The sequence below is a fragment of the Apium graveolens genome, chromosome 1, assembly GCF_009905375.1.
Source record: "Apium graveolens cultivar Ventura chromosome 1, ASM990537v1, whole genome shotgun sequence".
Lineage (NCBI taxonomy): Eukaryota > Viridiplantae > Streptophyta > Magnoliopsida > Apiales > Apiaceae > Apium > Apium graveolens.
This window is the reverse complement of record NC_133647.1, coordinates 189952534-190020511: the sequence shown is the minus strand read 5'-3', so window position 1 is coordinate 190020511 and position 67978 is coordinate 189952534. Positions and strand designations below refer to the sequence as shown.

Sequence of the window (67978 nt, the reverse complement as noted above, 5' to 3'; positions counted from 1 at the left end):
TTTAAGATCATCATGAAGAAAAGTTATTTTTACATCCATTTGATGGATGATAAGACCATGTACGGAAGCCAATGCAATAAGCATTCTGATTGTTATCATTCGGGCAAGAGGAGAGTATGTATCAAAATAGTCAATCATTTCCCTTTGCCTAAAGCCCTTAGAAACTAGCCTAGCCTTGTACTTATCTATTGAGCCATCAGGGTTTATCTTTCTCTTGATGATCCATTTACATCCAATAATAGAATACCCATGAGGGATATCAACTAACTCCCATGTTCCATTAGAAACAATTAAGTCAATTTCGCTCTTCACAATTCCTTTCCAATGCCTTGAGTCCGAAGAATCCATGGCTTGAAGGAAAGTTAAAGGCTCATCCTCGATATTGTAAGTGATAAAATAACTTCCAAAGTCCTTGACTACCTTTGCACGCCTACTCCTGCTAGGTTCCTTTACTTTATTAGGAGTAGAGCTACTACCAGGATCCACCCCTATATTTGTCATATTTTGCATATGATCATGAATAGAACTCGATGTGTGAGTGTGATCATCCTCAGAATTACCCAAAGGTATACTAGTCTTCATAGGGAACACTTCCTCAAAGAAAGTTGCATCAAGAAACTCAACTATCTTATTTGCCACAATACCATCTATGTCAGATTTAAAAACTAAAAATCTCATAGCATTTGTGGTTTTAAGATAGCCCAGTTAGATACAATCAATAGTTTTCGGACCTAGTTTCTTTTTCTTGTGTTCAGGGACAAGCACCTTAGCAAGACACCCCCACACACGAAGATAACTCAAACTTGTCTTACACTTTCTCCATAATTCATAAGGTGTCTTGTCCATATATTTCAGAGGGACTCTATTCAGAATATGGCAAGCCGTATTCAGAGTCTCTCCCCACATGTACTTAGACAATCCAGAATTAATCAGCTACTATTAATCATGGCTTTAAAAGTTCTGTTATTTCGCTCTGGGACCCCATTAGACTCAGGTGTGTATGGTAGAGTAACCTTATGAACTATACCATTGCTTGCGCAAAATTCATTAAACAAGGTACTCGTATACTTACCACCTCTATCAGATCTCAAACGTTTAAGTACTTTGCCAGTTTGTGTTTCAGCTTCATTTTTGTACATAATGAATTTATCTAGTGCTTCATCCTTATGTTTATAAAAATAAACATAACAATATCTACTACAATCATCTATAAAGGTAATGAAATATCTAAAGTGATCCTTAGTCAATATACCACCAAATTTACATATGTTCGAGTGAACTAAATCTAACAAGTCTGAATCCCTAACAACATTATGAAAAGGCTTCCTTGTTTGTTTAGCAGTTACACACACTTGACACTTAGATATCTTATCAATGACATGCTTTGGAATCAACTCTAAATTCATCATATTCTTTAGAGCATCAAAATTTAAATGACCAAGTCGTAAGTACCACAAATCGGATGATTCAATACAATTAACAGAAGGTGCAATACTATTATTAATAAAATCACCCAAAATGGGTTCAACATTTATTAAAAACAAACCATCGGACAAGTAACCCTTGCCCAAAAATGCACATGTGTGAGTAATCACTACTTTATTACATTTCAAAGAAAGTTCAAAGCCATTCTTAACTAAATAACTACCACTTATTATATTTCTACGAAGAAAGGGTGCATGATGCACTCTAGTAAGAGACAAAATACGCCCAAAAGCAAATTTCAGGTCCACATTTCCTACTCCAAGAACTTGTGCAACACTAGCATTCCTCATCGTCAATGTCAATCCATGACTCTGTTGATAAGATACAAACAAACTAATATCATCACAAATGTGCACATTAGCTCCAGTATCAAGCAACCACTCATTTGACAGATAAGTGAAAATTAGTACAGGGTTGTAAGTAACATACCCGTCATCGGTTCCAGAGGCAACAACCTCACCAACAACCATATTAGCTACAGGCCCACTCGTGGTTCCAAGTCCAAGCACAATATTTGCTTGAGCTGCCACTCCAGCTTTCTTAGATTTCTTACTAGGACATTCTTTGCTCGAATTACTAACCTGTCCACAAGACCAACATGGTTTGTTTTCCTTTGGTTTCTTAGCCTTGTTCTTGTGAGGTTTAGTGTTAGCCTTCTTAGTGACTACCTTTCTTTTATGTCATACACTCATTACATTCACCTTCGAGCTTCCATGTTCAGTAGGCATCACATGTCCTTGTTTGGACTTGTGTTGCTCTTGCACAAAGATGTCCAACGTAAAGTTAGTCCACGTGATCTCTCCTTTCTGTCTTTTAAGGGAGAGAGAAAACTCTTCCCAAGACTTAGGGAGCTTTTCAATCACTAACATAACCCGAAACTTCTCAGGCAAGACCATACCAGACTCACCCAAAGCATGAACCAACATCTCAAACTCATGAACCTGTTCAGTCATGAATTTTCCATCCACCAACTTGAAGTCAAGAAACCTAGCCACATAATACTTCTCAAGTCCTTGAGATTTAGTATTGTGGGTTTGGTCCAGCTTATCCCATAAGACTTTAGCAGTATAGACATCTGATGTGTAAACATCGAACAAAGTGTTCTCCAAGGATGCCAATATGGCTGCCCTAGACACCCCATTCTTCTCAGTCCATAAAGCATAAGGCTTAACAAATTCAGCTTTCTCTTGATCCAACACAGGAGAATCATACTATACCACTGGCCATAGACCCTTAACCGTTAATCAGATCTTCATCTTTTTCTGCCAAAGAGAAAATGAAGCTCCACCACTGAATTTATCAGGCATACCCGATAAATCAATAGGCTAGGGAAAAATATACGTAGTCCAATCAATGGTAGAAGTAACACCAGAACCATAACCTGTCTCAACAGTCTTAAGAACATCACCGGTTTCGTTAACCATCTTGTTAATTATAATATAACACAAATAATCTCTTCAAGATTGTTGGGAATATTACTATACGCGCAATAATGAGACAGTTATATATCACAAATTAACAAAAACATGCAAATTCAACCAAGTAACAAAACAAACACGAAGGCACAAACAATATATAATTAGAGACTGAATTGACAAGAAATTAGAGAAAATCACTTAACTCTATGAAGCTTAATCAGAATTAGAGAATCAGCTGAGTCACCAAGCCCTCGAAAAGACTTGACTATTCTTGAAGAGATTATTGCCCCACTTACACTGTGATGGGTTGCCGCAATATCACTTTCAGGATAAAACAGCTCAGAGCAATTCGTTCATGAAGGGTTTTTAGCACATAAACGCAACGAAAACGTAAATTTAAATCTTAAAAAAACCGAAACCCTCCGCAGGATCCATGCGAAAAATAATATTTAATTCGTAGTTCAGTATGTTTACCTTAAGAAGCTTTACGTTAATGGAAAGATGGAGGTCTTTAATAGCGATCCAAGAACGATGAACGGAAATCCCTAGCAGCTGCTCCTCAAGTGTGAAGTACTCCACCGGTATCCACCAAGAGTACAATGTGATGGAGGAGGAAGAGGTTGAGAGAATTAGTTGCCTCCCTCTTGTTCTACTTTAGAATTAGGGTTAATTATTTGGGTTTTGGAAAATAGGGTTTATAATAGTATATTTATAGGCAAAATTTTTAGCTGAAAATTTTCCATAAAATATTATTATTAACCCTTTAATTGATTATTCTTATTAACCAATTAACTAATAATTAAAACACCCTTTAATCATTAATCCCTTTTCTAAACACTTTAGAAAAATAATTCTCTCACTTGATTTAATTTCAAAATTAAATTCTTAATTAATAATATTAAGAATTAATTAAATCTCATTTAATCAATTATTAAATATGCTAATTAATTATTTATTTCATAAATAAATAATTACCAGCCATTATTAATTAATTCCTCCACCATTAAATCATTCTCTTTTATGGTGTGACCCTGTAGGTTCAATATTAAGCCGGTAGTAGAAATAAATAATAATAAAACTATTTTATCATTATTTATATAAATTCTCTAATTCATTAAATATGATTAATTAATAAATTAATCATATTTATTCTACATCGTGAGGGATACTGCTCAGCATATCGCGACTATCCGGATAATACGAATTCACTGCTTAGAATACCAAGAACCTATTCAGTGAGTAGTTACCGTACAATCAATTCCTTCTAACCTGCAATGTCATGATTAAATACAAGGCATGGAACTTGTTTCAAGCCTATCTTATTTAATCACTTGCTTTCCCATTCACTATGCTTAGTTCTATTTAATGTAAATTAGAAACTCCTTTCTAATTTCATTCACTCTGGCCAGAGATTTCTGAACTAGCATAAGTGGATCACCATTGAACATTCTCTTCCGTCACTGGAAGGGGTAGATCCTTTATTGATCATACACTATCTTCGTGTACAAATTCCTATACCCAGTAGAGCCCTTATAATTGTCCCTGGAGACCAAGAACTAAACCAAAGCATAGTTCAGTGTACACAAGATGACTATGATGACCTCAAGTCTAAGGATACTTGTATAACTATCACTATGTGAACAACTGCTGACATGTGAGTGAACTCCATTAGTTGTTCAGCTGTGTGAGTCATGTTCAGTGAACTTATTCTATAATAAGCACCTACATACTAGCTATAGTGTCACCACACAAATGTCTATGAGAACAGACATCCTTCATAATGAAGCAAGCATAGTATGTACCGAACTTTGCGGATTACTAATTACCAGTTAATAATCCTACGACCAGGAAATATTTAAGTTTAGAGTTAAAATCTTTTAAGTTTCATTATTATGATCTCATCATAATCCATAAAAAGCTTTACTCTAAACTATAGTATATCTTATTTAAACACTTAAATAGATAAAGCCCGCAATAAAACCAAAACAAGTCTTTTATTAATATCAATGAAATCAAAACAGATTACATAAAAGTTATTCCTAAATCATCATACATGATTGGACTTAGGACACATCTCTTTCAATCTCCCACTTGTACTAAAGCCAATCACTCTGGTATCTAATACCCATCTTGTCTTTATGACGATCAAAGTGACTTTGAGAAAGTGGCTTTGTGAGTGGGTCTGCTACGTTGTTATGTGTGTCAACTCTCTTGACTTCTCCTCTTTCAATACAATACAAGAAATGTTACTGCACTCCCACTAACCCTTTTGTAGACACATGGTTCATCTATGTTTTTGATAAAACCAAACTCTTTGATTGTCGCATCAAAACGGATGTGCCATCTACGAGAAACTTGCTTTAAACCATATATGGTTCACAGCAGCTTACACACTAGGTGTTCATTTTCCTTGGAAAGAAAACCCTCTGGTTATGTCATATACACTTCCTCTTCAAGTTTCCCATTGAGGAAGGCCGTTTTCACGTCCATTTGCCAGATCTCATAGTCGTAGTAAGCAGCAATCGCAAGCAAAATCCGAATTGATTTTAACAGGGCTACAGGCAAAAAAGTTTCATCAAAGTCAATCCCCTTGCTTTTGTCTGAATCCTTTTGTCACGAGCCTGGCCTTATAGGTCTCCACCTGCCCATCTTCTCCAATATTTCTTTTGTATACCCATTTGCACCCAATAGGCTTAACACCTTCAGGCGCCTCAACCAGAGTCCATACTTGGTTGGTATACATAAATTCCATTTCGGATTTCATGGCACTATGCCATTTTTCTGAGTCAACACTATTCATAGCCTCATTATAGGTCACATGGTCGTCATCATCAATGATTGATAACTCATTGTCATTCTCAATGACAAGGCCATAATACCTCTCAGGTTGGCGAGACACTCTCCCTGACCTATGAATGGGCTGTTCCACAGAAGGTTGTTCAGTCTGAACAGGTGTTTCCACCTGATCTGTAGTAGTTTGTGCTTCTTGAACTTCATCAAGTTCAATTTTGCTGCCACTGTTTCCTTCAAGGATAAAATGCTTTTCCAAGAATGTAGCATGTCTGGAGACAAACACCCAATGATCGGTGTAAAAGTAATACCCTAAAGTCTCTTTAGGATATCCCACAAAATTACATTTTACAGATCGAGATTCCAGCTTATCTGGGTCAACTTTCTTGACATAAGCTGGACATCCCCAAATCTTAACGTGTTTAAGACTCAGTTTCCTTTCTTTCCATATCTCATATGGAGTTTGAGGAATAGATTTGGAAGGCACCTTATTCAGTAAATATGCTGAGGTTTCCAATGCATAACCCCACAGGAATACTGGAAGATTCGCATAGCTCATCATGGACCGAACCATGTCTAACAAAGTTCGATTTCTCCTTTCAGATACCCCATTCAACTGTGGAGTATATGGAGGAGTCCATTGGGAGACTATACCATTTTCTTTGAGATAAGCTAGAAACTCTCCATTCAAGTATTCACCACCTCGATCTGATCGAAGAGTTATAATACTATGTTTGGTTTGTTTCTCCACTTCATACTTATATTCTTTGAACTTTTCAAAGGCTTCAGACTTGTGTTTCATCAAATACACATATCTGAATCTAGATCGATCATCTATGAAAGCAATGAAGTATGAAAATCCACCCATGGCTTGCGTAGACATTGGTCCACATACATCTGTGTGTACCAATCCTAGCAAATCTGCAGCCCTCTCTCCATGTCCACTAAATGGAGATTTGGTCATTTTACCCAATAGACAAGACTCACATGTAGGATATGATTCAAAATCAAAGGGGTCAAGTAACCCTTCCTTATACAATGTCCGCAGTCTATTTTCACTAATATGACCAAGTCCGCAGTGCCACAAGAAAGTGAGATTTTCATCATCCCTTTTTCTTTTATTAGTATGTTCAATTTGTAGTAAATTATGCTCTACGTCACATACATACAGACCATTGTATAAAATACCACTTCCATAAAGAACGTTATCTCTAAGAATTGAACATTTATTATTCTGAATAACAAACGAAAATCCAGCCAAGTCTAACATGGAATAGAAATAATATTCCTCACAATCGAGGGAACAAAATAACAATTATTTAGAACAATAGTCTTGCCCGTAGGCATATGTAAATGAAATGATCATACAGCTTCAGCAACAACTCTTGCTCCATTTCCCATCCGTAGAATCACCTCCTCTTCTTCAAGAGTCCTACTTCTCCTTAGTCCCTGCAACGAATTGCAAATATGAGAACCACAGGCGGTATCTAATACCCAAGTAGAAATTTGACTTAGTGACATTAACTTCGATCATGAACATACCTGAATCAGAAGCGGTAGTCTCACTACCCTTCTTCTTCTTCAATTCTGCAAGGTAAACCTTGCAGTTCCTCTTCCAGTGCCCCACCTTGTTACAGTGAAAGCAAACAGCTTTGCTCTTGGGGTCTTCAGCTTTTGGTGGAACCGACTTTTTTCACCTACTTTCTTCTTCTTGGAAGGATTCTTCTTCCTTTTATTAGGATTGGAACCTTCACCAATTAGAAGAACAGAACTCTTCTTAGGGGGAAAATTCGATTTCGCGGTCTTCAACATGTTGTGGAGTTCAGGCAGGCTGACATCCAGCTTATTCATGTGAAAGTTCACAATAAACTGCGAGAACGAACTCGGAAGTGATTACAAGACCAAGTCTTGGCTCAGCTCCCCATCCATGGCAAAACCAAGTTGTCCAAGACGTTCAATCAAATTGATCATCTTAAGTACATGGTCATTCACAAATAATCCCTCAGACATCCTACAACCGAACAGTTCATTCGATATCTCATATCGAGCTGTCCTCCCTGCCATATCATAAAACTCTTGTAGATGCATAAGGATAGTGTGAACATCCATATGCTCATGTTGCTTCTGTAGCTCAATGTTCATGGAAGCTAGCATGATGCATTGAGCAACATTTGCATCATCTATCCACTTACGATATACAATATGTTCATCATTATGTGCATCGCTAGCAGGTTCAGTAGGCTTAGGTGAGTCAAGCACATATTCCAGCTTCTCAACACTGAGAACAATTCTCAAGTTTCGAAGCCAGTCAACAAAATTAGGACCAGTCAACTTGTGAGCATCTAGCATACTCCGGAGTGATAGTGGAGAAGACATAACGAATATAGTAAATCTGTAAATGATGAACACATAACAACACTTAGCAAATATTCAATTTCATTTCAAGACACTATATGAATCGGGTCTTTATTCATAAGTGGCTCTCACTAGTTTATCTAATTTATACAACCCCTAAGTGAAAATTAAGCATTCATAATGCTAGTGGGAATAGGGATCCTACATTCCATCAAACAACTAGTTTTTCTAGAGCACGCCTTATATTGATTTAAGTTCACCTAAATCTATCATCGCATGATAAACATAGGCATATATCTCATATATAAAATTAAATAAACAAGTAAATGTAAAGTGCAATAAAGTAAATGTGTTTAGTTATGGCCCCATCCTATGTGATCTTTATCAAGCTCATGATAAAGATCAAGGTCAATCTAATATGGTGATGAAAATAAATACAACTACTTATTACATAAGTCTTCTTCTTTGTTTAGACTTCTTGTATGCCTCGTCTTCTTCTTTGTATCACCTCCATTGGATAGACTTCTTGAGTCTTCAATTACATTACATAGATTGAAATTAAAACTAATCTAATGAACTTACAAGAATAACTCGAGTTACATTCGAGACTTATGATTACAAAGATTGACGACATGCAACTCGTATTTAAAACCAAAACCAAAACCATTACACTAAGGTCGAAAGGGCATAACCATCCACCATGCTCATACAACACATAAAACATGTTAAAACACATAATCTGATCTTAACATATCATATTATCCATGATCTAATCATAAAAAAAATATGACAAAAATCAGAAAAATCAGAATCAAATCAGAAAAACAAGAATCACTGTTTACGAGCAGTAAACGACATCAAACGCCTTACAGATGAGTCGTTGATATCTTTAGCTATCAGTTTTGTTCAGACGCTCGTTTACCTATGGAATAGGGTATTCGTTTGCGTAAATCGGACACCAGACCCAGATTTCAGCAAATCTGCAGCAATCAATTCAGAATCCGTATCTAATATGATTCTCATAATTAGAACAAACATAAATCATGTTTATATCAGTATATATACAGATTACATAATCATCTTATGATTATACAACTCATATGAATATCATATATTCAAAACCATACATATATAAGCATATTATATCAACATCAAATCATGGCGAATCACGTACATGCTCATATATCGAAAACAGTTAAACACATAAACGAATTAAAAACTTTTTGCAAGTTGCTCTGATACCATTGAAGGGTTTTTAGCACATAAGTGCAACGAAAACGTAAATTTAAATCTTAAAAAAACCGAAACCCTCCGCAGGATCCATGCGAAAAATAATATTTAATTCGTAGTTCAGTATGTTTACCTTAAGAAGCTTTACGTTAATGGAAAGATGGAGGTATTTAATAGCGATCCAAGAACGATGAACGGAAATCCCTAGCAGTTGCTCCTCAAGTGTGAAGCACTCCACCGGTTTCCATCAAGAGTACAATGTGATGGAGGAGGAAGAGGTTGAGAGAATTAGTTGCCTCCCTCTTGTTCTACTTTAGAATTAGGGTTAATTATTTGGGTTTTGGCAAATAGGGTTTATAATAGTATATTTATAGGCAAAATTTTCAGCTGAAAATTTTATATAAAATATTATTATTATTAACCCTTTAATTGATTATTCTTATTAACCAATTAACTAATAATTAAAAAACCTTTTAATCATTAATCCCTTTTCTAAACACTTTAGAAAATAATTCTCTCACTTGATTTAATTTCCAAAATTAAATTCTTAATTAATAATATTAAGAATTAAATAAATCTCATTTAATCAATTATTAAATATGCTAATTAATTATTTATTTCACAAATAAATAATTACCAGCCATTATTAATTAATTTCTCCACCATTAAATCATTCTCTTTTATGGTGTGACCCTGTAGGTTCAATATTAAGCCAGTAGTAGAAATAAATAATAATAAAACTATTTTATCATTATTTATATAAATTCTCTAATTCATTAAATATGATTAATTAATAAATTAATCATATTTATTCTACATCGTGAGGGATACTTCTCAGCATATCGCGACTATCCAGATAATACGAATTCACTGCTTAGAATACCAAGAACCTATTCAGTGAGTAGTTACCGTACAATCAATTCCTTCTACCCTGCAATGTCACGATTAAATACAAGACATGGAACTTGTGTCAAGCCTATCTTATTTAATCATTTGCTTTTCCATTCACTATGCTTAGTTCTATTTAATGTAAATTAGAAACTCCTTTCTAATTTCATTCACTCTGGCCAGAGATTCCTGAACTAGCATAAGTGGATCAGCATTGAACATTCTCTTCCTTCACTGGAAGGGGTAGATCTTTTATTGATCATACACTATCTTCGTGTACAAATTCCTATACCCAGTAAAGCCCTAATAATTGTCCCTGGAGACCAAGAACTAAACCAAAGCATAGTTCAGTGTACACAAGATGACTATGATGACCTCAAGTCTAAGGATACTTGTACAACTATCACTATATGAACAACTGCTGACACGTGAGTGAACTCCATCAGTTGTTTAGCTGTATGAGTCATGTTCAGTGAACTTATTCTATAAAAAACACCTACATACTAGCTATAGTGTCACCACACAAATGTCTCATTACCAGTTAGTAATCCTATGACCAGGAAATATTTAAGTTTAGAGTTATCATCTTTTAGGTCTCATTATTATGATCTCATCATAATCCATAAAAAGCTTTACTCTAAACTATGGTATATCTTATTTAAACACTTAAATAGATAAAGCCCGCAATAAAACCAAAACAAGTCTTTTATTAATATCAATGAAATCAAAACAGATTACATAAAAGTTATTCCTAAATCATCATACATGATTGGACTTAGGACACATCTTTTTCAGTTCATAGATACGAGAAGGCTCAACAACGACCAACACCTCAATTTACCAAGAAAATCAATCAATTTATGTAAGTATATGTGGGAGAGAGCCAGAGAGATGATGCTATAGGGTTTCTCTCTATTTTACCCAATCAATCTCCCTTTTCAGATTTTCACACGCTTCAATTTTTCTGTTCCCCTACAAAAGTAACGTATGTAATCTGATCAATTATATATTGTATATGAGTCTAATTATTAGTATTATTAACTAATAATAATCCTCACTCAAATATAATATATAATATATTTATTTATACAAAACATGTTTATATAGTTTTAGCAATTGGCTATCTAGTTCAGGCCCTGAGTACCAGCTTCATGCCCTAATAAACCAAAACTTTTTAGCACCTCAGGACCTGAACCTATAGCCTCAGGCCTCGAGCATTCCAGAAACGTTTTCAACATACCATCAGGTCCTGAGCTTCCAACCTCAGGCCCTGAACATTGCAGAAACTTATTTCAGCACATTATCAGGCCCTGAACCTCTAGCCTCAGGCCCTGAATATTGTATAAATTTCAAAATATGTTACTCAGCTAAAACCGAAATAACTCTTATACAAATAAGCATTCTTACTCTTAATTCTACATGGATTTCATTAGGACAATGTCTCAGATCCAAATATATAAGTTTATGTCCTTATAGCAAGGAACAACCTCCACTTGTTATTATCCGAAAATTACATCAAGAACACATATTACATGTGTTAGATATATTTTATAATGTCATGGCTAATATGTTTTATGTTTAGCTTTCAGAATCTTACGTGAACAGGATAAATCAGTACTTAACTGTTGATCAGTACTTATACTGGAAGTCAGGACTTAAGGATATCAGTACTTATATTATCAGGAGATAATCATCAGAAGATAGATATCGGAACTTAAGTGCTGAAGGACAATCAGATAAGGAAAGTAGCTGATTAAAGGAAAGAAGATCGAGATAAACATAAGAAGAGATATGCATGAAGAAGGAATTCCGTGAAGAATGGAATACTTGGAAGAAAAGATATCTGATTGATATATTTTAGGAAGCAGAATTATATTCCATATCAATTAGCGATTATCTTGTAACTGTGTAGTATATAAACACAGACATAGGGTTTATACTATAAGTTTTATCATTATTAGAAAAGATTATTCATTGTAACCCTTGCAGCTCTCGTGATATTTGTTCATCACTGAGAGGTAACAGTTCCATACTGTAACAGAGTTTATTGTTTCAATAAAGTTTGTTTTCTGTTACTTAAGTTCTTAAAGTTCGATTTGAGTGTACTATACACTGTATTCACCCCCTCTACAGTGTGTGTGTGACCTAACAATTGGTATCGGAGCCTATCTGTTAACATACATACAGTTAAAGATCCAAACACAATCATGTCGGACACAGAAACTCCAACTAAGCCTACCACAACTGAGGAACCACCAAAGACATAAATTCAGAGTCGGTATGAGACCATTAGAGTCCCCATACTGAGACCATCTGAATATCCCATATGGAAGGTAAGGATGACCATGTTCCTGGAAGCAACAGATCCAGAATACCTTGATAGAATCAAGGAAGGTCCTCACAAACCAACCAAACTCGCTGTTGTAGTTGCAGGTGAAGCAGCAAAGATCGTACCAAAGGAGATGAGTGATTATACTGCTGAGGACATAGCATCAATTGCTAAGGATGCGAAGGTACGACACTTACTGCATAGTGCCATTGATAATGTAATGTCAAACAGGGTAATCAACTACAAGACTGCTAAGGAGATATGGGATGCTCTGGAAACAAGGTGTCAGGGAACTGACACAATTAAGAAGAACAGGAAGACAATACTCACTCAAGAGTATGAACACTTTGACTCAAAGACTAATGAGTCATTGAATGATTTATATGATAGATTTGTCAAACTTTTGAATGATTTGTCATTGGTTGATAAAGAGTATGATCTTGAAGATTCAAACCTTAAGTTCCTGTTAGCTCTTCCTGAATGCTGGGATTTGAAGGCAACGACAATAAGAGACAACTACAATCTTGATGAAACAACTCTTGACGAAATCTATGGAATGCTCAAGACTCATGAGCTGGAGATGGAACAAAGAAGCAAGAGGAAAGGAGGAAAGTCGAGGACAGTTGATCTTAAGGCTGAAGAAGAATTCCCCAAAGCAATTTCCTCAAAGAAAGACAAGGGTAAAGCTCTTTTCATAAAGTCTGATACTGAGTCATCAAGTTCTGAGAGTGATGATGACTCAGATTCTGAAAGCTTGCCTGAGACTGATGCTGATGAGGAGATGATGAAGCTGTGTGCTCTTATGGTGAAAGGAATCACAAAGATTGTATACAGGAAGTTCAGGAAGGGAAAGAAGTTTTCCAGGAAAAGCATAAGTTCTGATAAGAAGAATTTCAGAAGATCTGAAGGCAGAGGAGGAAAGTCTGACAGAGGAGATTACACCAATGTTAAATGCTATAACTGTGGTGAGAAAGGCCACATATCTCCTGACTGCAAGAAGGTAAAGGGTGACAAAGGCAAGGCTCTTGTCACAAAGCAGAAAAGCTGGACAAACACCTCAGATTCTGAAAGTGAGGAGAACTATGCATTGATGGCAAATGCTGATAAAGAAAGTGCTGAGAGCAGTTCTGAAGCTGCTGAAACAAAGGTACCTCGGACTACTTATGCTTTTCATACTGATGATATTAATGAGTTGAGAAGATATCTTAAAACCATATTTGTTAGCTATAGAGATCAAACTTTAACATGTGAAAGATTAACTTCTGAAAATCTTGCATTTAAGAAAAGGAATGATTTCTTAGAAAAAGAGTTAGTCATGTTCCATCAAACTCAGAAGGATAGAGATGATGCTTTTTATGTTAGGAATGAAGTGCTAAAATTAAATGAATCTCTAAAAACTGAGTTAGAAAAGGAAAGAGAGATTATCAGGACTTGGACTAACTCTGGCAAAACAACTAAAAATTTGCTAAGTAGTGGAAACTGGAAAGAGGGCTTAGGTTATGGAGAAGATAAGAATGATAAAGGAACTGAAGAAATTAAGCCTGTTGTTAAGCAAAAGCCAAAGTTTAAACCTGTTAAGTTTGTAACTGTAAAGTCTGAAAATGAGAAATCAGAAGTTAAAGAGGAATTAACTTCTAACAAACTAAAACAGGAAAAGACAGCTGAAGTGAACATAGGCTTAATGACAAAGAAGCAGCTTAAGCATAAGCTGAAAGATGTCAAGAATACAAACAAGGTAAAATCACCTAGGAAAAATAGGAATGGAAATGAAGGTGTGAATAAAAACAATGATTATAAACCTGTTCCTGATGCTCCTAGGAAAACATGTCATAACTGTGGAAGTTCTAACCATCTGGCTTCTTTTTGCAGGAAGAATAAGAATATTAACTCCTTACCTTCAAAATCAGGAGTTAAGAGTCAGTCTATTAGATACAAACCACAAAATCCTTGTTTTCATTGTGGTAGTTTATGGCATTCCATTTATACTTGTAAGGAATATCATAGTTTGTACTATGATTATTATCAAATAAAACCTTCTTTGAAGAAAGTTTCCATTGTTCCTTCTAGTGTAAATTCTGATTCAAAGTCTGATAGTGTAAGCTCTGATAAGAAAAATGTTAACATAAACTCTGATGCTAAATCCGCTGCAAATGTTAACAAACTTAATAAGGCCAAAGGATCCAAGCAAGTCTGGGTCCTTAAAACTAATAATTAGTGGTCTTTGTGATTGCAGGGCAACAGGAAAAATATTCTAGTTCCGGACAGTGGATGTTCAGGACATATGACTGGAAATAAGGCCCTGCTATCAGACTTTGTGGAGAAAGCTGGCCCAAGTGTTTCTTATGGAGATGGCAACATTGGAAAAACATTAGGATATGGCAATATCAATCTTGGAAATGTCATAATTAAACAAGTAGCTCTGGTCTCAGGACTTAGACACAACCTACTGAGTATAAGTCAAATCTGTGACAGAGGTTATCATGTTGACTTCTTTGAAGAACACTGTGAAATTGTGAGTAAATCTAAAGGCAAAGTTGTTCTGAAAGGATAGAGACGTGGTAACATTTATGAAGCTAAGCTTTCAACAAGTACTGATGGTTCTGCAATCTGTCTGTTAAGTAGAGCATCAATTGAAGAAAGCTGGAATTGGCATAAGAAACTCTCTCATTTAAATTTCAACAATATAAATGAACTGGTCAAGAAAGATCTTGTGAGAGGATTGCCAAACACGGTATTTGCTCCTGATGGTCTTTGTGATTCATGTCAGAAAGCCAAACAAAGAAAATCTTCATTCAAGAGCAAGATTGATTCATCAATTCTTGAGCCTTATCATCTTATACATGTTGATCTATTTGGTCCAGTAAATGTCATGTCTATTGCAAAGAAGAAGTATGTGTTGGTCATAGTGGATGAGTTCACCAGATACACATGGGTGTATTTCTTGCACACAAAAAGTGAAACTGCATCTATCTTGATTGATCATGTCAAACAGCTGGATAAAATGGTCAAAGATTCTGTGAAAATTTTAAGGAGTGATAATGACACTGAGTTCAAGAATTTGATAATGGAAGAGTTCTGCAAAAGCCATGGAATAAAGCAGGAATTTTCTGCTCCTGGAACTCCACAGCAAAATGGAGTTGTTGAAAGGAAGAATAGAACTCTCATTGAAGCTGCACGTACAATGCTTGAAGAAGCAAAGCTTCCAACCTATTTCTGGGCTGAAGCTGTGCAGACTGCTTGTTTTACTCAAAATGCAACACTCATTAACAAGCATGGAAAAACACCATATGAGATGGTGAAGAAAAAGAAGCCAAATCTGAAATATTTTCATGTATTTGGATGCAAGTGTTTTGTTCTCAAGACTCATCCTGAACAGCTATCAAAGTTTGATCTAAAAGCTGATGAAGGAATCTTTGTTGGATATCCACTTTCCACAAAAGCCTTCAGAGTCTATAATTTGAGAACAAAAGTGGTCATGGAATCTATCAATGTCTCTTTTGATGACAAGAAAATCACTGGTCTTAAAGATTTCATTGACCATGATTAGCTGAGATTTGAAAATGAAGACTCATATTCTGATACTGAAAATCCTGACAGTCTAAGTCCTGATACTGCAAACTATGATGGAATAAACTCTGATGTTATTGAAACTGTGGTGAATACGTTAAAGGAAGATGCACCTATGCAGGGGGAGCATACTCAAGATTCTACCACATCTCAAGAAACATCAGAACATGCATCTGGCTCTTCAAGTTCTGATTCGTCAAGTTCTGATAAGCCAAGTTCTGATAGTGCTGAAAATCTAAATACTGAAGAATCCAACTCAGAGAGCATAGTTTCAGGGGGAGCATCAGAAAATGAAAATGAAGATAGCATGGATCATGGGGGAGCATCCAGTTCTAGAGAAAACCTTCCATCTGCAAGGAAGTGGACAAAATCACATACACCTGATTTGATAATTGGAAATCCTGATGCAGGTGTCAGAACTAGAAAAGGTACTTCAAATGAGTGTCTTTATAATTCTTTTCTCTCTCAGACTGAGCCAAAGAAAGTGGAAGAAGCTCTTCAAGATGCTGGTTGGGTGCAAGCAATGCAGGAAGAGTTGAATGAATTTGAAAGAAACAAAGTCTGGACCCTAGTGCCAAGACCAAAGAATAGATCTGTCGTTGGTACAAAGTGGGTATTCAGAAATAAAACTGACAGTGATGGCATAATTACAAGGAATAAGGCAAGGCTGGTTGCAAAAAGATATTCTCAACAAGAGGGAATTGATTATGATGAAACATTTGCACCAGTTGCTAGGTTAGAAGCCATAAGGATATTTTTGGCTTATGCTGCTCACAAAAAGTTTACTGTCTTTCAAATGGATGTGAAAAGTGCTTTTCTCAATGGAGAATTGGAGGAAGAGGTATATGTTAATCAACCTCCAGGTTTTGTAGATACCAAACATCCAGATTATGTCTACAGGCTTGATAAGGCACTTTATGGACTTAAGCAACCTCCTAGAGCATGGTATGAGACTTTAGCTCAGTTTCTTCTGGAAAGTGGATTCAACAGAGGGACAATAGACAAAATACTGTTCTACCTCAACCATGGAAAGGAGTTACTTCTGGTCCAGATTTATGTTGATGATATCATTTTTAGATCTAAAAATGACAAACTTTGCACGAAGTTTGCCAAACTAATGCAGTCAAGATATCAGATGAGTATGATGGGGGAACTTAGCTATTTTCTGGGCCTTCAAGTCAAGCAGAATGAGGAAGGCACTTTTATTTGTCAAACCAAGTACACCAGAAACTTGCTAAAGAAATTTGGAATGCAAGATTGTTCAAGTGCATCCACTCCAATGGCCACTGCGACAAAACTGGATAAGGATACCGGTAAATCAGTAGATATTACTGACTATAGAGGTATGGTTGGCTCTCTACTCTATCTAACTGCTAGTAGACCTGATATCATGTATGCTACCTGTCTTTGTGCAAGATTTCAAGCTGATCCAAGAGAACCTCACTTAACAGCTGTAAAAAGAATCTTTAAGTATCTTAAAGGAACAGCTGCTCTGGGATTATGGTATCCTAGAGAATCAGATTTTAAACTAATAGGTTACTCAGATGCAGATTTTGAAGGTTGCAAAATTGACAGGAAAAGCACAAGTGGAAGCTGCCAATTTCTTGGAGGCAGATTGGTTTCTTGGTACAGCAAGAAACAAAAGTCAATTTCCACATCAACTGCAGAAGCAGAGTATATTGCTGCAGGAAGCTGTTGTGCACAGATTTTTTGGATGAAGAATCAGTTACTGGATTATGGGTTAACAAATTTCAAAATCCCTATTTTCTGTGATAATCAAAGTGCTATTGCTATGACAGGTAATCCAGTTCAACACTCAATGACAAAGCACATCAGCATCAGGTACCACTTCATCAGGGAACATGTGGATGAAGGTACAGTGGAATTGCATTTTGTTCCCACAGATCAACAATTGGCAGATATCTTCACAAAACCATTATGTGAAGCTACTTTTACAAGATTGGTACATGAACTTGGAATGGTTTCAGGTTCTTTCTCTAAATCTGCTTAGACTTGTTCTATGTTATCAGACTGTATGCTCAGTATTTACAGAATTAATCTCATTGTATATTCTGTGCTTAATTGATAAATGTTTTTAAGTACTGACTGTTGTCTGATATATGTTTTTAAACTCTGATAAGTGATATGTTTGTTCTAGTACCTATTCAATCCTATGAGGATAACTGTGCTAGATACTGACCTAGTAGTCTTCAATAAACAAATGATTCCATGGAAGAAGTAATTATTTCAGTGGAAATCTTATGACACTAGCAAATTCTGATAATTGAGCTTAGTTAAGTTTACTTTGTATATCTTATTACTAAGTCACAAATTAGAATAATGCTACTCATCTGTTAAGTTCTGATACTAGTAAAACTGCTGAATATACTAAGTGCTGATAAACCTCACTTATCAAAAGAAAAAGCAAAAAGATCAAAGAATAAAATCAGGTACTCCTTTGAGATCTAGAGTAAAAATGTGGAAGGGACGACCCAAGTGCATTGCTGGTATTAAGTAAATATGCATTAGAAAAGCAAAATATTTTCTTGGTGACTTTTCACACTCTATGATTACTGGAGAAATACTCTGAAAATAGCATAAATTCTGATAAACAATCGTGACTCACTTACACTGAGAAGCCACTGTAAAATAGAATTGCAAAAGATGCATAAAATTAGCACAAAACAGTTGAGATGGACTCAAGCATGAACTCATTCATCAGTAGGTTTCAGGACAATGACAGATCTTTAGCAAAATTTTAGTTATGCCTTATTTCTAAGATGTACTGAAGTGAATCAGACTTTACTCTTTGTCTGTTTTTAGCTTAAAGCACACACTAATCACTCCATCTAAATGATGAAAATTTCTGTGGTGGTCTATGTTATTTTAGATAAACAGTCATTGTGTCATTATTGCACAAATTCTGAGGACAAGTTCTAAGTTACACGTTCTGATGATTAAGTTCTGACGTCCATAACTCAGAACTTGTATGAGTATTTACTAAGATAGGCATTCCTTTTTCGAGTTAAGAAATTATGTTCTGATGACTGTTAAGTTCTGGTATAGGCCTAAGTTCTGATTACTCAGTCTAATCCTTTACTTGGCTTATCTGTGAATAAAATTTGATAACAGTCTCAGTTCGAACTAGAATATGTTGAAGTGGAAGATTAATAGTCACTATGATTAGGATTAATGGTATTTGTACTTGAACAGTCCACTGTTTCTTGTGTCTTGTGCAGTCTATACCATGATTCCTCTTTCCAATGACTGTTATTCTTTTTCAAAGTCTGGGGAAACGAGGTAGACTTAACTCTACCTGTCAGCATTAAATATCTTTGCGTCTCCTGGAATTCTCTAGCCTATATAAACAGCCACTTCACATTAGTCTTCTCATCACACTTTTATCACAAATCCAGTCTTGTTTTTCATTTACTATCACAAATGGCTGAATTTGGCTGGTTCTACAATTACGGTGATGAGACTGTGCATATCTTTTTGAATGGAATTCCAACTCCCTACCCTATCACCAACATCCCTCACAATCTCTGGATTCAATTTCCAGAGGTTATCAAACGTGATCTGGTGGCCGTTCGAAGAGACCTTCACCTTCGTCGTATCCGTCAGCAAGAGCGAATCATACGACTCGCCATCTTGTTCGTCGAAGATAGGAAGAGGAAGATGACTTAATCTTGTCTTCTTCCTGTTCTTCTTCATCCTCAGCTTTGTCAGGCTTCTTAGCTAGGACTAAAGCTGTTGATGTTAGGTTTAGGAGCTTAGGGAAAATCTTGTATAAGTATTGATGTAATTTTCATTTCATAAATGTATTGTCTTGATATATTAATGAAAGTTGTTTTTACTTCAAGATTTTGTCTCTGAGTTATTTCATCTTGTGTTGATAAATCCTGATTGATGTTCTGATGACCATATATATTGTGTTTCATATTAAGTTCTGATTCTTTTCAGCACTTACTCCTTTAATTTATCTTGGTCATTTTCATGTGATGTATTTTCAGAATATCAATGATGCAGTGAAAAATAATTCAATAAGTACTAATGGTTTAAATTTTGAATTAAAACTGTTTCTCTTGATTAATGGAACGGTTTTTCCTTGAAACAAGGCAACTGGGTAAGTAATGATTCCTATTTTCTCGAGCCCAGTAACTGACCGTTATTACTGCATGTCTGACAGGTGTCCAACGGTAACATTTTTTTTCAGAGTATAAGTACAACAGAGAGAAGATTTCTTTAATCTTTTATTTTCTTTATACTTTATCTCTCTCCTTACTTTTACTCTCTTTCTCCTTCTTTCTCACGTTGGTTTTTCATACAGACATTATCTCAAACACCTAACAGGCATACTTGAATCTCAATATTTTTTCACATGGCACCAAAGGATTTAATCATTGATGGAGCAAAGTTTGTTCCAAACAACTATGCTGCAATTCTTGATCATGCTGAAGCTCCATCTGAATTGCACTTTGTGCAAGATCTTCTTGCACATAGTGCGGTTGGGTACGCCTTAACTCAGCCTGAATTATTTTCAAGTCAACAAGTTCCGAGGTTATGGAGGACTGGAGTTTTTGATGATGGTGGTAAACGTGGAACTCCCAGTATTATCTTCCAAGTGGGTGATTCATCCTTTGTAGTCACTCCTGCTACAGTACGCAGGGCTTTACATCTTCCAGAAGATTGTACTTTCTCAATTCCAGAGGACTCAGCCCTTCGGGAGTTAATGGCTGAATTGGGATATGAAAAGAGTCTGACGAAACTTGGACAGTTGAAACGGGCTAATATCAGAAGAGAATGGAGTTTCTTCTTTGATTGCATCACCAAAGCTTTTGGGAACAAATGTTCAAATTTTGATGCTATCCCAATTCCGAGTCAGCACATAGGGTATGCTATTATTCATCAAACTCATTTTGATGTTGCAACTGGAATAATTGGTTTTATTGGGGATAGGATGACAGAGGATCGAGATGTTGTTTATTTTGCTAGATTCTGTCAACTTATTTACACTTACTGCACTGATGAACCTCATTTAGTCAGCACTCAAACCCCACCTTTTAAGGTTGCAAACTGATACTTTAATGACCTGGTAAATGCTGATACTAAGAAGAAAGTGGTTAGACCATTACAGATTCCTAAGTCTGTAAAACAGATCCTGGTAAATGCTGATCCTGATACTTATAGATCTGTTTACTCTGATGTCCAACCACCTCCAACCACCCAAAATCCATCAACCTCAGTACCTACCTCTCATTCTACTCAACCTACCCTCAGAACTTATCTCAAATCCTATCTCTCCACTTCACAGACTGCTCAACCTTCTTCTTCAGCACCTACTGTGAAGCCTACATCCTCTAAGCCAAAGAGAACAAAGACTGTTCCTCAAACACCTCAAAAGAGGAGGAGAATTACTTTGAGAGATGAATCAGATTCTGAGGATCAGATTCCTTCTTCAGAACCTGTGGTAAATGAAGCTGAGAAAGCAACTTCTCAGAAGGATTCTGCAATTGGGGGTTCTAGGCTTCTCAAGAGGCTTAGACGAATGGTAGTTCCTGAAACTCCCAAGGAATCCAAATCAACAAGGAAGTACAAGAAACAGAGGGCACAAAGGCCAGTTTCAGATGATGAGGAGGAAGCAGCTAAGGAAGGGGATCAGGAATCTCTGATCTCACAAGACAAGGAATTTGCTCCAGTCACTTCTTCTCCATCAACTCTATCTCAGGATGCTGTATCTGACAAGGCTAACTCACCATCTGTGTCTCTTGTTGATCCAGGCACAAGTGCTGAAATTGATATTCAGAACCTGGTTGTGCCTGAAATACTTTTCTTAGAAGCTCCAACAACAACTAATCCTTCCACAACACCTATTACTGATGCTGTTCAAACTCCAGAGTTATCAACAACACCTTCTCTGCATCAAGATGCTGATGATCAGATTTTAGGTGAGCATCAGAATATGGCTGTTGATCAGAACTTAGTATCAGATCAGCAATTAGATGATTCTGAAGCCTCCATTGCTACTCACACTGTTGTCTTATCAGAAGATACTGATTCTTTAAGTTCTGATGCTGCAAATGTTGGAGATACTGGTGAAGCTGCTCCAACTGTCGATGCTGATGAAGCAGGTCCTTCAGGACATACTCCACCACCGACTCTTCCTAAGTCTGAACTGGTAAAGGAGTTTGTTATCAGGGATGCACCAGTGCCTTGGAGTGAAACTCCTGCAGGTCAGGAGTGGACTAAGGAATGGAACTCAATTTCATGTGTTCCAAATGCTTTACATCTTGCTGAGCACTTGACTAAAGCTGATGAAATGTTAAATTCTGTTGATTTTAAAACCCAGCTTAGAGTCACTGCATTGAGTACTAAACATCTACAAGGTCTTCATTCAACTACTCATGCAGAGCTACACAAGATTCAGGAGAACTTTATCAAACAGGAACAAGTTTGGAAAATTATAAGAAAAAGTTCTTTCAACCTACCATTGACAGGATTGCTTATATTGAGAAAACTCAAGAGAAACAACAAGCTCAGATTGATCAAATTCTGACAAATCAAGCTTCTCAGCAATCGCAACTTACTGAAATCCAGACCTCAGTGGAACTACTTATCTCTCTTTTACTACCTGCTGATGCCAAAAAGGGGGAGAAGGTAATTAAGTCCAAATACAAAACCAACAAGACACTGTAAGGAAAAGATGATGGAAAAGATGACCAAGGAAACTCTGGAATGGGTAGTGGTCATAGTCAAGGTAGAAGGTTTACATCAAGACAAGCTAGTCACAGAACAAGTTCTGATACTGGGAAAAGAATAAGTTCTGCTGCTGGTAAAAGGATAAGTTCTGATGAACTTCTAGATCTTAATGAGGAAATGTCAAGACAGTTATTTCTTCAAGAAAATCCAGGAATGGACTTGGAAAGTTTAAAGGAAGAAGAAGCCAGACTTAAATCAGAGAAAGTCACATCTAAATCTGAAGCTTCCGGTAAAAAGTCACTTCCAAAACCTAAAGGCATTGTGATCAAAGAAAGGACACATACTGAAGCAACATTGGCTAGATCACAACCACAGATAGATCCAAGATCCAAGGGTAAAGAAAAGGTTGGTGAACCTATCAAGGCTTATGTACCTCCTAAGGAAGAAGAAATTGCTGATGAAAAAGATGATCTTGCTCTGACTTCAAGAAAAGTTCTTAAAACAACCTCTGACATGGCTCAAGTTGTTCAGAGTCAAGAAATTGTAAGTTCTGATATTCAGAAGAAGCAAGTAACCTCTGACAGAGCTCAAGTTAACTTGATATCAGAAAATAGATCAAAGACACTCCTACCAGGATTCACTAAAGCAAAACAGACTCAATCTTTGAAGACTACTGCAAGTGGTTTTGAAGCAAGAGTAGTTACTGGAAAGGAAACTAGAGATAAAACTGGATTGGGAAGTGCTGATGAAAGAAGAGTACACAACACTACCAATGATCCAACTTCCTTGAGTGAACCAGGTATTGGAGCAACTCCTGAGAGATTGAATCAACTGGAATCTGTACAGATGGTTTACCATACCTACTTGAAAGAATACATCATGTTGTATTTCATGACAGATGGTAGGGTTTATCATATAAGACAAAATGTCATTCCTTTGAAGTATTTTGAAGAATTGGAGCATGTACTTTTCTTACTTCAAGTGGATGACAGAATAACAGAGACTGCTGCAAACTACTTAAAAGAACAGATTCAGAGACAGAAAAGGCTTTATCCTGTTAAGTCTGACATCATATATGTTCCAAAGTACAGAGATCACAATGGTGATATTGTTGATATGAAGCCTAATACTGCACAGATCAGAACGTATCTTGGTATTAAGGGACTTGAATTCAATCTTGAGTCTGACAAAGCTTATGTCATAAGACTAGATCAGGAGTTGAGAAAAGCAAAGATTAATGATCTCAGAGCTGCAATCTTTCAAACTGGTGAAGATACTACAGAGCTTAAAGATGTTAAAAGGAGAATGATTGATGAACTAAGATATGCTGAGAAATGTTTGTTGAAGAACTATCTCAGAACAACTCCTGACATCAGAGAGATCAGAAAATGAAGAAGCCAAGTCGAAGATCTACAACTGCTTAAATTCTGATATTTATACAGATTGAAGTTGTTATCAGAAGTTGAAATTGGTAAAAACTTTAAGGACTGTAAGTTGTAGTTATCTAGTCTATTTCTCATGCATTTGTACTTAATGTTTTTGACATCATCAAATATCTGTTAAACTTGTATATTTTGTTAATTTACAAGTTGGGGGAGATTGTTAGATATATTTGATAATGTCATGACTAATATGTTTTATGTTTAGCTTTCAGAATCTTACGTGAACAGGATAAATCAGTACTTAACTGTTGATCAGTACTTATACTGGAAGTCAGGACTTAAGGATATCAGTACTTATATTATCAGGAGATAATCATCAGAAGATAGATATCAGAACTTAAGTGCTGAAGGACAATCAGATAAGGAAAGTGGCTGATTAAAGGAAAGAAGATCGAGATAAACATAAGAAGAGATATGCATGAAGAAGGAATTCCGTGAAGAATGGAATACTTGGAAGAAAAGATATCTGATTGATATATTTTAGGAAGCAAAATTATATTCCATATCAATTAGCGATTATCTTGTAACTGTGTTGTATATAAACACAGACATAGGGTTTACACTATAAGTGTTATCATTATTAGAAAAGATTATTCATTGTAACCCTTGCAGCTCTCGTGATATTTGTTCATCACTGAGAGGTAACAGTTCCATACTGTAACAGAGTTTATTGTTTCAATAAAGTTTGTTTTCTGTTACTTAAGTTCTTAAAATTTGATTTGAGTGTGCTATACACTGTATTCACCCCCTCTACAGTGTGTGTGTGACCTAACAACATGTGTCCTAAAATATCCATTTTCTAACATCCACTACCCTTTGGGTGCACATTGGGTAAATCCCACGGACTCGCGTAATAGCCTGCAAATCACGTGAACAAGATAAACCGCAATTAAGCGACAAACTTTAGTTCATGAGGCTTATTCATAAATTCTCCTCCCGTATGATTCGAACGTGTGACCAAGATGAAAATGATCCTCTCTTTAATCAATTGAGCCATCCCTTGTGGGCCTATACAGAGGAGATTTGACACGGAGATTAAGAAAAAATATAATTTGAAGCAAAAAAATAAAATAATGGGTAAAGTGGTGAGATCGATTAATATTTAATATATAAAAATATATGTGTAGTGGAAGAAATTAATGGTTAGAAGCCGATATATTTATTTTTTATATTAAAAAAACTTTACAATTTTTGAAATATTTACAATTGAGAGCAATGTTTCAAAAAGAAAACTGTATAAAATTAAAGTGGAGAGAGAATATTATCATTATACACATTACACAAGTTGGATCCAACACTACAAGTCTAGATCTCGAAGAAAGATTGATATATTGGAATACAACATGTTGATATTGTTAGAAAATGTGGGTACTACACCCCATATTGTCAAGTCATTTTGAGCCGCGTTTAAGTGGTTGGTTGTTGCGTGTGTGCAACGAGTGACGCTTGGAATGTGCTCTCCTTCACGAGAGCTTTCCGAGACACTTTGAATCACTCAAAATGATTAAGAGATGAGTGAGATATGATTATCCAAAGATGGTCCCTTAAGAGTGGAAAATGAATTATAAAATCTTAAGTCCCACATTTAAAAGGAAAAGAGATTTCTTTAGCTTTATATAGCAACACACATATGTAGTGTTCACTTGTGTTGTCTATGTGTTGCTCCACCACCTACGTGTACGCGCATGGGGTGCAAATTGTGGGTTTTCGAGGGACAATCTGAGGTTTGCGAAGCCTTCGAGCTTGCTCGCGTGTAATAGGCGCATACACGAATGTAGCAGAAAATTGGCCTGAATAACGCCATGCTAGTTTTGCTAATTTTTATTTTCCGCTGGGCCTGGGCTCAAATAAATTGACTTACGTTTTTATTTTTATGTCAGTCGAATTAATTAATTTATTATAATTAATTGAATACCGACCTACCGACCTAATTAATTAACGCGTTTCAATTAATTATGGTAATTGTGTGGCGCACAAGTTTTTTCTCCCTATATAAACACCTCTAGGGCGTTAGGGTTTAACAGAAAAAAACATAGCTGTTCCTAAACACCTCCCTCTAACCCGTGATAGTTTCTTGCTCGCTGAGAGTGCCGACCTTCGGCGTCGCCGCTGCAATATGTTTTATCCAAGTAGGCTTTTTGCTCGCACAATACGGTGATGACTAATAAGTTTTAAGGAGACAGTTCCGCACTGGACTCGGGTTCTTATATCCTTCGCAATACGCTTCCTGTCTCCGTTCCATTTTTATTATTTGATTATCTGTTTTGCACGCACATACCTATACGTATTTTTGTTTCTGCACAGATTGTTGGTAATAAATATTTCCATTTTCCAATATATATAAATTAAGGCATGCTGATAATGAAACAAGCGCTCCCCATTTGTAAGTAATAGCCTACACATGTCTTAGTTCCTCGGACGGCTGTAATTCGAGTCACGAGGCTCGTTTAAGTGGACTTGACTCGGCATGTTTAGTTAAATGAGTCGAATTCAGTAAAAAGGTTCGTCTCGCTTAATTAAATTAGCCAGCTCGACTCGATTCGTGAAATTAAACAAGTCAAGTTCGGGGTAGAGTTTTAGACTCGATTAAGTGTAAAATTAAATAAACCGACTCACCCGGCTCGTAAAAACCAGCCTTTTTAGCTAAATGAACCGGCTCGACTCGAGTCGTGAAATTAAACGAGTCGAGTTCAGACAAAAGTTTATGCTCGATTATTTAAAATGAGCCAGTTTAACTTAACTTGATTAACCTCGACTTGAATTACGTCCGGCACAAAACTCGACTCTCTCGGCCCCAAATTACAGCCCCAGTTCCTCGAAGAAGTTCGCCCATGCAAACTCCAATTGCTAGCTTGGTATTTAGAAACGCAGGTACATAAAATATTTGGTCTCATTGACTGAAAATAAGAAGAGCTAACATGAGTACTCCGTAGCACAGCTCATCACTTGGGCACACTTGGCTATGTTGCCGACATGGCAAGTACCAAACAAACTAAGATAATCGCTACAATAATACATGTACTACAAGTCTACAACTAATAATACTAGCACATAAGCTTATACATAGCTTAAATTCAAAATCTGTTAAGCCACTCGGCTGTTGATCGTTTTGTTTCCTTCTGTTACTTGCAGATGAATAATTAGCACGCAGGTAACTATGTTTCTCCTTTACTTTAGTTGTTTTCTCCTATACGCTAACATCTATTTGGTGCTAAAAGTACCAAAGTACCAAATTTTGGTACTTACCTAAACTTCTATTCTCTATAAACTTTATTTTTTTTAACACAAATTGACTTATAATCTTTGTAAATTTTATTTTCTTTTTAGTTAATATTCATCCAATCGTCTATTTACTTCATAAAATAAAAATATTTTTTAAATGATTTATAAATTATATTAAAAATTTATTAAGTTACGTTAAATTAAGTAAAATAACTTATATTTATTTTTAATTTTAGAAAAACTACAAACTACTAGGTAAACTACTAACACAAATTGACTTATATTCTCTGCAAACTTTATTTATTTATAAATTATATTAAATTTTTTATTAAGTTACGCTAAATTAAGTAAAATAACATATATATACTTTTATTTTGAAAAACTACCAACTACAAAGTAAACTATTAACACGAATTGACTTCTATTCTTTGTAAACTTTATTTTCTATAACAGTATTTTAAAAATAATTAAGTAATAGCAAATGACTTTAGTAACATTTATTAACTTTTAAACTGAAGATTATTGATTTACCGATCGTATTTGTTACTGTCCATCATAGCGTTTATTTACATTAAATTAAAAGACATATTTTAAAAATAACAGATTTATGTGCTGTATTTAGATTATATTAAGTAATATTAAATTAAGTTTAATAACATCTATTTACTTTTAATTTGTAAATTAATTTTTATCAATAATTAAGTAATATTAAATAAACTATATTGAAAAGGCTAATTATAAGATAATTATCAAATTATACTAATTATATTAAATTATCTAAATAACAGATATTTGGTTTATAAGATAGAGATATAATTTATTTTATAAAAATAAAACTAATATGTTTGATTTCTATATCAAATAAAACAATGCAAAACTAGAATTATAGTGGAAAATTTCATAACTGATTCGATTCTTTTTTACCACATAACTATTTTTTGCAAGTAACAATTTAATATTTGATATTAATATATTAATTTTAATTCGTGTTTCGCACGGATTATGAATAATTCTCTATAAATATTAATTCGATATTTTTAGTTTCGGGCCCGTGTTTCGCACGGTTTATCAAATATCTATACTAATAAGCGTCCCAAATCTTGGTACTCACTAGAAAATTATACAACTATTTTTAAAATTTTATGTCATAAAATCTCAACTGACAAAAATTAACTTTTACTCTCTGTAAATTTTATTTTCCTTCAAATTTTATTTATTGGTGAACATTCAAGCGTTGGTTTACTTTAAAATAATCGTATTAGTAAGTTAACATGTCAGATTTATATAAGTAATTAGGTGCATGCATAACTAGAACTATACGGTGAAATTTTAGAATTACACTTAAATTCGATTTTTTAACTACATATTTTAACAACATTTTATATATTACATTTAGATCTGTATTTTGCACGGATTATGAGTTTTAATTTTATGCAAATAATAATGTGATATTATTATTTTTAATTTTGGGCCCCTAGTATACTATAAATTACCACTCTACATTTGGACCGCTTAAGAATTGTGGGATGTTGTTTCGATTGTCACATCACTTATAAGCTTGAAAGCAATCAACAAAGTGCAAAACGTTAAGCAGACAATGGTCATATGATTATGCGCAGAACTAGCACATTATTAAAGAGTGAAAGTAACAATTGCTGCCTCAAATATGGGTAGATAAAAAGTGAGCGTGGCGTAACATCAAGATTCAGGACAAGAAAAAGAGCCAAACTTTTAGGCTTGTAAATCACCGAAGCCCCCATACTGCACTGGCCAGTACAAGTTATTGATGCAGATGCGCAACTAGTACATTATGCATTTATGAGATGAGGACCATTTCTATATAAACATGGGCCTTCCTCAACATGTTATCTATTTGGATTCAGATAAGATATACATCAAATGCCGATATTTTGGTACTATACATTCGAGGCATCTGAGTTTCTTTTCTAGCTGATTAATGAATGGATCTTGAGATGCATTGCATCATAAAAATGTTGTTTATAGGTCCACATCCTGACACGGAATCTGGGAACAAAGTGAACCCGAAAATCGCATCTCTTCCGAGAGTGGCGGTGTGCATATCATACTCTTATGTCCTGTTCTTATTGTATCCATGAATCCCGCTGCTATGCACCTTGTTGGCAAGTTGGAATTTATCAGAATTTGCATTATTTTCTTCAAGGTAACTTAATGGTATAATCTTTTCGCATGTTGGCTCCCCGTTTTAAGAGTCGGTCATCAAGGACTTCTGTCTATAATATCTGTTTCTCTTTGCCCCGGTGCTGAAACAGACATTAGAAGCAACATTTGAGCAAGGAGTGTTAAATTCGAATCATGATTTATGAGCATATATATTAGTTGTTACAGAAAAACTAGTGTACCAAAATATACCATATAAATCCTAGTTCTTGGTGATATTATAAACATGACATTGAACCAGAACTTAACCATTATTATTGTCTGCAAACATCAGAAACGGCAATTAGTATATTATAATTTTTTTAGTCTTTCTTAGCACTTAAAAGTAGTTTGCATCTGCAGCTCAGACATGATTAAACAATAACACAACATTTCTGCAAAATAAAACTTATAGAGGTTGTTGCTTCTTGTATTTATATGCAACAATCTCATGAAGCCAGACACACCCTTTATGTTGAGCAGGAGCTTGGAAGAAGGGTGTGGAAGGTGAGATGTATGCAGAACGTATACAAGGTTGTTTCCACACATGTAGCAAATTTTTTGAGTTAAAAAAAAATTGTAACTGCATATTCTACACCTGCAAAACTAAATAAATCTATTTGCCTAGCAGGCCTTTCTGTTATTTAACGGTTTTATATAAGTTGTTTGCACTTGCCCTTTGAACTTGGGAGAGCCTCATAAATGTTGTATTTAATTGATTTTCGATAAAACATACAGTATAATAAGACACGACCAGAAGCGTTTGAAGCATGACTTGCAAATTGCGCCCTGTTCTAATTCAGCATATCTACATCAACAACAGTGACAAACAAACAAAACCAAGACATGTTATGGACATTCCGATTTTACCACTCATCGTTAAACTGCCAATTTTCCAGAGGAGCGGGCTATCTGGGAAAGAAGGTACACTGCACAAGCCCTTTTTTATCAGACAGGCTGCAATAGGTTAATAAAGATGCCAACTTCAACGTTGCATATTGATAACCGCATATAATCAAATTATATTTCAATTGCTGCAAGCAGTTTTGCAGCTGTGCAAGTGATTATCAGGAACATAAGCTGGTAAAAGCTTTCGGACCACATGAGTGCAAAAAACTATGTTAATGTAAATCAAAGAGTTTACTGAAGATTTAATTATTCATGATATGATTTCGATGATCATTAATAACTATATGCATGAACAAGCTTTAAGCAGACCTGTGCTTGGTTAAGAATTTAGCCATATAGGATTTGATTACTTCAGATGTCAATTTTTAAGTATCAAAGCTCTATTGGGATAACAAATAACTTTTCCAGTCATAATTGTAGCATGGACAAATTGCATGCATTCATGAAGGAAAGCATACAAAAAAACAAATTACATTTTATCTATTCACCGTGAAGTGCATGCAAAAACAATTATTGTGGGATGAAGCATGGAGGTAGTATGTATGTAATGAATCCCAGCTACTCTGTTACCCGCATCCTTCATGGTGGACATATCAGCTCTTTCATAAAGACATTGATCGGGACATAACAAAACATTGTCAACGGAACCAGATCCGGAAACTAACATCTGAGATGAGGAAATCCAAAATTATTTGCCTTCATGGTGGCACCTCCAGTGCTGCTCAGTTTAAGGAACAACTTCAAATTTGGCCATCAAATGTGTTGGAAGAGATGGACCTTGTATTCATTGACGGTCCTTTTTTACTCGATAACACAAATTTTCCAATATTTACGTGGTATGATACTCATTACTAAGATCAAGTAAAAATCTCATTTTAATTTATGGTATCATTTCATTTCTAAGTGATATCAACTCTCGGTTTGATGCTAACTACAAATGTACACAAATATCAGGATGCAACCAATATAGATAGCACATTTAACTAAATGATACCATTTGATGGGGTTCTAGGCATCTCTCAGGTATTTTTAATTTACCTAAACAGCTTAACTATACATGAAACGTGTCTCTGGACAGACAGGCCTTCACTTGATTTTACATGTTTTTTTGAACATATATTGGATTTAACCATTGCTATTACATCTACATCTTCATTAAAAAGAAAACACATAGCCAGTCACTTATAAGTACTGACTTTGTTTGTTACCTGACACGAGTCTTTATGATTTTATCTTGGCAAAGGGAGCTTGCATAGCGGCTGCCTTACCGGGGATGCAAACTCAGGTATATCAGTTAGCATCTTCTTGGTTCTTTATACTTTTCACTTTGCCGCCTGTCTTAAAATGAAACTAATTAACCTATTTATGGTTGCAATGACAAAGCATTGTGCATGATGAAAGATTTTTCGTACATGGTAGGGAGTGGTTCTAACTAAAGTAAAAGACATAAAATTTGTGGTGGTGATGTCTGGAGGTAAATTAGGAGGTTTCAAGCTTCCAGCTCCAAAATTAGTTGAAAATGCATTCTCCTCTCCAATTAAGATTCCGTCACTCCATTGCTTCGGTACTTATCAGATCCTTAATTAATCTTATCTGTACAAAGTCATAAACTTATATGTTGTTTTCTGAACTGCAAACAGGTGAGAATGACTTTGCAAAGTTAACAGCAATTGAGCTGTTGAGATCATTTGTCGATCCTTTTGTAATTTTTCATTCCGGGGGTCACTAGGTACCTGAATTAGGTAAAAGCTCTGTATCCTAGTCATAATGTAGAGCATCCCTCCATTGCTCTTGTATGATTTAATATGCTTCTCGCAACTTAAATTTCAGATAATGATAAAAGGTGGCATGTTTTACTGCAGATGAAGAAGGTTCGAAGATGATGAAAAGTTTTCTGGACAAGATTGAAGCCACATTTCCAGCTCCTAATATCCGGTCACTTGTGTAGCTTTATGAACAAGGTGGACGTTTATTATTACCTGATGTTTGGAGTGAGAAAATAAAATACGGCTGCAGTGAAATTAATAGATAGAAGAATCTATTGTATCATGTGAACTACATATACTGAATTATCACAACAAACAATCCCAATCCACTCAATTTAGGAGGAGTTCATTAAACTCCATTAAGGAGTAAACAAATGAGACCTAAATGCCTATCTGAATTCTGAACATCCTACATGCATAATTAGTTAACCCAAAGGTGTTTGTGTTTGTATGACGATGTTAAACAAAATTGTCGGGCCTTTCACAAATTCCCTAATGCACTATTTGCTTGACAAAACAATATATCATGTTACAATGAAATTCTTACAAACAAATCCCTATTTCATAAAAATACATTACTATTTTTTGAAGTTAACAAATTAACAATGATCATGGTAACCATGTATTCTGAACTGATTCCAAATTTTGAAATCCTCTGGAACAACGTCTTACTATATAAATTTCTCTTTTTTTGTGTGTACAGCCCCTTACTGTACTCATATTTTGCCATTTTCGCTAATAGGAGTGCTAGAAATACAAATTTAGGTTTAAATCACAAGTTACGTTGATTTGACAATTTGAGATAATATTATTGGTGTGATTTATGTGAACCTAGATGAGCTACATTATTATTAAGGGAATTTATCAAATATACCAATTTTTGAAAATTTAAATTGCAACTCTACTACCTTATTAAAAATCTTGCAAATTTACTATTTTTTTTAAAAATACACACAAATAAATTGCAAAAATACAATCTCTCTAATCCTCATCCTTTCTCACCTCATCTTCCTCCACCACAACCTCCCTCCACCACCACCACACCCCGAACCCCCCTACTCCACCTCCACCCCGAACCCCCCTCCTCCGCCAGTTCCACCCCAATCCACCGCCTCCACCACCACCTCCGCCACCTCCGCCACCTCCGCTGCCTCCACCCCCGAATCCACCACCTACACCCCCAATCCACCACCTCCGACGTTCGCCACGTCATGCTCCACCCTACTTCCGGCACTCTCTCCGGCCTTAATTTGAAAAATTGAAGGATGGGTAAGAAATTAGGGTAAGAATGATTTCTTAACCCCAAGGCAATAGCTAATAGAATCAAAGTTAAAGGTTTTAAAAAACTGAGATGGTATTGTCAGATGTGGTTTAGTCGTATTGTGGCTACGGTTGTTTATAATGAGTAATGATTGTTTTTAGTTGATTTTGGGGTTGTTTTTAGTTGATTTCATCGTTGTTTTGTGATATTGGTACATGAGCATCTTATTTTACAACTAAATGTAATTTTTAACAGATTTTTTCAAATTTCATTTGTGGTTGCATATATTGTTAGTAGCAGTTGCAGATATGGTTGCAAATGCAACCTCCGTATTTTTGTAAATATTTTTTGAAAGATAGTACTTTTGCAATTTGTTTTAAAAACTGGCAGTATTTTTACAAAAAAATTGTAAAACTTGAATATTTATGAAAAAACCCTATTATTAATTGGTTTGTAAACAATCAGTACACGTGCAATTTGGATCTATTTTGATTAGCTTTAGCATTATTCTTTTGCTAATTGATAGTTTTTGAGTGTTAACAAATTTTTTAGAGTATTTTAATATCATAAAATAATAATTATATCTTCAATTATTGCCCACTTAGCGTCCATTTGGATACGGAGAAGATTTTAAATATAATGAAAGAAATAATAAAATTTAAATATTATAAATTGAGTGAAGTGAGACATAAGTTCTAATTTTTTCTATTTAAACTTCTCAAATTGTTATGGTATACTATATCATGTGTAAAATGGATTTTTCCTAGAAAATAATATTTTATAGTGTATTTTAATCTTTTTCATTTTTAAAATTAAAATTATTAATTGATTAATATACTCAGAGGTTTTGATAAAATCACGCGAGTTCATTACCATGCACCTTTCTCGTCCAATTAGTAATGCGTAGTATTTTCTATGCTCTCATGATCGACAATTTTATTATTATTCAATTGAATATTGTGATCAAGGAAGGCTTGAAAACTATTATATATATGAGTCCCCATCAAGAGAGAACTTTTTAAATAGAGGTCTAGAGAGAACTCTAATCCTGGTCATCCATTTCATCTAATGGTTAAAAACAAACAGTGGCATTATCGTAAAATACATAAAATCCAAAGACTTTTATTAAGCATTAAAATCTTGTCCATAAACGATTGTAATCTAGATCCTTTCAACCATTATAGACACAGTATACATACAAAACTCACAAATCCAGACATGCAATGAGTAAACAACGATTAGATCTTCAAATTTAAGCTTCAATCGAGATATAGTTGGTTAAATCTCAGTTTAAAACTCAGTAAGCTATGGAATCATTCTATTTTATTAAATTTTGAACTATATTTTACTGATTTTGATATATTTTGAGCATTCGATAATTACGATTCCGTACTAAATCAAATTTTGCATCGTTTCTTCATTTTTCAGGTAAAATTCAGCTCAAATCAGATATTTCGGAAATGCTTACTCGATTAGGTACTATATATTTTGTATACTTATATTTTTAACATTTTTGTCGTTTATATTCAAAGTTTATTATTATGATTATGAAATAGATCCAAATTTTGTTCATATAATTCAATTTATTTAGTGTTTGTTCTATAATAAAATCAACATATGCTTCTGCATATGTATTTTGTGCTCTATGGTGAAAGGACTATTTGTCCTGTTCAATGGAGTGGATATACAGTAGAATAATATAAATATTCGAAGTTTAATATTATGATTCTGAAATAGATCCAAATTTTGTTCATATAATTCAATTTATTTTGTGTTTGTTCTATAATAAAATCAACAGATGCTTCTGCATATGTATTTTGTGCTCTATGGTGAAAGCACTATTTATCCTGTTCAACAGAGTGGATATACAGTAGAATAATATAAATATTCGAAGTTTAATATTATGATTCTGAAATAGATCCAAATTTTGTTCATGTAATTCAATTTATTTTGTGTTTGTTCTATAATAGAATCAACATATGATTCTGTATATGTATTTTGTCCTCAATGGTGAAATCACGATTTGCCCTGTTTAGAATAATGTAAATATTTTGTTCAACATTAGATTTATTTGGCATAGTAATTTTTTACCGTTCTATAACAGAATTAGTGTAAACAGGATATATTAAGTGTAAGTTTTTTTGTTTTAAAACACATAAGCATATTGAATATAAATAGAGTGTTATTTGTCATCTAGAGTAGATTTTATTTAGTCTTGTAAAGTAATATTTGATTATGTACACAGGGCTTAAGCATTTGCTTATTTTCTCTCGGGTCTGATAAGTAAAACATGAAAATAAGGAAAAGACTAGCAGCATAGTTATACTCCATCAGTAATGTTCAATACCCTTAAATGAAAATAAGTTTGGCAGTGACATGGCCTTAAACATTTGCTTGTTATGTTCTCCGGTCTGATATGTATCATAGTTTTATGCACTTTTGTACATAGTCATATGTTAATATGTAAATGTATGAACAAGGAGTAATAATATGAAACTAACATGAATAATTATGGTCTAGTTTTATATAACTTGAGGTGCCTAATGTCATTAGTGCATTTTCTTAACACTGTTGGTAAATAATTTTTCTGTCTTTATTCAATTATGTTAGTGTTTATAGTTGTGAATTGATAGATGTAAATGCAGGTAGTCATTCAAGAAGCAGAGGAAAGAAAAACTTTAAAAATTCTGAATCAAGGAGAGCTACAATGAAAAGGAAAATGAGAAAAAAAGAAGGACAACTGAGCACAAACAATTTTGATATATATTTGAGGTAATTAAACAAAACTTATGTTTATTGTTTGTTCAAAAGGATAATGTTGTCAAATTCAATCAATTTTAAGTTTTCTTTCATAATTTATTGGTGCTTCCATTCTCTTGAACTTGTAATACTAATATTATATCTTGTGTTAATTTCACTTCTGCAGTGGATTTCTATTCTACTGAATTATATATAATAATCATAAACAAATTGTGTGAAGTTTGGTATTATATTCTGCTACTATGTTTGATTTTTATAGGGGCATGTGGAAAATAATATTGAAGAACAAAATTGCAGGATGTACTTTCATAGATAATGTTCACAAATTACATGCCAAACACATGTAATTCAAGAACAGATGCACTGCGCTGGATATCAAATGAAAAAGTTTTTGAAAAGAGATATGTGTTTATTCTAATGTGTGAAGGGTAAGTAAAAATTTCTTATACACAAACATAATAGAATATGAAACTGTTTAAATATTGAATTTATTTTGACAACAGTGGCCATTGGAATTTGCTTATACTGTGTAATTTGGACAAGACCATAGAATGCAAAACAAGACCCTGTTTGTTGTTGTTGGACTCATTACAATCAACAATCTCATATAAGCTTAATGCAGACCTTCAAACGTAAGTTACTTTATTTGTTTTTGTGTCGTTAACTTGGATTTTCTATCATCTTTGACTGCACAATTGTACTAATCTTATTAAAAATTTAATATATAGATTTGTCAAGAACATTTACAAAGAGGATGGAAGGGTTGGAGCTGAAGCAGTAGTGAAATATCCGTTTGGGATTCCAAAAGTCTAACAACAAAAGGATGGTTCAAAATGTGGGCAGTTTCTTAATGTGTTGTCCACAAAATTACAATTGGGAAGAAGATTATCCAGGATTTGTAAGTGGATTATAATATAATTGTTTTTTAATTACTACACTGTATTTAATTTGGTTTCTTATTTTGTTAAAAACAGATGAATGAGAACTGGTTCAAAAGTGATGATGTAGATGCATTTTCTAAAAATTTACCATCAATGTTTGAGACTATGTTGAAGGAAACTGAAGATACAGAGGATGATGATGAAGATATTCAAGTAATCAATATTAGAGATATTTCAAAGAAGAAAGAGAACAATGATAATGAGAGTAATTTTCAATTACCTCATGTTTCTGGTATTTGCAATATTGAACAAAGTGAGGCACTCATGACTTTATGTATATATACCTCAGAAAGTTCTCAAGATAAAACTACACCAACTGTACAACCATGTAAGAATTAAAATTTTCAATCACTAGCATCAGAAGTAAATAATAGCCTTACTAACATTTATATCTTAATATTTGTTTACAGCTGAAGAAGAGCATAAATTTAATGAGGAGTCGTTGAAAGAGATTAGAAAGTCTGAATTCGAGTATAAGAAAAAGAAAATCAGAATCAAAGTGAGGGCACAACGAAACTTAAGTGACTCAGAGGTTAATTATGCACCCCTTTTCTTAAATATATTGTAAAAAAATTCATTGGACAAAAATAAATTATATTATATTAATATGTAAATTATTTAAATGTATTGTAGGATAATGACATTGTTCTGGAAGATTTGTCATTTGCTGAAGGGGGAGAAGAATTAAGTCCAAAGATTGTAAAAGATTTGCCAAAATATGATGAAGTAAAGAATTCAGTGGAGGAAATTTTAGACATAAATGTTGAAGTAATTTTTATAAACTTCTGTTAACTGCATAATAATTCACATGACTTTTAATAATATTTTTTTATGATGTTTTTTTCATTCTATCAGGAAAGAAAAAATAAAGGAAAAAGAAAGAGAAGAGGCACTTATCTCGGTACAATGCCAGAAAGAAGATCACCGAGGCTATTGACTCCAATTAGCAGAGCACAAAATGAAGAAAGAAAAATTCCAGTAAGAAGCATCTATGTCCTATCTTAATGACATTTATGATAACATCAATTCTATTGACACAGTTTTCTTACTTCAATTAGTTTAGATCTTTTGAAGAATATATAGTTTACTGTCATTTCTTGGTTGTGATAAAGCTTATGATAACAACACTTTGTTTGATGCTATATATTTTTTCATGTAGTTTATGATAAAAGATATATGATTGTACTTTTAGTTGTTAATGATGTCGTCATAATCTGAATGGTATATATATTGGTCATATTTAAGTATGAATCAAAAATTATATATTAAAAAACTTTTTGCTTGTTTATTGTGTATCAGAGTCGCGGATGTGTAGAAAAGAAAAAGGAATGTTTATTTGAAACTGATAGTGATTTTGAAAAGACTCCTCCAAGAAAATCAGGCAGAAAAGAAAGAAGGACAAGCATAAAAGAAAGAATTGAGAGAAGTAAAGCCACTTGTGATGAGGTATTCAATAATTTAATACGTAAATTTATAGTGCTTTAACTCTGACTTTTTCTATTAGTTGATTAAAAAATGTTAGTATACATTTAAGTTATGTACTTTACATTTTTCCTATTATTCTTCTATTAGGATGAATCTGCAGGGGTATCAAGAGGTAATACAAAAAAATAACAAAGGCAAAAGAATGAAGCAAAAAAACAGAAAAACTCCTATGCAGGTACTTTATATTTATGTTCTTTTACAGAAGCTATTATTCTCATGTTCCTGTGGCAACTTTGTCATCTATCAGACTAAATGTAATACAAATTTTGTACGATTAATATTGATTATTTTTTTGTTCTTTCAGGCTGAATATACAAAGGCAAAGAAACAAAGATGTGAAGAATTTGGTAAAGAATCAGAAAATGTACCAGAAGAAAAGCCAAAAATATTATTGATAAGAGCTTATCCGTGAACGTTCTCAAAAGTTGTAAGTGGACTTTCAAAAGATCAAAAGGAATGAGTGACGAAGGTTGGGTTTGGTCCACTACTATCATTTGACTTGAGAACCATACCCCGTGAGATTGGAATCAATGTATTATGGTGGTATGACCACAATAACTCTGAAATGCTTTTCCCTAATAATAAAAGCATCAAGGTGGATGAGGAAGATGTAAATTTGACTTTGAGACTACCAAGAGGTGAACAAGTTGTTCAATTTGAGAAGGATAGATCTGTATAAAATAAATGGAGGGCACAATTCCATAAGAAGAGGATAACTGAGTTGATGGTGGCTGATGCAATTGGAATGTCCACGGAAGCTGATGAGAAGTTCAAACAAAATTTCATGGTCCTCATGACAAATCTGTTCATAAGGACGGATAAGACTGCAAATGTCAGCCAATATGCACTCGGATTCAAAGGAAATTATGAAAATGCAAAAAGTTTCAATTGGTGCAAGCCAGTTTTAGATAATATCAAGGAAGCACACGAGTCATGGTGGAAGAATCCACATACACAAAACCTATACGGGCTCACCTGTCTTCTTTCTCGTAAGTAAAATACTAAATGTTCTTCCATCATGACATATTAATTTCTGTTTGGTTTTATATTTCAGTTTCTTTACCTTGATCGAACAAAATATGAACGAATAATTACAGAAAGGACACTACCACCATTCATTGGATGGAAGACATCATTAATAACAAACCGAAGCAAAACTGAAATGTATGATGATTGTTTTGGAAAAGGACAAACTGTAAGTTTAATTCAGAATTGAACATATAATTCAATAACTAGCTTTTATGTTCTAAAAGTTTATTATAAAACAAAGAGTACTTTATTTAGTGCTTTATATTTGCAGGTTGAAAAATTCAAGACACAAAACCAAGAAGGGGAATATATTGTGAAGAATACTTTATCTGATGAAGATCAATTAACTGATAAAAAAGATAATGACCCAAGTACAGTACATCTTGATAACCAAACCGAGGTATACAAAATAAATTTCAATTACATTATAGAATCAAAAATTAACATTTTGAATTTCAATTTATAATTTTTTTTGTATAAAATGGAAATAGGTGTTTGAAAATATTCATGTTGATGAGAAAGATGAGGATCAACAATAGAGATTCAGAATAGATCATTTTGACATTGATGAGGAATTTATCAACAAGGTGAATTATCTTCTCAAAGTTTTCCATTTCTCTGTATAACATATATACAATGTTGCTTATACATGACATGACTGCAAGGGACTATTGTACATTACTTATTGTACAGGAATTTGAAGTAAACAACATTTGGAGAACTCCAAAAGAAACAATTCAAGGAGTAATGTCAAGCCTCTTCATTTCAGATGAAGAGTTGATTGACAGTGATATTATGTCAATTGCAAAGGAAATTGAAAAAAAAATCATACTAACAATGACATTATCACGGAGCAGGTACAATGTGGTTGTAAGTTCGATTTATATATTTTTTTGTATTTTACATAATTGTGCAATTAAATTGTTTCTTTTTATGGAACTAGGAAATGATATCACAACTTGAGGCGGAATTTAACTCAAATGGAGTCAATCCATGAAAAAATCAAGAAAAACTTGAAACAAGCAAACACACTTTTCCCATACAGCGAAAAGTGGAAAGAACTTCAAGAAAAGTTTGCCAAAATAAGTGGAGCTACAGAAAACATGTATAACAAATAATTAAAAAAATACAAATTTTTTTATGTAAGCCCTGCTATAATTCATCCTTGATTCAGGTACTATTAATCTTCCATTTTATTAATCAAATAAACTTTGTTTTTCTCAATTTCCAACATTTTTTTGTTTTTTTTTCTTGTAAGATATATATCAAATATGTAGCTGCATATTTGTCAAATTAGATTCTTATGTTTATACATGATTAAGATGTAACTCTTATGTTTATATCAATTTTAATGAATCTGTATAAAAAGAATATCATATTTCCAGTTTACAAGAATGATTTTGTCTGCTCTTTTAACTTTGTTAATGACTATTATGTTTAACAATTGTAACTCACTTTTTACTTTATTAATTTAATTTAATAAGGTGACATTAAATTTTTATTTCAGAAATAATATTGAACTACATTGGCCAGAATCAAAGTGCATTCCAAATTTGTGTGTGTGTGGACCTGATTTACCAGAAAATGACTGGAAAGTCATTGATATATTAGCTCTTAATGATTTTGATAGAGCCTACAATAAGTTACATGACATAGATGATTTCCTTGGGGAACTTACAATTGCTGGTCAAATTGTTGATTTTGTTAAATCTGATAAACAAACTGAAGAAGTAGGGTTCAGTCTCAACAAACTAAGAAGGGAGCACAAGGCCTGAAATCTCCATTTCTCAATCGAACCATTGATTTCAACATGACTAAACTTACTAAGCAGAGGATGAAGTTTGGATCTGGATCAATGCAAAACCAGAAAAATCAATGTAAGGAAAATATAAATTCTCGTTGTTTATGAATTAATAGAACCACATTATAATTCAGGGAAGAATTTTATATTTTCTGAATGTATATTTGTAACACTAATCCATTATTCAGGGAAGAAGTTTTTTTTGGAACAATGTAACATGCTTTAAAGCACCATATCCAAAGTTTGTAGTTTGGCAAAAAGATCTATACAACTGTGGTAGATACATATACAACCATATTGAACGAGGAAGAAAAATATAGATCAACTGACTCTCCTAATAGATTCTTCTGCAACACAATGACCACGGTAATAATTATTTTTTATCAAATTGCATAGAATAACATTATACTACTTCATACAACAATCAGTCTATTGTATTTTTTTAAAGCTAATATAATCTTTGTAATTGTTCTCCTCCTATATAATATATAGTTGTTCCCCAAGTATCAAACCATGTCATTCAGACTTATTATTCTTGAAGTACTGGTTTTTTATATTACTTGATATATAATGTCATGCAGACAAAATCACTTTTGTTACCACTAAAGTTTTGGGTTAACAAACATAAAAAAGTAAACATATTCTTTGTGCAATATTTTTAATATATATTTTAAAACAACACCAAGGGATTCTGTATCTCACGTGCCTCACGTGCCCCACACACAGATCAGAAATAGATAACAAAATCTCACTGATCATGCAGTCACGCACTTTTGCATGTAAGAGAGTCATTAAAAGCTTAAATTAAAAATAAAGAAACAAAAGAATAACAGAAGCAAGAGGGACTGATATGGAATGCATGTTATTAATACTTAGATTTATTTAAAATGTATTCTGCAGATTGGAACATTGACAACCACAAAACAACCACAAATCCTGTTCGAGCTGATAGTATGGACAAGCACATGAAATTTGTAAGATTCCGTTCCAATTTAGATTTTGTCCTCAACAGGCATGAATTAATATCAATGATGTAGACCTGGTAAATAATCAATCATGCAGTTTTAAAATTTGGAGTACAAAAATTACTATATGCTTTTAAGTTGACATTGCTTTTATTTTCAGATGTTTTTTGCAATCCATTATGTGGAACACTTTTATGTGGTGTGTTTCAACATGAAAAATATCAAGATTGAAATTATTGATAACAATGCACTTGGTGGAAATGTGGCATCAATCTATGACGGAATACCAGAAAGTTTGGTAAATATTATAAACTTTAAATAATTAGAAATTAAACTTTAAAATTATCAGATCCTAACATATATTATTCAATATATTATTTCAGAAAGAAAACTTATTCAGTACTTGGAACGATTTAGTCAAAGAAAAAGCATGCAACTAAAAAATGCTCCAATTGTACGTTTGGAAATGAAGTGGAGGACTGAGAACAATAAAGTAGATTGTGGAATGTTTGCAATGAACCAAATGGAAACCTACATGGGGAATGGCTTACGCAACTGGGACTGCAAATTTGCTACTGAAGAGGTAAGGATAACACATATTATCTAATTTGAATCTCAAAATTTCCTTCATTTTCAAAAAAGTTTTAGTTTTCTAAGAATAATTTTTTTGATCTTTATTATACTTCATCTAGGCATCTCATGTTACTAAATACCAAGTTATCTACCAATAATGCATATCGAACTATTATAGTGTGTATATTGTAAAAACAATACTTTAAAATGTCCCTTTTTATAGGCATAGGGACATTTTAAAATTAAAGTTGTCAAAATTTTACAAGCTATCATTTGATTCATCATATATTATCCTTCGTAGGAATTGAATGATCCGTTACAAATAATTAGTGAATGTAGAAATGCCTCATTATTGATCATACATAAATCATTATCCAATGTGTGTGAAAAATGCTTCATATAAAATTAATGTGAACTGTGAATGCTACACTGACTTTATGTTGTGCAAAATACTGGTTCGATGGTCTAGAAGAACAATATTACTGATTGTATTCGATTGTAGATGAAATATCTTATTAACATGTACTGTATATCTACTTTGAAAAATTAACTTTACTATTCAATATTTTGGTGCAGAATTATGAGCAGAAAAAGCAGATAGAAAAAGCTCGTCAAATATATGTTGCAAAGATAATACACTCAAAGTACAATTATTTGAAGGAGAAGATGCTTAAAGAAATCAAGTCAGCATGTCAGACTGTGGGAAATTAGTGTTTGTCATTTCAAAAAATTTGTTAGAATCTATGATGGTGTAAATACTTTTATTTTCAGACTTAATTTTGCATTGCAAAACATAATCATTAAATACTTGTCCAAAAAGTTTTTTATTATTTAGTGTTTTCTATGACTTTGCTTTAAATTAGAAAGTATTTCTGCTGCTATAAGGAGAACCAGAACTCATGGTGTCAATCCAATAAATATTGGAGTATTTCTAAAACCTAAAAGGGGAATTTGTGAACCCTAAAGCGTTAAAATTTAATAAATTAATGTACCCAACTGGTTTCTTGGGTTTAGGGCTTTTACTGGTTCCCTAAACCCAAGATTAAGTTAGGGTTTAGGATCTAGAGTTTAGGGCCTAAAGGCCCTAAACTAATATGGATACAACTTCACCTAATCTGTTTCTGAACCTTATAGAACATCGAACGAGTGTAAAGATGAGACACATGCTTTTCAATTTGCTTTTCTATTACAGATTGTGGAATACATGTGTCTTCATCATTTAGCTTTTTATTTTCATAAATATGTTTGTCGATGACACTCTCGTAACACATATAGAATTCAGAAAGAGTGTATCATTTCTGCGCAAAGTGATTAAAATAAAAGTTCGTGCTTTCTGACCTTGACGTGGTTCTAAGCAGTGCACCCATTGGCTTGTCCCTTTAAAAAGCAGGTATCCAAGATTTCCTCATAGAATACTTATCTTTCAACCATACATGATCAGTCAATCCAAATTCCTTCAACACAGCATTCCATCCTTCTTTAAATTCAGCTACCGTCAAATGCGATGACCACACAAATTTGTTTAGTTTGTCCATAAAACCAGATTCGGCACAAAAAACAGGACCGACCTATATAAAAAGATAATAAGGGCATAATTACTTTAAGCATTGCAAATTAATTAATAAATATAAGTTAAGGTAATAAGAATCATATTACATTATTAATATGTGCGACAAATAAACAAAAAAAATTATTTAAAATAAAATATACCTTGGATGGAAACTTCTGCATTATATGCAACATACAATATAGATGAATAGAATCAGGAAACACTTTAGCAATTGCAACTTTCATGGCAAGACACTGATCAGTAATTATGCATTTTGGAGGCCGGCGAAAAACTTTGAGAAACATCTCACATGCCCATGTAAAATTTGGCTCATTTTCAGAATTAAGTAAAGCAGATGAAAAAGTGGAACTCTTCCAATGATTGTCGACGCCAATGAATGGCACAAAAACCATACCATATAAAATAAACGAGAAAAAGTGTATATTAATCAAATTTGATAAAATAAAACTAAAGCATCAAATATTAATTTAATAAGTCGTAACTGATAGACAGTTTGCAATACTTATTAGTACGATATGTCGCATCGAAAGATACAAAATCACCAAATACTTCATAATTTTTTCGACCACGAACATCAGCCCAAAATAGACGAGTGAGATGACCATTTGAATCTGTCTCATACTCATAAAAAAACCATCCATCAGATGTATCCTGTTTTATCTTGAATTTTTGAAGTAACATATATGCATCATGCTTTCCAATGTACAACTTGATATCTCTCATCCAATTTTGAAAATCCATAGCAGTAGGTCCAACATCAGAGTATAAACTAAATAAGGAGGTATAGATGCTATGAGCCCTTAAAGCGCCAATGTTTGATTTTGCAGCATCTAAAAGAAAATGCCACTGAAATGCAGTCATAGTTCTATTCACACGAAGAAACTCTTTGCCCGTCTCAGAAGCTAACAGATGATTGTGGCCCTCAACAAAAGTGGAAATTACGTACTTATTGGGGCCATCGGGACCAATGTACTTAAGAATAATTTTCACATTACAATCACATTTTTTGTTGACTGTATTCCTCTTTCGAATTTGATTACCAACAGTATTAGATGCATGCGATGATTCTGATTTAGAATCAGATTCCTTTATCTTACCAGTTTCATGGCATCCTGCCTTCTGACAAACAAGATATTTTGATACAACAATTCTATTCCTCACCTTATGTGATGATTTGAGAACATTAAAACCCCCTGCCTTCCATATTCAGTGTAAAAATTAAAACATGAGTCAATATCTTTAAATCACTGACCAATATATGGTTTGAATTTTAGATCAGGAACTTTAGGATTCCAAACTTGAGCAGTCCTATTAAAAGATTCATCAAACCCTTCTATCAACTCTTCAATCATATCATAACCCTCAGAATCATGAAATACTTCAGCCATATCATTATTGTGTGTATTCACAGCATTTACTGTATGACATTAATAAAAATTTAAAAGAGAAGAGATATCAAACATTAACACATAATGTAACAAAAAAGAATATTTATTTCATTTAATAACAACATTCTGCAAAAATAATAATTGGCAACCAAATATATGCAACTTCAAAAAATGACAAAAATCATGATATTGTGTACTACTCAACTTAAACATTATTTAGATTTTTCAAAATATAGCACTGAACATGGCTTCCAATAAAAAGAATTCATATTTTTTTTATTCAAGTATAGAACATAAATCGAACTAGTAATATGCAGACATTATAGAATCCAAATAAAATTGATATATAATAGGATATGGCAATAGCAGTAGTTTGAGTTCATCAAATAAGATTATTTAAACTACAAATCATGTTTTATTCTATAGTGGAACATCAAATGAACTTATAAAAAAAACTTTACATAGTAAAAAAATAACAATTAAACCAAGAAGGAAAATATAAAATTAAATAAAATGATACAGTAGAACCTAAACGAACGTAAAGCTCTATTCTTCTCCTCTGTATGATCAAATTTATATTTCACTAAAAAAAAGGTCATACTTAAATTAGTTAATCATAATTCATCAGATTACCTAGCAAAGTATCTATGAAATAGGTTACATCAACAATTTTTGTGTTGATTACATTATATAAGCAAAAAACATTAAATATTAACTGAATTCAATCAACAATTAACAAAGATAAATAAATTGTATAATTAAACAAAATCTAATCTCTAATTTACTAAAGATCGAAACCTAAATTAGCAGAATTATTCAGTAAAATGAAAATTGAGGATTAATGTGAAAGATGAAAACAATTACCTGAAAAAGACTGAATTTCAATTGTGGAGTCAAAAGTTTCAGCTTGATTTGACGAAGAAGCCATATATTGCAATAGAATCGAGGAGATAAAAGGAGATTCACTGAGAAACGGTGAAGAAAAGATTGAAGACTAGATCAAAATCACAAAAAAACAGCAGAAATCGAAGAGAAAGAGCTCGTAGGAAAGAAGTAGATGATGAAACTGAAAATTTGAACTATAATATCAAAATTTTAACCTCGATTGTAAGAGATATCAAGTGAAAGATGATCGAAATCACTGAAAAAGCGACAAAATCACCAGAGAGAGCTCGTCGGAGCATAACAAAGATGCGTGGATTTGCGTGTATGTAACTGCCGAGCTGTGGATACAACTGTCTCAATATATTTGTCGGTAAGTTTAATTATTTAATGAGAACTAATCTAGATCGTTTATTTGTTTTAATCCAAGGGTTCATATTAAACAAGGGGGTTCTTTCTAGACCTCCATATAAGAGGACCCTCTCTAGAGAATGACCAATATATATATAGGGTAGCACTCCATGGAATAACCTTTTATATAGAGAATCGTGGAGAACCATTATTTAAAAAATATAAAATATATAATATATTTTATTTTTCATAATATATAGTTATAAATTTTAATTATCATGTTAAAAATCGAAATTAGACAGTTTTTAATTTAAAAAATCATTGAAATTATTAAAAAAGATTAAATTTGTTCTATAGCAGAATCACAGTAGAATCACACTTATTAAAAATTATTCCACTGTAGAATCAAATTTAAAATCAAGTAATGAGATCAAATTTTAATTGTTAAATTTTTATTATATTTATTATTCTAGATTAGCATCAAATTTTATATTTTTTAAAATAAAATTTTACAATTTATGATGAGATTCTATAATAAAAACAATGGTTCTCCACGATTCTCCATATAACATGGTTCTCCACGGAGTAAAGGCCTATATATATATATACTAGTTGGTAACCCGTGCGAAGCACGGGTCCGAAATTAAAAATAATAATATCACATTATTAATTGCATAAAACTGAAACTCATAATACTTGCATACAAATCTAAATATAATATATAAAATGTTGTTAAAATATGTAGTTAAAAAAGTCGAAGTTAAGTGTAACTCTAGAATTTCAACGTATAGTTCTAGTTACGCATAAACCAATTATTTACTTATATAAATCTGACATGTTAATTTACTAATACAATTATTTTAAAGTAAACCGACGTTTGGATGTTCAGCAACAAATAAAAACACGGGTCCGAAATTAAAAATAATAATATCACATTATTAATTGTATAAAACTGAAACTCATAATCCTTGCAAATACAAATCTAAATATAATATATAAAATGCTAGTTTATTTAATATTATCTAATTATCGATAAAAATTACGATTAGATGAATACTAACTAAAAAGAAAATAAAATTTACAAAGAATATAAGTCGTTTTGTGTTAAAAATAAAGTTTATTGAGAATAGAATTCTACTTATATCATGTAAGTACCAAATTTGGTACTTTGGTACTTTAATACTTTTAACACCAAATTATACATTGTTTCGCTTATTAAGAAAGAGTATAGATAGATATATGATTTGAACTTTCCTCGGGAGAAAAGGGTTACGTTACACGTTACATGGGAGCTGCAATGGGCTAATTTGCTAAACCAAGTTCGATGATGTTTCTAGTGACATTTATTTGTGGGAATCCTACTATTCGAAAACTGAAAATTCTTCCAAAATCCATATATTATGCGAAGCATACTGCTTATAAATTTTTTTATGATAAAATATCTGACGATTCCAAGGTTGCACAGATCTCTAGTACAAAGATATCTAAAGTTGAGGTTTATAGTTTGAGCACCAATTCATGGGATGAAATTGTTACTAGTCGTATTAATTATCCCAAGACTTACTTCGGACTGATCCACCAATTTTGGTATTTATCATCAGGGAACTAAAGTTGAAGGGTTTTTGTCCTGCAGCCAAAAATATTGATCAGGTAATACCTTTTGTTGAGACCCTGGCTCTACTTGACGACGGAGACTCTAGTTCAACTCCGATACTCAACAGCGAATGTGGTCTGCAGTGATTATGTTTTTATGATCTAGAGAATGTTTTATGTGATGCTTTTGATGTGTTGTATGTTCTTATGCAGCAGAACAGATCATAGCACCATATATGCAGGGGAAAAGGAATCACTTCTGTTCTTTTCGCGAGAACATGATGGCTCGAGAACTGTCAAGGTAAATGGGACAGTCTCTTATGCAAATGAGACAGTCCCTTTACAAATGAGACAATAAATGGGCCAGTCTCAATTAACTGCAGAATATAAATAACAGTAATGAAAATGCAGAATACTGAAAACTGAAAAGTAAAAACACCAGAAGTTTTCACTTGGTTCGGCCCCTATACCTAGTCTATGGCCTACATCCAAGTCCTTATGCCAACTAGTATAGAGAATGTATTATATCAACTTTAATAAAAGAACTTACAGTCTTTTCCTTGATTACAAATATAGCACCTGAAAGAAACCATTTCCCAAGTTACCTTGCTACCTAGCCCACTGCTATTCCTTAGCCTTCTAGCTACCTTGCTATACTTTGAAATCAAGCGTGTCACAACCCGGCACAAAGTTGATATGAATACACGAGTACAAGAATAAACAAATTGATTACAACTCAAACTAGGCTTCTTGTTTGACTGGATATTCAAGAGATATAAAACAAGAATGGTGTTTCAGATTATAAAGATAGAACATGAAATCATTAACCACAAATCTGAAATGAAGAGTTGTATTTATAGGCAAAGTTTTAACAGATTAATTTTCAAACAAAGGATAAGATAGATCAAGTTTGTTTGAAAATATTTGAATGAATACTGGAGAAACTAACCTGTTAGATGTTTGAAAGAAATAAACCAAGTAAAGGATAAGTCTTGAAAGATTCAAACTTGATTTAAGATAGAGTTTGTTTGAGATAAGTTAGAGAGATAATTATCCAGTCAAACAAGATATACATAAAACCCTAAACCTTATCTAAACCTGAGAAATAACTTCCTGAATTATCCGAGCAAACTGCAATGCTAGAAACTCGGTTACTTCTATTCTGTTTATCTGCATTCTGGAAATCATCATAAATCCTTGCATTCCAACATTCTCCCCCTTTTATGATGATGACAAAGAGAACATAAATGCTCCCCCTATCAAAAACACTAAAGGCCTGTAAAACAGAGTTAGATACAACAGAATATATTGCAGTTTATAATATATGAAAATGAGACAACTAAAGAATGAATGAGACACTAGATCAATATGCATAAAAGAAACAGTCTCAAACATTTAATCACTTAAAAACCTAACAACCCATCCATAAACCAGGATGTCCAGTTGTTATCTAACCATATCACAAACTCAAACAATCCAATCAATCCAGAATATGTCAGATAAACACACACAAAAACATCCATCAAAGACTAAGTTCAAACACCAACACACCCAGCAAAAACATATTCTGAAAAACCCAATAAAACAGCGTCTTAAGAACATCATAAAAATTTCTCCCCCTTCATCATAAAAGGGTCCTTAATCGGAATCGTCATCAACATTAACTGGAGCTTTGCCCTTGCCTGAACCAGAAGCCTTGTTCTGGGATGAAGGAAACACCGGAGCTGAGCCATACTCTGAAAAGAGCGTGTCAAAAGCATCTTGAGCTGGTGCTTTTCCGTCCCTTTCACGAAGCCACTCAAATATCTTTGCCTTGTATTCTTCTCTGGTCATGCCGAAAACCGAAGGTGGAGGGATGGCAGGAAGTGGCAGTGGAGCAGTGATTTCTTCTAAAGTACAATCTCCAATCCAGTCTCGTTTCTTGTGCCAATACATCTTACTCTTGTCCTGCATAGCGGACCGTTGCTATGACACAAACTTCGTCTCGGACCCAAGCTTGAAAAACAACTTAACAAACTCCTTTTCCCATGCCTTAGCAGAGGAAACCATTCCTTCTTGTAGAGTCCCAAACTCAAAATCTATTGTCTTGGCTAACTTAACATCAGAAGTATGCAATACAGAAAGTTTTGCATTGATATCATCCAAAGATGAACAAACATACTTCCTAAACATCTCAAAAGAAGCATTTAAAATACTAACTTCAGAAGTTAGTGACCCAAGAGTTTTGACATAAGCAAAATGTTGATTAAGATTAGCCAAAGCAGCAGAATTTTCATTTAATTTAATCAACAAAGAATTAAGAAGAGTATTGGTAGGCTGATCAAAGGGATCCGAGGCATAATTTGGAGACTTAGGAATACCACCAACATTCCTAGAAGAATCATCAAAAACTAACTCATTTGACTCAGAAACAATTAAACCATTTAAGGTTAATACTGACAAATCAAATACAACTGAGGTCAAAGCACAAAAGTATTCAAATACTCGAGAAAAAAGACCAGGGTATGGTAAGTGCATATAACCATGCTTGGCACAGTGACTCATATTAGATATAATCAAGGAAGCAACACCGCACTGAATCTTTTTAACAAAAACATACATAAGAACACAATCTTGGAAAGTAACTCTATCACGACCGGATTTACGAGGCAGAACATTCGTATGAAATAAACGAAACAAAATAAGAGAAACTGGGGTTAAATCATTTACCGAAGGTTTGACTGATACCGAAACAAAATTGTCGCCAAGAATGACCTTGGGCTGTTCCTCGTACTGAAGACCAGGAATATCTTGAAACGCTTGATGAGTTGTTGACGGACAAACTCCCTTGTCAGAAACACCGGTAAGCCGTGCCAGAAGATCAGCCTTAAAACAAACTGGATTCCCTTGGACTTCTGAGAACACAATATTTCCGTCCAAAAAATGAAGCTTGGCGTAAAATTCTTTCACTAACTCTGGATAAATAATCTCTGGGGGCGACAGCAATGACGAACAACCAACTGAATCAAACAAGTCCACAATACCGACTTTCCTGAGAAGATCTAGATCACAGAGACGTTCCTTCAAAATCAACTTTGACATCACTTTCGTCGAAGTAGTCTCCTTTGCATATCACTCAAAAGAACTATCGGTCGTTCCGCTTGATACTTCCGGTTCGAAATTACCGACCCGTCGACGCTTGGAGCCTGAAGCCACATCGGTTGAGGTTCGTTGAGTGGTGGATCGAGAACGGGTGAAAGGTGTCGATTTGCGTGCCATGGATAGAGATGAGAAAGTAGAAAAGAGATGAAAAGGTGTTTGATTGTGTTTAAGAGAGAGTAAGTGAATAAGAAACTGAAAGGGTTAAGAAGATGGGTTTAAATAAAAGTGAGAATTGAAGAGTTAGAGATTGAAAAGAAGTCGAACAGATGCAAGACAGAAGTGATGTACTGGAAGAGTAATACATGCACGAGTTCCAAGGATATGAGAAGTCTAATCAAAGATTTACAAAATCTAATACTATTTACACGCATAAACACGCGGACAAATAAAAATAATAAAAAAATATGAAACACAAATTCATAAGCACGAGTACAAGGTATAATTAACACGGAACCTAATTTCAAAAACAAATAATAAATGCTCAACATATATTTAAGTATTATGACATAATTCACATTTAATCACATAAATTACATAAAATCACGTAATAAATTATAGAGAACACATACCTAATTCACGATGCATTTTACAAAATCTATCTTCAGCTAAGGGCTTAGTGAAGATATCTGCACGCTGTTTCTCAATAGAAATATAAATAAGCTCAATATTACCTTTAGAAACATAATCTCGTAAGAAAAGGTGACGAACATCAATATGCTTAGTACGAGAATGCATGACAGGATTCTTAGAGATATTAATTGCAGAAGTATTATCACAATAAATAGGAATATTTGAGTAAGAAATACCAAAATCATGCAATGTTTGTTACATCCACAAAATTTGAGCACAGCAACTTCCAGCTGGAATGTACTCTCCTTCAGCGGTAGAAAGAGCTACTGGAGTTTGCTTTTTACTATGCCATGCAACTAAACAATCTCCTAAAAATTCACAAGCACCACTGGTGCTTTTTCTATCAACCTGTGACCCTGCATAGTTAGCATCTGAAAAACCGATTAAGTCAAAGGAAGAGGAGCTTGGATAAAATAATCCCAAGTCACTCGTACCTTTCAAATATTTAAAAATACGTTTAACGGCATTCAAATGAGATTCTTTAGGTTGAGATTGAAAATGAGCACACAAGCATACACTATACATAATGTCAGGTCGTGAGGCAGTTAAATATAATAATGAACCAATCATACCTCAAAATTTAGTGACATCTATAGGTGTACCTTGTTCATCCTTTGTAAGCTTAACTGAAGTACTCATCGAAGTTGATTTAGGTGTGACATGATCAAGTGCAAACCTTTTGAGTAAATCCTTTATGTACTTGACTTGGTGAATAAATATTCCTGCATTAGACTGATTAATTTGCAAACCTATAAAGTACTGCAATTCACCCATCAGACTCATATTGAATTCCTTATGCATGCAATCAGAAAACCACTTACACAGAGATTCGTTAAAAGATCCAAATACGATATTATGTAACATAAACTTGAACTAAAAGAAAGTTATCACGTTTATGAAAAATAAAGAGAGTTGGATCGAGTGTACCACGAATGAAACCATTGTTCACAAGAAACTGACTGAGACGCTCGTACCAACAACGAAGGGACTGTCTCAATCCATAGACAGACTTCTTGAGCTTGTAAACATAGTTAGGGTACTTCTCATGAATAAAACCTGGAGGCTGCTTCACGTAGACTTCTTCCTTGAGATAGCCATTTAGAAAAGCGCTTTTGACGTCCATCTGATAGAGCTTGAACTTCTTGTGAGCTGCAAAGGCCATTAAGATTCGAATAGCTTCTAAACGAGCTACTGGAGCATATGTCTCGTCGTAATCGATTCCTTCCTGCTGGTTGTAACCCTGAACAACCAAACGAGCTTTATTTCGAATGATATTTCCATCTTCATCCTTCTTATTCTTGAAAACCCAACGAGTACCAATGATCTTGGCATCCTGAGGAGGGGGGACGAGTTCCCAAACTTCACAACGCTCGAACTGGTTCAATTCCTCTTGCATGGCAACAGACCAGTGTTTGTCTGCAACTGCTTCTTGAGCGTTCTTTGGTTCGAACTCAGCAACAAAAGCACATAATGCACATAGATTATGAAGTCTGCTTCGAGTAGAAATCCCTTGATCTAAATCAGTGAGAAGATTATCTGGTGGATGATTCTTCACAGTCCTAGAAGATTTAGAAAGATGAATATTACTCATCTCTTCCTCATTAGAATTATCTGCTTGGAAAGAATAGGAGTTGTCTCATTCAAAAGAGACTGCCTCATATCCGCTTGTGAAGATTTATCCGGAGGAGTAACAGAATTCATATTTGAAACACTATCGGGAGTCTTTGGAGAGCTAGAAGATTCATCTGAAGCTTGAGTAGATCCTAAAGAATTGTCAGAAGACCGCGAAGGACCTGGAGAGTCTTGATTGTTTGACTTGTCAGAATGAGACTGACACTTTTCAGAATGAGACTGTCTCATTTGGGAATGAGACAATAGATCCGCAGCGTCTTCATCAATTTGAGATATATTCCCTGAGAATTCATTGAACGCAATATTGATGGATTCTTTTACTTTGTTCTTGACAGAATTATAAACGCGATAAGCTTTGCTTGTAGTAGAATATCCCAAGAAGATTCCTTCCGTAGATTTCGCATCGAACTTGCCTCGATTATTTTAAGTATCTAAAATAAAACACTTGGAACCAAATACTCGAAAATAACTAATGTTAGGAGTCCTTTTCTTAAGCAATTCATACGGAGTTTTAAGCAAAATAGGACGAATAAGTACTCTATTTAAAACATAACAGGAAGTGTGTACCGCTTCAGCCCAAAATTTTCTTGGAAGCTTACTCTCATGCAGTAGAGTTCTAGCAGTTTCCTGTAAAGTCCTGTTCTTGTATTCTACTACTCCGTTCTGCTGAGGAGTACGGGGAGCTGAGAATTCATGAGTGACTCCTCTCGATTTGCAGAAGGTTATGAAATCCTTCTCGAATTCACCTCCATGATCACTACAAATAGTCTTGAGCTTAAACGAATACTTAGTCTCAAGGTTAGTAATAAGATCCTTAAACTCAACAAAAGCTTCATCCTTAGTTCGTAAAAATAATACCCAAGTAAAACGAGAATAATCATCAACTATAACAAAAGCATAATTCTTACCTCCCAAACTTTCATACCTTTCTGGACCAAAAAGATATAGATGAAGAAGCTGCAAAGGAACAGAAGTTGATACTTTATTCTTAGCAATAAAGGAAGTTTTCACCTGTTTTCCAAGTTGGCAAGCTGAACAAGGTTCTGTTTCCTTGTACTTCAGCTTAGGGAGACCTCGAACCAGATCATGAGAAGATAACTTCCGAAGAAGATCCATGTGAACATGACCTAGACGTCGATGCCAAAGATTCTGCTGATCTTGAACAGTAGCAAGACAAATTTCCTCCTGCTGTTCATCAAAATCTAACACAAAAATATTTTCTTTCCTTTTGGCAACTAAAGCAAACTCGTTAGTCTTAGTACCAATATAACATACATCTTTATCGAACTTAACCTTATGACCAACATCAGTAAGTTGACTTACACTAATGAGATTGTATTTCAAACCATCAACTAAACGAACATTAGAAATAGCAAACCTGTCATTACCAATGGTGCCTTTTCCAATAATTCTGACGGTGTTTGAATCTCCAAGAGTAACTAAGCCACCTTCCTTGGCAACTAGAGATATAAATTTGGATTTATCACCTGTCATGTGACGTGAACAACCACTGTCGATGATCCATTTATTTCGCGGAACATGGACCTTCAAACAAACCTGCAAGAATTGCTTTATCTCTTAGGTACCCACTTAACCTTGGGTCCTGGTTGGTTAGTATCACAAATCTTATATAAATGTCTATCTGATTTCTTAATTCACATCTGAACGATATTAACAGAAGTATTGGCAGATTTATATCTAGCAGACGATTTATAAGATGAGTTAGAGGAGTGGCCCTTGATACCATATAATCTAGATTCAGATGTAGGGTGGCCAGCTTTGCCACAATCTCGACATTTCTCATAAGGCATCTTATACTTCATAAGAGCTCGCTTATACCCTCCTTGAAATGCACGTTTCTTGATTGATTCACATCCTAAACCTCCTTTATCAAGAGAAGATTTTTGTTCTCCAAGAAGAGCATTCAAAGTTCCTTCTCCATGGAAACATTTAGCTAAATCCTTTTCAAGCTGTTCAACCTTCTGCTTTAATTCAGGAACCAGGGGATCAGGAGCACTGTCTTCTTTAACGGTTTCTGGATCAACAAAGATTGACTCTTTCTTCAAAGCTTCAAGACATACATCTTTCATCTCAATTTCATTTTTGAGATATTGATTTTCTTCAATAAGTTTTGAAACCCTTTCAAGCAAGGATTTGTTCTCTGCAACCAAGGCTTCTTCCTTTATGGGGTCATCCATTTCACTAAGCACTTCACTTAATGCTTGCTTTAAATAAGCATTCTTTTCTTTTAACTTCTTAACCTGGACCTGCAAATTTAAAATAGATGAAGATATATTTGAATTATACTTAATATTTTGTACCTCATCATTGTCACTGGAGTTGTCATCTAATCCAGCAAAGCAAAGTTGAGCAACTTCATCGTCTAAATCGATCTCCACGTCAGATTCATCATCACTCCAAGTAATTAATGCCTTCTTTTTGTTCTTCAGCTTGTAGCAGTCCTTTTTGAAGTGCCCTTTCTTTCCACACTCAAAACAAGTGTCCTTGCTTTGATTTGTTTTACTCTCCTTGCTCGGATTAGATTTGAAGTCCTTCTTTGGAAACTGTGACTTCATAGGTCATTTGGAAGCATTCCGTTTGGCAAGGAATTTATGAAATTTCTTTGTTAGAAGAGCAATATCTTCATCAGAATCATCAGGAGACTCGTCTGCATCTGCATTAAGTGCAAAAGTTTTCTTACGAGGAGCTTCATCTTCTTCATCATATCTGCGTAGCTGATTTTCGAATTCTTCCAATTCACTGAACAGTGTTAGAGTGTCCATAGTTGGAAGTAGTGTTGAATCCTGCAGAATGGTAACCTTTGGAGCAAACTTCTTTGGCATTGCTCTGAGGATTTTCCTATTGATCTCAGATTGAGGAATGATCCTTTCCAGAAGTGAGATAGAGTTCATCAATGTCAGAAATCTCCCTTGAGCATCTCGCACGCTTTCATCTCTTTCCAACCTGAAACCTTCATAGTCACTCATGAGCATACTTAATTTTACTTCACGTACCTTAGACGTGCCTTCGTGGCTGACTTTGATCGTATCCCGGATCTGCTTGGCATCATCTATGATTGAGTTGCGAAAACTTCTGGATAGGTATCCTACATCTGAACCGAATTCTTTCTGGTTACAGAATATCTTTCTAGTTGCTCTGGAACAATTAGGAGATTCTCTAGAAGAAATACGGGGTTCTGCTTCTGGCGGCAACATGCTATTGGGTGGTGATTCCGCTTATGGGGTCAAATCAATACGTTCAGTACATGCTGATACTTTTCTTAATTTTGTAGCTACCATGCCATTGAGAAGTGAGTTCATAGCTTTAACATTGGAGTTCATTGCATTCACTTCTTCAGGAGAAAGATCCTTGAGAGATTTCGGCTTCACTTCTTTCATGGGAATTGTAAAACCATTTTCTACAACATCCCATTCGAATGCATCACGCTAAAGAAAGATCTTCATCCGAAACTTCCCGTCATTGTAGTTTTCAGCACCATGAAGCAGTGGTGGATAATTGTTTTAATACCTATCTGGTTGAGCCATGGATCGCTAGCAAAATAAACACAAAAAAAAGAATTAAATGCACCTGCTCTGATACCAAATGAAATTCGATGGCTCGATAGATAATATAATATTCTAACTGTCAAGGCAAATGGGACAGTCTCTTATGCAAATGGGACAGTCCCTTTACAAATGAGACAATGAATGGGACAGTCTCAATTAACTGCAAAATATAAATAACAGTAATAAAAATGCAGAATGCTGAAAACTGAAAAGTAAAAACACCAGAAGTTTTCACTTGGTTCGGCCCCTACACCTAGTCTATGGCCTACATCCAAGTCCCTATGCCAACTAGCATAGAGAATGTATTATATCAACTTTAATAAAAGAACTTACAGTCTTTTCCTTGATTACAAATATAGCACCTGAAAGAAACCCTTTCCCAAGCTACCTTACTACCTAGCCCACTGCTATTCCTTAGCCTTCTAGCTACCTTGCTATACTTTGAAATCAAGGTTGCCACAACCCGGCACAAAGTTGATATGAATACACGAGTACAAGAATAAACAAATTGATTACAACTCAAACTAGGCTTCTTGTTTGACTGGATATTCAAGAGATATAAAACAAGAATGGTGTTTCAGATTATAAAGATAGAACATGAAATCATTAGCCACAAATCTGAAATGAAGAGTTGTATTTATAGGCAAAGTTTTAACAGATTAATTTTCAAACAAAGGATAAGATAAATCAAGTTTGTTTGAAAATATTTGAATGAATACTGGAGAAACTAATCTGTTAGATGTTTGAAAGAAATAAACCAAGTAAAGGATAAGTCTTGAAAGATTCAAACTTGATTTAAGATAGAGTTTGTTTGAGATAAGTTAGAGAGATAATTATCCAGTCAAACAAGATATACATAAAACCCTAAACCTTATCTAAACCTGAGAAATAACTTCCTGAATTATCCGAGCAAACTGCAATGCTAGAAACTCGGTTACTTCCATTCTTATATTCCAACATATGTTAGAATCAAATTATAAAGGAATCAAATTAGCACAGATATGTTCTTTACTCTTATTTCAAACACATGATGATAGAATAAAATTATAAAGGAATCGACTAAATTGTTATGTGTATGTGTCATAAGCAACTTAATGCTTATGGACTGTTGGTTTGATGCAACTTAAGATGCAATGAAGAAAAAAAAATTCTAGCCAATTGGCATCTTGTATTTTCCTTGTTATTAAGGGTATGAAAATGGAAGACATAGTTCTGATTTGGACTAAAGTACAACATCAAAGGTAATGCATGAGACAAAGAGGATGACTCCAACTTGAATTATATAAACCTCATCATCAATATCAAATCGAGTGAAGCTCATAATTAATTCGTTAGTTATAAAATAAAATCTGATTTTAAAAAATTAAATTCTTGAAATCTTTTATAAAAATTTGTTAACATAACTAATTGACTGCATTATATGTGGTGTTCACTATTCAGTATGACAAATAGTCATTATCCATGTATATTAAATTATCCAATAATATACGCCCTTCATATTTTGATAATAATGTGCACTTTTTAAAATACAAATCCAGAACTTGCTTATCAACTTGATTATAAAATGTCTGTGGTAGAGTCTTTTAGAAGTTAAAAAAATTGGGAAATGAGACCCACAAAAAAAAAATTGTCCTGTGAGGTAGGGGAAGTGCACATCCTTTGATGCTCCCCATAGGTTGATGTTTACGAGACCAATACAAAAATACTCCACCTTCTCCTCCTATATATAATTTGCATAACTTGTTTACAATTCTTCATAACTTAACATTTATCATTTCTCTATATCCATCTATCACTTAGCTTAAGTCCTAAAGCTCTTTTCTATACAAGGTCTTGAATCTTGAATTTATAACCTAGTTGAAGATGATGAGCATGGGAGGATCCAAGAGAAGGATTGCAAGTAGAGGACTTGGAGGAGTTCTTAAACAACAAAGGGCAAGGCTTTATATCATCAAAAGATGTGTAGTCATGCTTCTTTGTTGGCATGAATGAATTAGTAGGGTTTTTTTTAGTTGGCTAGCTAGAGCTTTTTGTATGATCATCAACTTCTTCTTTTCATTCCATCTTATTGGAGTATTGTATTGTATATAGGGAAGATGATGATGGCAAAAACAGAGTTCACAATTTTGTAATGAGTGGCCCTAATGGCTGGCTTCATATATATATATCACAGAACTTTTAGCTTACATGCATATACTATCTCTTTTTTACAAGTTTTCCTCTTTTCTGTCTTAGAATGGAGTAGCATTAGTATGAAGGTTCTAAGAACTATAACTTATTAATCAGAGGGAGGAGAGGTCGAAACATAGTCGGGTCTTTTAACCAAAATACTAGGCCAATTGTATTATGAATTCCTACCCGTTTAATGAGAATGAGAATGAAAATGAGCCGTTGTGAAAATGGTACTGAGCTTCTAATTTCAAAATCCCAAAGATGGTACAATTACATTTCCATGATTCAAATGGCAATACAAAGTTTTTTGGTGGGGAATACAGTGATGAAAATTAATGATTCAGAATGTGTCTCTCGTTCAGTGTTTCTAACTTAATTGATCAGTAATCTTAATGAAATGGCCCAGGAAAAGACAAATTACAAATAATTATACTATGAAATTGCGTTACTACCAAAAAGATTTAAGCGGCATCACTTGTTTTAGTTTAGTATTTTGGATGTTCTTCTGCATGTGATTTGCAACTCCGGTAAAAGATATAAAATCTCCGATATTGCCTAAACACCAACAGACATTAAAACTGCAGATAAAGAATATGCTTTGTATGTTTCGTTATTATGTAATGTGACCTCATAATTTAGTTGCAACTTGGACTTGTAACTTGTAAGTATATGCATTGCCCAGTATTGATAAAACATATCATAAAAGTTCAAAAAATAAACAAAACATACTCGTTTATTACTGTTTTAAATAAACTACTCTCTCTTTAAGTGATTAAGTAATAAGCTTTCTCTATCCTTGCCTACTAGACTTTCATATAATTAAACCTTTTATAGAGGGGTCCTAGGAGTAGCTAAGCATGATTAATATTCCATAATCACTCTAGAGTCTAAACTAACTTAAATCCCATACAAACTTAAACCGACCTGTAGGTCCTCTAATCATTTTAATGGTTGTTGATAATGACTAATAAACCGCTCATAAACAAATACTACTAGTTTTTTATATGATGTAACAAGCACAAACCTCCTAAACTGTCTCTATTGAAGATCTTTTATATTAAAATTAGGGTATGATTAAATAAGAGGAGGAGGACCGCGTCATTTGGATTTTATTTGTTTTTGACATAAGAGCAGTTAGGGGACACATGAAAACTGTTTGCAAGCCTCAAATTGATTGAATGAGATCTTTTTGTCTTCCAAGTTCAAACAAACAGCATCCAAACATTTCATATCTATCAAAAACTATGGCAATTATTAGTCCTGTTTATGTCCCAAACACCCCCCTATTTTGTATGTTATGGACCTTATATTTGAAGCATTGATAATACAAGTAGATTGCATTTTATTGGCGCCACATGTAAGGGGTCCTGTCTATAATGTAAACATGCAACATAACTTTTCGTGCTTATTATTTGCGGAAATGTATAAGTAGTAACATTTTTTTGCGAATCCGTGGATCCCCTCCAGCTTTTCGGACTTTGGAAAAAAAAATGGGAATATTTCTTTCTTTTAGGCACTTGCTATTCGAGAAATGTTGGTCGTATATAAGTGGGCTATAGCTTATTGCTCTTTGAATTCTGAACAATGAATTGTTGGGCTGCAATCGAGTCTTAACTCCATAATGATATGATATTATCCGTTTTGGATCGAATTCGGACCCGTCGGTGGTAGTTGGGACCACTCCTAAAATGAATAGCAGCATAGGTGAGTAGGGGAGAGTGATACACGTAACAAGTAGCATGACCAGTTATAGTTATAGGTTAGTGATAGTGAAATATGTCTGTATAGCACAAATAGTGGCAATAAACTTTTGAAAAAGAAGTGGCTACATGGTTGTTCCACAACAGTTCTTAATATTTCATTTTCTCGTGAAATAATGCATGAAGTGAAAGCTCCATGGAGGAAGATGCCAAACAGTCCTACTTCTAATTGATGAAAGAAGCTAATACTTGCATAAGAATTTGGTTTGCAAACGAATTTTTTTAAGCTAACTTGTCCGCAATCACATTTGATGAAGCCTTCAAAGGTCATTTTGTACAATTGTGGAATACTGTCATGTATCATCAAACTCACGAAATTACAAACACAAAAGTTTACTTGAAAAGATCCATTCGGATCAAATTGTGCGAGAAAATTTAACATAAATTTGACTTAAATAATATTTTTATCTCTAGCTCCTGCAATTCATCCCACCAGCATTGATATGCACACGAGGGTAAGAGAAGCAGGAGAACAAAAAAGGTTGGATTAAAAGGTCCAAGAAGAGTGGGTTGGGGGGTGTCAGAATGTCAGTGACAGTGAGTGACACTGCAAAACAGTTCCCCTAGATTTGCTCAGAGATGCAGCGCTGGTCCAACAGTGTGAGTATGCTACAAAATGGAAACCCTGGCTTTTTCAAACCACCCCCTTTTTTATCTCCCACCCAAACGTCGCTGCACCACCTTTTTAATCCACCCCCGCCACTTTCAGACCTTAAAGACAGGCTCCAATCCATAACAGTAAAGTTAGTTTCATACCCTTGTTAGTCTAAAGTTTCAGGGTTACCTCATTTCTTAAATAAATTTTCAAAATTAAAGAGGTCTTTTAAGTTAAGTTTACGTATTAAGGAAACAACAGCAGCAACATTTGCGTACATCTTACCATTACGAGTATATACTAATACATTGTCAGACAATTTTTGGCAGGGAGAAGACTGCATCCAATTAGGCGAGTATAACTAGCCAGGAATCAGTGTGCGTTGTGTGCGGAGAAAAAACAAAAACCAAGAAACTCTGTAAACAATTTCTAGTTACAACCAAGTGAAAATTTTGAATGTTACAATGAGAATAATACATTGTGTTTCTAAGATTATATAAATTATAATTTAACATGGAAATTTTTTATTATCCTAGATTCAGTAACCTAGTACTGAATACAGCAGGCTCTATTGGCCACAAATACAAAGGGTTTCTGTACTGACTAATCTTAATGAGCTGGACAATTGCAAAAGGTGGAGAATTCAAGCAACCATACAACTATACAAGTCATGTTGAGTATTCAAGCAACCATATAAGCTAAGGTCCCTCTAGTATGCTAAAACTACTAAAAGGAAAATAAAGAAAATGACTCAACATATTTGTTGATAATGTTAACACTCTTGTATTGTTCTTTAAAGGACTAGACACCATGCCCCTCTAAGAAAGGCACTTCTCCAGAACTTTTAGACCCACTGCCCAGACATTATTTGCTAATGGGATGATGCATTTAGCACAACAGAACAATCAATTATTCTGCCAAGTGCTAAAAGTGCAAACCACCAATACTAAGTGAAGACTTGTATCTTGTACTCTAGCTTATGGAGATAGAACTACATCATTAAATGTTGTCTATGTATGAAAGATGCAAAAGCTCCTGTAAGCCACCTGCAAGCCAAACTGAAATTTAATCTCTCTCGAAAGTTTTCTTTTTTGGATCTAAGGGTGTTCTGGTGTTTACGGAAGGTTTGCAGAAATGTTATTCTCCCCATACCTCATTCTTGACCCCTGAGCAGGACATACAGGATATATTTGGATTCGCTTATAGTTTGTAGGGTTATGTGGTCCGGTGGTCGAACAAGTGCCAGAGCTGCAAGCATATAACTCAGTATTTCCTAGTTTCATATAGAAGTAAAAGAATTTATTGAGGGATCACTATGATCATGAACACTTGTTTATTGCATAGTTAGTACAGAATGTGGTCATACTTGACAAACAATTAAACAACATGTGGTATCCTACTATGCTTCTATCACACACATAGATAGTAATTCGGCAATATCTCCCCTTCTGGAAGGATTGTTCTTCTCAGCTTATACAAAATGAAAAGGAGAGAAAAGAATGAATGGAAGAGAATTGTATATATATATAAATTATGCTGCCACAAAATATCTGGCTTGGAATCTACGGACCCATGCTCTTCCTCGAGCTTATATACAATAAAACTGAGGGGAACACCATATATGAATTGTTTGACCACCTCACAAGATCATTTAAATTTTAAGGTCATTTACAACAGTTTTTATTTAAGAATTCAAATTTAGATCAACAATTAATCCAAATTTCTATGAACTCCGACAGCATGATCCAATTTTGATCCAAATTATATTTTACAAATTGTAATACACAAATATCTTATTAAACTCTTTATTCTTAAATTTAACATTTAAATATGAATAACTATTTATATTATATCTAATAAATTAATTAATTCAAAATTAATTTCTTTTACTACACTTAAAATATTAAAATTATATACTTAATTAGTTAAAAACATATTAATTTCATTAATTAACATCTAAAATATCATTAACATTCATTAATTAATCATAAATTATTAAATCTAATAAACTAAAATAATAAAAGTAATAAAATCATTATTATATATTAAAATAAATTTGGAACTGATCCAAATTTAGATCCTTATTTAAATCACTGCCGAGAAGAATTTGGGGTAATATGCCCCAAATTTGAATTTTTGGATCACGGTTGAAGATGCCGACTCACAAATCACAAACTGCAGAATAAAAAGTCAATATCTCTATTTAGCAAAAAAACAATATCTTCATAAATTGTTGATATATGTACATACAACAACAAAAAATAATTAAAATATGCTGCCACAGATCCCTCAATGCAGATACGCTAACAAAACTTGCAAATAAGATTTTTTACCTAGACAATTTGGATCTTTTGGAAGGAAACACTAGAACTGGGAGAACTTATTTACCTTAAGCAGTAGGAAATCTTAGGTTCATCCACAATCAAGACATTGACATTACTGTTATTGACCACTACGAAGAAATCCATATAGTTTGATCTGGATCGCAGGGACCAGAGACTCGGCTCCCTCCCCAAGGAAAGATGTACTATCCTTTAACTCAATTTCCTGTGGAAAAATGAGAGATTTGTAAGAAACACAGAGATTAAGACAGCAGAGTTGATTGTTTAGTTCATTGAGTTGGGTAAACCAAGTGACTATTAACCGATACACTATTAAACATACAAAGTTGGTTCAGCCCAAAATTAAGAAGTGTCTGTTTCTATAGTTGTTAGATCAGGTATCGGTGAACGACACTCCTCTAAGTCCCTCTTTAAACTTTCTGTTCTTGGGCGAGCATAATCAGAAACACAAGGTTTCCGCTTGTTTTCTTGTTTTTCAACTTCAGTTCTACTTGGAGACCGACTCCAAAGAAGCTCATCACACAAAAACATTGCTTTCACCAGTTGTTGGGAGTAACATATATTGTGATCCATTTTCCCAACCATTCACGCCTTCTCCCGCCTGATTCTCAATATTATCTCTGATATGATAAGCATTAGTTTCAGCTATACAGGTTACAATCTTCCATGTCATTACCATCTTCCGTCACAAAGGCAATTATGATCTTAAAATCCACATTCAAAGCATCTTTTTGCTTTATGTAAAAGGTTACAATATGTCAATTTAAAAATTGGGGTATAAATCATAAATTTCATATGCAAACATTGAATGCATACAATTAACAGACAGGGATTGCGCCAATTGTGTACATCTTATTCTTTGATGGACTCATAGCACTTCTGTTATACATATACTGCGAAAGTATGCTCCACAACTATCTTATATCAGGAAAACTATAAACTTGTGCTGACTAATATCCGAGTCTCCCACAGAACTGCAAGAATGTAGAAGAAGAAAACAGTAACTAAGAGAACCGATCATATTATATAATCAACTCTGAGTACTGGATGTAGAAGTACAGGAGATACATACTTCATCCAAACAATTACAACATTAGTTGGTTAAACAACTAGGAGCCAATACTCACTCCATCGTGTAATTTACATCAATTGCTTGTTTCCTTTTGTCTTAATTTCTTCATTTTCCTATAAATCACTATAAAGTTTGCAAGGAAGATAGGCACTTTGTTATCTCTGAACGACTGAACCTCATTCTATTGTGTGTCTCACATTATTTCTTGATCAGTATTCCAATTCTTGTTTTTTCTAAATCAGCACACTTCAAACCTTTTACTAAAGAATACTTTATATTGTTGTAAGAAATAGCATAAATCACACTTTGTTTCAACCATCCTCATTCTATCATTTGTATCTTCCCATTACTTGATCATATTCTAACTATCTTAATTTTTCTTAACCAGCACACTCCAGATCACCCTCCTCCCCCTTCCCCAAAAAAGAAAAAACAAGAAATACAAAACAGAAAAAACACAGAGACAACTAGTTAAGTCCGAGACAAAGATCCCCAGGACTAAAAACAACTTACGGAGATGAACACACAATTAGAACAAACACCTGAAGCGAGTGGAAGTAAACTCATACTTTTCCAGAATAAAACAAAATTCCTTTTACAGGAATATGACCAAACTGTCCAAGTATAAAAATATCACATGCTCTGCTACTTGAAAATATTTACAAACTAAAGAAAGAAAAATACGGACACTACACTTTCCAAACCTCTAAATTCTTAACTGGCTTACTTCTCAACAAGGTATCACAAAAATTGTCAACTGGAAGGAGCATAAAAGTCAGTCAACATATCATATACCTGTAACCTGTAAACTAATCCAGCCTGTGCGAGTGAACAGTGCCCGCTCAGTGAAGAGTTCTGGAAAATTTCACTTTCTGTAATCTATGCCAGATTATTAAATTGGTGCACCGATGCTAAGGATGGAGCTCCTACACATTCTTGTATATGACGTATTCCTGTCCTTCTGGAAAATTTCTGCAATTTGCATTGGTTTTGCTTACCAAGATGTTTTACGTTAATAGTTGTGTCTGTAGTTCATTTTTCTTCATTGAAGTTCGTACACTTTTGTTTTAAGGCGGAACCATATCTATAAATAACATAATAATTAAGATGTTTGGAAAACCTCAACAAGGGTGGTATTGAGTAGCATTCAAATCTTCCCCAGCAATAATAAAGCCTTTCACTTTCACATGACACTTAAGGAGTAAAAGACTTCGGAGAGACTGCATCTGCTGTTAACATGGTAGTATTAATCCAACTTTTACTATATCTTGCTACGTTACTGGAACACACAAAAGCTCAAAGTCTCGCATAGAGGCATACTTAATCGGCAGCGATTAAAAGAGGAGGACATCAGTGTAGCTTGCATGCAAAGCCCATTTGCATAAGCATGATACTGTAGGAAGAAACTTCTCAGTTATCGTGCTGTTTTTCCTAGTAAAAGATGTTTGTAATTCATTATGCACAAAACCCTTGATCAAAATACTAAAAGAAGTGAAATAGCAGTATAGCACAATACAAAACAAAACATACTATATATAAAAAAAATATATGATACTAGGCTTGTAATCAAACCAAAATATAAGATACATCAAAATCAAAATATAAGATATCCACTCGAACAGTATCTAACTAAAGCGGATACGGCTACAAACAAAAACAAATTGGAATCCAGAAAAACCATTGCAGAACTGAAAGTCAGATAGTAATTTAGTCAGATATAATATTATTTAAATAACACTGCAAGAAAAAAGAGTAAAAACGACCAAACAAAAGCGATTAACTATAAATTCCAACAAAAACGGTGGTTTTAAGGTCAAATTCACTTGGCTAAAAACCACGCATAAAAGCGACCGATATCGGTGGATTTTGTGAGTGATCACTTTTATTCGGTGGAATTTATTAGCGGTGGCTTTTAGTCAGTGGCTTTTATTAACAAAAGCAACCGTCTGTTTTTTGGGGTTCAGGAAAAACTGCCGCAAAAATGAAATATGAAATTAGAAAACAAAAGTGACCATCCGATCACTTTTAAATAACCAAAAAAATATTAAATAAAAATAAAACCCGTCATTTTAATAAAAACAACCGCTCGTGGTTAAATTTATAAAAGCAATTGTTTTCAGTGGATTTTATAAAAACGACAGCAGATGGTGGAATCTATTCTCCAAAAAATTGACAGCTTTTGCCTTATCCT

General features: G+C 34.0%; 3 protein-coding genes, 1 long non-coding RNA gene and 1 pseudogene across 4 annotated transcripts; 4 read left to right on the top strand and 1 right to left on the bottom strand.

Annotated features, from left to right (window-relative positions):
- The first annotated feature begins 31499 nt into the window (after positions 1 to 31499).
- Positions 31500 to 32676, top strand: LOC141713737 (uncharacterized; annotated as a pseudogene).
- Positions 32677 to 38100: 5424 nt separating this feature from the next.
- Positions 38101 to 39431, top strand: LOC141723149 (uncharacterized). The gene is made up of 4 exons (XR_012576143.1): positions 38101 to 38218; positions 38540 to 38686; positions 38813 to 38900; positions 39030 to 39431. It is a non-coding gene; the product is annotated as an uncharacterized LOC141723149 (long non-coding RNA).
- Positions 39432 to 39449: 18 nt separating this feature from the next.
- LOC141713729 (uncharacterized) lies at positions 39450 to 40851 on the top strand. Its single transcript, XM_074517294.1, has 6 exons — positions 39450 to 39714; positions 39823 to 39920; positions 40026 to 40154; positions 40246 to 40341; positions 40448 to 40611; positions 40698 to 40851. The coding sequence occupies exons 1-4, from the start codon at positions 39450 to 39452 to the stop codon at positions 40291 to 40293; spliced, it is 540 nt and encodes a 179-aa protein (XP_074373395.1). The 3' UTR covers positions 40294 to 40341; positions 40448 to 40611; positions 40698 to 40851.
- A 3621-nt stretch (positions 40852 to 44472) lies between these two features.
- LOC141713719 (protein FAR1-RELATED SEQUENCE 6-like) lies at positions 44473 to 45055 on the bottom strand. Its single transcript, XM_074517281.1, has 2 exons — positions 44804 to 45055; positions 44473 to 44661 (listed from the first exon to the last, which is right to left on the bottom strand). Exons 1-2 carry the CDS (start codon positions 45053 to 45055, stop codon positions 44473 to 44475), a joined length of 441 nt encoding a protein of 146 aa, XP_074373382.1.
- Positions 45056 to 59456: 14401 nt separating this feature from the next.
- LOC141723133 (small polypeptide DEVIL 4) lies at positions 59457 to 60053 on the top strand. The gene has a single exon (XM_074525077.1). The coding sequence runs from the start codon at positions 59710 to 59712 to the stop codon at positions 59836 to 59838; it is 129 nt and encodes a 42-aa protein (XP_074381178.1). The 5' UTR covers positions 59457 to 59709; the 3' UTR covers positions 59839 to 60053.
- Positions 60054 to 67978: the final 7925 nt, after the last annotated feature.

What these genes read in the sequence shown, in the direction of transcription:
- LOC141713719 (XM_074517281.1), bottom strand. Translation starts at nt 45,055, where the DNA reads ATGGTTTTTGTGCCATTCATTGGCGTCGACAATCATTGGAAGAGTTCC. An exon ending in TGCAGAAGTTTCCATCCAAG is followed by an intron (nt 44,662 to 44,803) that starts GTATATTTTATT and finishes CTTTTTATATAG; the next exon opens with GTCGGTCCTGTTTTTTGTGC.
- LOC141713729 (XM_074517294.1), top strand. Translation starts at nt 39,450, where the DNA reads ATGGTGGCTGATGCAATTGGAATGTCCACGGAAGCTGATGAGAAGTTC. An exon ending in GTTTTGGAAAAGGACAAACT is followed by an intron (nt 39,921 to 40,025) that starts GTAAGTTTAATT and finishes TTATATTTGCAG; the next exon opens with GTTGAAAAATTCAAGACACA. An exon ending in ATCTTGATAACCAAACCGAG is followed by an intron (nt 40,155 to 40,245) that starts GTATACAAAATA and finishes AAATGGAAATAG; the next exon opens with GTGTTTGAAAATATTCATGT.
- LOC141723133 (XM_074525077.1), top strand. Translation starts at nt 59,710, where the DNA reads ATGATGAGCATGGGAGGATCCAAGAGAAGGATTGCAAGTAGAGGACTT.